General features: G+C 39.9%; 5 protein-coding genes across 6 annotated transcripts; 3 read left to right on the forward strand and 2 right to left on the reverse strand.

Annotated features, from left to right (window-relative positions):
• The first annotated feature begins 1,272 nt into the window (after positions 1-1,272).
• On the forward strand, positions 1,273-11,319 carry slc35a3a (solute carrier family 35 member A3a). The gene is made up of 8 exons (XM_036141328.1): positions 1,273-1,619; positions 1,710-1,920; positions 3,527-3,681; positions 3,917-4,039; positions 6,411-6,585; positions 8,232-8,350; positions 8,471-8,604; positions 8,691-11,319. Exons 2-8 carry the CDS (start codon positions 1,731-1,733, stop codon positions 8,779-8,781), a joined length of 987 nt encoding a protein of 328 aa, XP_035997221.1. The 5' UTR covers positions 1,273-1,619; positions 1,710-1,730; the 3' UTR covers positions 8,782-11,319.
• Positions 11,320-12,533: 1,214 nt separating this feature from the next.
• On the reverse strand, positions 12,534-23,128 carry fam78bb (family with sequence similarity 78 member Bb). Its single transcript, XM_012864824.3, has 2 exons — positions 21,607-23,128; positions 12,534-18,580 (listed from the first exon to the last, which is right to left on the reverse strand). The coding sequence occupies exons 1-2, from the start codon at positions 21,960-21,962 to the stop codon at positions 18,058-18,060; spliced, it is 879 nt and encodes a 292-aa protein (XP_012720278.1). The 5' UTR covers positions 21,963-23,128; the 3' UTR covers positions 12,534-18,057.
• A 1,426-nt stretch (positions 23,129-24,554) lies between these two features.
• Positions 24,555-30,817, forward strand: rex1bd (required for excision 1-B domain containing). The gene is made up of 5 exons (XM_012864872.3): positions 24,555-24,697; positions 25,267-25,349; positions 27,593-27,797; positions 29,871-29,959; positions 30,153-30,817. Exons 1-5 carry the CDS (start codon positions 24,695-24,697, stop codon positions 30,223-30,225), a joined length of 453 nt encoding a protein of 150 aa, XP_012720326.2. The 5' UTR covers positions 24,555-24,694; the 3' UTR covers positions 30,226-30,817.
• A 981-nt stretch (positions 30,818-31,798) lies between these two features.
• crlf1b (cytokine receptor-like factor 1b) lies at positions 31,799-42,053 on the reverse strand. 2 transcript variants are annotated; one of them, XM_012864780.3, is made up of 8 exons: positions 41,616-42,053; positions 39,649-39,927; positions 38,350-38,479; positions 38,066-38,238; positions 35,733-35,890; positions 35,075-35,243; positions 32,829-33,013; positions 31,799-32,018 (listed from the first exon to the last, which is right to left on the reverse strand). In XM_012864780.3, exons 1-8 carry the CDS (start codon positions 41,671-41,673, stop codon positions 31,995-31,997), a joined length of 1,176 nt encoding a protein of 391 aa, XP_012720234.2. In that variant the 5' UTR covers positions 41,674-42,053; the 3' UTR covers positions 31,799-31,994. The 2 variants fall into 2 exon arrangements, with proteins under 2 accessions (XP_012720234.2, XP_035997222.1); XM_036141329.1 differs by having other exon boundaries at positions 32,825-33,013.
• Positions 42,054-44,898: 2,845 nt separating this feature from the next.
• On the forward strand, positions 44,899-63,004 carry tmem59l (transmembrane protein 59-like). Its single transcript, XM_012864863.3, has 8 exons — positions 44,899-45,210; positions 46,405-46,510; positions 46,985-47,079; positions 47,280-47,432; positions 54,355-54,460; positions 56,957-57,071; positions 57,598-57,715; positions 61,169-63,004. The coding sequence occupies exons 1-8, from the start codon at positions 45,040-45,042 to the stop codon at positions 61,325-61,327; spliced, it is 1,023 nt and encodes a 340-aa protein (XP_012720317.1). The 5' UTR covers positions 44,899-45,039; the 3' UTR covers positions 61,328-63,004.
• The last annotated feature ends 7,766 nt before the right edge of the window (positions 63,005-70,770 follow it).

A 70,770-nucleotide genomic window follows, 5' to 3' on the forward strand; every position in this document is an offset into this window, starting at 1 on the left:
ATTTCACCAAGTATAACTAAAGAGTGTTTCTGAACAGGATTCTAACTATAGTTTTAATTTACATTTATTTTCAGCTTGATTTTTGCATTAAAAGAGGAGTGAGATAAATACATTTAATGTCCGCAGACCTTGGAGTGTATTATTTCCGGACAAAGACAGTAATCATTGATTTAATGTCCGTAATTTGTACAAGAACTTGTTAGGTTTCAGCCCAGAGATATAGGGAACTTCAGAAGATGTAGATGGAGGAAATCGGATCAGTTGGAGATTAACAAGAAACTGTACCTTAAGGAATGTGCTTAATCAGATTATTTTGGTTATTGTTAAAAAAGGTTTCAACCGTTGAGGTTTTAGAGGAAGACACAAGTGCTGACATGTTCAAAGAGCTGCTGTGTGTCGATTCCAAGGATTCACTGTTTTGCATTGCAAAATCTGAGGTTTGGTCGCTTCTTCTTTGGCTCTAAATTGGATGATACAGGTACGGCACTCACACCAGTAGCACGGAGTATATGTGTGGTCTATTCCTGTAAAACAGAGGGGGGATGCATCTTTAGGCAAGGCAGACTCAGATGCTGCCAAAAAAAAGCATCCTCTCTGTTTTTACCCCGAAAATCAATGACCCCCCCGGGCCTCGACCGTCCGGCCGTCAGTTTGTGACCTTAAGCTCAAACAAACTTGGGTAATGCAGCAGGACAATAATCCAAAGTACACCAGGAAGTCCACATCTAAACGGCCCAGAAAACAAAACTGAATAGTTTAATCGACATGCTGTGGCATGACCTTATTAAACAAACCCGTTACAATCTTAAATAAAAATGTACACGTGACTACAAAAAAAACCCTGAAAAAACATATAAAGGGAAATTTCACTGCCCTGTATCAGTCTGCTTAGCCACTTTTTCTTTGATACCCCTTAAGCATCCAGTTTCCTTTAGAAGTGACCCAAATATTAAACAGTCCATGTGCGTAATTTAATATTACGTTAAAGACACAGAGTGGTCTTAATGCTGTGACATGCCAATAGAGAGTTCCTGTTAATCAAAAATAAACTAATTGAGTCCTATCATCAACAAAACTAGTAAATCCTCACATATGGTATATTACTTGATCTGATATCTCTGCTTAAAATCCCTTTTAACAAATGGGATTTGTTTGCGTACCGCCATACTGGTGCTGCTGCTCAAATCTAAACCTCCTGATCTTAATTTTCAGTTTCACGTTGCTCACATTTAAGCCTGCGGTTTGTACTCAGGCCAGCAGGGGGCGCAAAGTGCCACTACCGACCCTGAAGGGATAACCCAAGGAAGAGATGCGAACAAGGAAGTGAGCCAGGACCTCCTGAACTATGGGATTCCTCCTTTAAAGTGCTTTCTGCGTCGCTGGTGCGCGTCTTCGTCGGAGTGCAATGGCGGTGAGGGTTCTTCCAGACACTACGGAGAGCCGGAAGGAGAAACGGTGTTAGGGACGGACGGTCGGGGAGCCGCTGCTGTTGTGACAGCTGGCTTTATCCTGCTCTCTCCTGCCTCACAGAGGAACTAATCTTCCCCGAGCTGAGGGACAAGCAGGAAACAGAGGGCTCCACTGGATGCTGCGGGGGAACCTGTGGCTTTAAGGAAAAGGTGAGCGTCCTCCTCTCTCACCTGCCTCCACATCCTCAGACCGGATGCTGTGACTGTCTTTGGTCTTCCCTCCCTCTCCTGTGCCTGCAGGTCCCTCACCGCTCTGCGGCCATGGCTTCAGCCCGGCTCAAGTACCTCTCCCTGGGCGTGCTGGTGTTCCAGACCACGTCGCTGGTGCTCACCATGCGGTACTCCCGCACCCTGCAGGCCGAGGGCCCGCGGTACCTGGCCTCCTCGGCCGTGGTGGCGGCAGAGCTCATGAAGATCCTGGTGTGTGTGCTGCTGGTCTTCAAGGAGCACAGTGAGTGTCCGGGCGGCCTGGGCGGAGGTGTGACACCCCCTCCCTCCCTCTGACAGCCAGTGTTACGTTTATAGCTACTTAGACCGGATTTAAACCTATATAAAGTGCTGCGTCCTGGTTCAGAGCAAATAAAACTGTCTTATCTAAAAATGGTCTAGACCTGGAATAAAAAAAAAACATAAGGTCTGCGGAAAAATCATAAATAAACGTGACAAGCCTAAAGCAAAACTCAGCTTTTTCGATGTTCCACATTGTTGTGGTAATAGCGATTTCTTTGAGACTTGCATATGTAAAATATGAGAAAACAGAGATAATCGCTTAGTGACATTAAGACATTTCAATTGTATCTGATGGAAACGACAAACATTTTTGTGAACTTTATATTGACAACAAGACGCTTTCTGGATATTACCAGAGACAGAAAGTTGTTTTCCTAAAATGAAAAATGTCAGTTTTTCAGCGTTAATCATAACATCCAACAAGAGCTGCTTACAGTCTGATACGAGGGCGACAGGTTTGTGGATTTGAAGTGAAATCACAGAGTTTCCATCACACCACAGAGATGACTCACAGGGCCGGATTATCCATAAGGGCCAGTGCCCAGGGGCACCAACCGGGGGGGCACCACATGACACGTGCTTTAAAAATATATTTTTCATAAATTGTTATATTATTTACTTGAAATTGTTGAAAGACCATGCATTATTCGTTTTGTGAACACTGATGTCAAAATAATAATAAATGATAAATAAATCAAGATTTTTTTTTTATTTCAACATTTTAAAATTAGATATTTGAATATTGCTCACTGCTCATATGGCTACATGTAGTTGTGTAAGTTAGTAAATAGTAAATTACATTACAGAAATCCCCTTGATTATGTCTGATGTTTTTTGACCGGAGAACAGCACGGGTAAGGGAGGGGGGGCTTTGAGGTATGGTGCCCAGGGGCACCACATTGTCTTAATATGGGTCTGAACGCGGCACTGATGGACTGTCTCCGAGGCAGATGAGGACTGCAGTTTAATTAGTATTTGTAAAAATAACATAAAGAAAAGGGGGAAAAGATGCAATTACTCCCCCTCCACAGGTGTGCATGGCAGGTGTTAAGATGCTATAATTGGAGAGCTCCTGGTTTTGACCCCCGCTCGTTCTCTGCTCTTCCTCTGGTTCTTGCTCTCGGTTAGAAATGACCTACCTTTAGACCTCTGAAACGTGGATTGTTACACCGATTGCATACCAAGTTGAAACTTGCTCTCCAAGAACAATTTGTATATTGTTTAAATAAATCTCAGAATGCTCAGCCGTCTCTGTGCCCAGCAGTCTCTTAGAAACAACTTAACTGAGGAATTTTGAATTTCTAATAGAAAGTTTATCCAAGTTTCAAGGAACTTCTCATTACTGAACTATAAATATGACATGACACAGAGGCCCACAGGGAGCAGCATGTTAAAACAACCTAAAAGCTGCAAACTGTACTTTTACCGCTGCTGCACACATACGAGGCCAAACAAACTCATGTCTGCGTTCATTTCTAGCCCTGCTGGATTTTTGGATAAAAAAGGGACATTTTAATGGCTCTCCTCGTCCTGCTGTCGTTGTCAAGGTTACAGCATGCGAGCGCTGAACAGCGTCCTGCGTCAGGAAATCCTCCATAAGCCCGTGGAGACGCTGAAGCTGGCCATCCCCTCGGGCATCTACACGCTGCAGAACAACCTGCTGTACGTCGCCCTGTCCAACCTGGACGCGGCTACATACCAGGTATGACCAAAGGGAAGTTGGGAATTATTGACGAGGCTGCGTGTTTTACGGCTGTATGTTTATCTGGTAAATTGAGCGCTTTGCTTTTTGGTTTTAGCTTTTTCCCTCACCACAGCAGACTGGATACCTAAACTCCTCCTCCAGAGGCAGGAACTAATCCCTACCCAGAGGATGTGTGCTTTTATCTCATGTAGATTTTCCTCTGTTTTTAAAAGAAGCTAACTTTTTGCTTCAGGTGACGTACCAGCTGAAGATCCTGACCACAGCTCTTTTCTCGGTGTCCATGCTGGGCCGCAGGTTGGGGGTCTACCAGTGGCTGTCCTTGTTGATCCTGATGGCAGGAGTGGCTCTCGTGCAGGTGACGTACCTTGTTTAGCTTTTCTTGGCTTGAATAAAGTGGACTCTGTTGTGCTATATTTACTATTTTGGAGAAAAACTGATGGAAGGAAACATGGAGAAATGTGAGAGATGGAAACATTAAAGTCTACCTGGGGGGAAAAAAGCCAGCTGAACTAATTGCAGAAAGTAGAAAAAAAAAACATCTTTCTTCATTTTTTGCTTGTTTTGCTTCCCCCGCCCAAGTTTGTTTTGCAATGCTTTTTGGCAGTAAATCTTTAAGCTCTTTATTTCCCTTTTAAAAAAAAGTGCCACATTTGTAAAGAGTGTGTGTGTGGGTTGAGCAGCAGTGCTGGTTTTGTGTGTGCATACAAAACTTTCCAAGTCCTCCTAGCCAATGGCAAACAGGATTTGGTGGAGGCAGTACGTTGATGTGGGCGTGTCTGTTTGTTAAATAATAAATGCTTCAAACTTCCATCATCCAGTCCAATAACAATCAAGAGTCCATGTCAGAATAAGCTGCTGCCATTGGCAGAGAGAATTTGACAAGTTTTTCATGGATGTAACCCAGAGACCCCAATTCTGCTGCTCAGCCCACAAATGCAATGTAACAAATGTTGCACAAGAGATTTAAAGGTCATAAAGACTATCCAGCCGTATAATATTTGTTACAAAAAAGGTGTTGCAACGACAAAGTATCAGTCAACCAATACCAGTGGTTTTTACAGGAGCTAGATCTTTGTTTTCCATGAATTTTCAATCCTTCCTGTAATATTGAGTTGTGCTTAATCTGTTGATATGCAAGTAAAAATAAATGTTTGTATCATTATTTTCTGACTTGCTCTTTTAATTAAAGGAAACCATCCATTTTACAGTTCAGAGTATATTGTGAGGCTGTTTTTGTTTTGGTGGCTCTTTTGTAACTATACTGTATTTTGAAGAAAATGACAATATTTACTCTTGTAACACTATTAAACTCATGAAACGCCATTATGGGTGTTTATTAGGATACAGGAAACTCTTGGTAGGAATAAATGTTTTTTAGATCAACTCTTCCTTCTCCTTGGAGGTAAAGGAAGTCAGTTCTTGCTATGCTTGATTGAAAATAAAACCTGTTTAGAAAATAAAAATGGCCAGGAACTTGGCTGATGTTTATCATCAGCTTGAGGTATTATTATTTTATGCTTGGCAGCAGCAGCTGTCTGGGTTTCAGTTTCTCGTGCTATTCTTGTCGTCATCTTTTACTACAACTGCCTGGATGTTACTTTTCATCTGGACAGTCTTAGCAAATCACATTTTTATCTAGAAGAAAAGTTGCTGCAACTATTGTCAAGAAAAAAAATAAATTTTGCTTAATCAGGAGAAAAAAAAAATACTTTGCTGCAAAGCGTTTCTTCTTCTGCACTACCGCTGCTCACCTTCTCCCTTTTTTTTGTGTGTTACCATCTTTTTCTAGCTTACGACAGCAGATAGAGCACAAGAGCAATTTTCTAACAACTCAGCAAATCTGTGAAGATGCCAGCGTTTGAATTTCAGACCCCTAGTGTTACAAATGTAAGGACCTGGCTGTCAGTATAAATGAGTGGAGGTGGAGCCTTTTTTTCTTTTTGCAGTTATGCACGTTCAGATGTTAGTGGATCCAAATAGTTGTGGTTTATTCTGGATTGTTGGATGACTCTTATCTTTTCCTTTTATATTGGCCGGGCGTTACTGAAGGGTAGCCGGTGGAATTTAAAACGTGGTTATTTGCATTGGTGGAGCACTGAATGTTACCTTTACACACATTTAGGCTGTTTCACTTACCTGCAGAAAACAAGGTCGTTCTTTACCATAAATCTTTTGGCTTAACTTTTTTTAGCCTGCAAGCTTAAAATGAGCTCCACAGCTGTTTGTCTGGGATAGACACGAGGTGTACTTGGGCTGTTTTTAAGTTATTGAGAGAAATTGGGCTGCAAATGGTTAATCTCCCCTATTAGCCCGGATGGAGCGGCCCCTGTGTACAGTGTTCAAAACGTCTGGTTCTGATATGAAAACGGAAATTAAATTTTTTTTGTTGTTGTTTTGTTTTGAAGTCTCTTATAAGGATTTTTTTTTTCTCAAATTTTTTTTCATGCATCTAGAACGTCCAGCTCTGTTGTGTAGTTTTTAATGTTTTCAAACGCAGTGGTACATTCACACTGGCCCAGTTTTGGCATAAAATTGCCCTCCTTCCTCATTTCTTCTTATTCTCTCTTCATCCATATAAGAGGATTTAACTTTTAGGATGTTTATGTTGATGTGAAGAAGAACTTGACCCACAACAAAGTTGTCAGCCTTTTGTGTGTACCTCCTAAAACAACACGCGTGGGGGGGGAAACTGCTAAAATCGAACGTTTTTCTGTCTGTGCTCACAGTGGCCCTCTGAGTCTACGGCGGCCCCAGAGAAGGAGGCCCGCTCCGCAGGCTCCCAGTTCGTCGGGGTCACGTCAGTTTTGGTGGCGTGCTGCTCCAGCGGCTTTGCGGGCGTCTACTTTGAGAAGATCCTCAAGGAGAGCAAACAGAGCGTGTGGATCCGCAACATCCAGCTAGGTAAGTGAGCAGTCGTTCTCAGAGTTATGGGCTTTAAGAGGAGAAATTAGAACGGATCAGTACCGGGGTTTAATGCTGCGTGGAGTCGCCGTTGCACATCTGTTGATGTAGGCACCACTTCCAAAGCCGGCATCCAAAGTTAGAACAGAGGCAGCTGGGTTTTCTTTCCCTCCTATACGCTTCCGTTAAGACAAATGTTCCTGTTGGGTTTATTTTTACCTTGGAACGTGTGAGGCACGCGCTCGGTCTCCTGTGACTCCTCTTAGCTCAAAGCTTTTTTCACCTGCATTAAACATTTGAGGCTAGAGTCTGTGCTGGGAGCTGACTTTGTGTTTTTCTGTCTTAAAGCCATAAAACCCAACCTGCATTTGGCTCCAGTTAAATAAAACATGTTAACCATACTTTTAATGCTCTCCAAAAGCTTATCTTGCTTACCATTGTGGAGAAAAGAGTAATTATATTTATTAAATATATAATGAATTAAAGCTCCAGTATGTAAGATTTTCACACTGGCACACCAGCTAGCAGTCATCATGTGACATGGCTTATTGGCAATGTTGTTGAGTCTGCTTGTAAATTCTGCACTGAGTACGTCCCATTCATGCACTCTAAGCAGCCTCTCAGAGTGTCGGTACGGGCCCTGGTCCAGCATGGGACAGTTTTAAATTTTCTGCTGTTGCATTTAAGTCTTGTTGGTATTTCGGGATGAGCAGGAGCATGGCGTGGTCTGACCTCCCCAGCGGAGCCCTCGGGAAGGACCTGTAGGCACCCTTAATCGGGACGTAGCAATGGTTCAGGATGTTAGCGCCTCTACTCAGGCAGGTGACTTGTTAGATGTAATTAGGAAGGTCTGCTAACAGATTGCCGTGGTTGAAATCACCAAGTGCCACGACGGTTGCGTCAGTATGGGAATTTTCCAGAGAGATGAAAGTTACCATTGTGGAGATGGCTACGTTAGCATTAGCAGATGGAGGAATGTAAACAGCAACCAGAACAACAGAGGCAAACTCTCTGGGAAGATAATACGGTCTGCACTTGACAGCAATATATTCTAGGTAAGGAGTGCAATAACTCTTGAGCTCTGTGTTGTTATTGCAACATCACTGATTCACCATCACACATATGCCACCACCCTTGGTTTTTGTGGATAGCTTGACTGACCTGTTATCGACTTGGATAACTTCATTCCTCTGTATAATGACCTGTTTGTCCTAATTTATTGAATAAAGAAGTGTGTTCCCCCCCCCCCCCCCCCCCCCCCCCCCCCCCCCACTGAACCGCACAGAGTAACTGCAATTAAATAGATAAAAAAGTTGAAGTAAAAATAACAATACTGGCAGTTTTTGGGGTTATGATATTCTTATCATAAGTATTTTTTCATGACAATGATTAAACGATACAGTAAATGTCAATCTCTAATTTGAAACATGCATTTTATATTTTGTGTTAAAGTCTACCTTTTCAGAAGTTTATTAAAGCTAAAGCTTTGATCTCCAGCTTTCATCAGACCATCACAATTATAGTTACTTTACAGTGTTTTATCAATAAACTTACCTTGCCTTAAACTTTGCATTTTCATTTACTGTCCCACATCTGACTATTTTTTTTTTTCGTAATTTGTTTTGTGTATGTGTTGTTACTTCCAGGGATGTTCGGCCTTGTGTTTGGCCTTTTTGGGATGCTGGCCTACGATGGGGAGAGGGTCAGGGAGTCGGGGATGTTTCAGGGATACAACACAATCACCTGGACTGTCGTAGCGCTGCAGGTAACTCTTCCTCCACCACTAAGAGATCTGAGCTGTCATTTTCATGTTGAAAAATCCTCTCTTGGCCCCTTCAGGCCGTGCCTCTGTCCATCTGCAACTGTCTGTTTGTTGTTTCTCCAGGCTCTGGGTGGTCTGGTCATAGCAGCGGTCATCAAGTATGCAGACAACATCCTAAAAGGCTTCGCCACCTCACTCTCCATCATCCTGTCCACTCTTATATCCTACTTCTTGTTGCAGGACTTTGACCCTTCAAGGTAGAACAATCTGTATATGATGTGATTTTTAAATTTTGTCTTTCTTGTCATTTTCAGTTTCTCATTTTGTTGCTTCGATTCCACAGCGTCTTCTTCCTTGGGGCAGTTTTGGTCATCGCCGCCACTTTCCTCTACGGCTACGAAGGCAAGCCGCCCACCAACCCCAGCAGGGCGTAGGCCCACCCACCGGTGGCATTAGGAGGTCCTGCTGAAGCCTCAGGATGGCGGGGAGGAGAAAGGACAGAGAGGGTACTGAGGGGGGTGGAAAAAGGGGGATAAGAAGGGGAAAGGTCTTCATCACGTATTGTGAGCAGAGAAAAGAAATGTAAGCACAACACTGTGGTTGGTCTCACACCGAAAGTGCCTCACTTCTGAAGAAGAAGCAATTTGGACAGGTGGGGGGGCAAAAAAAAGGAGAACACAAGATTTCCTTTCCTCCTTTTAGTGTTCCAGAAACAATCCCGGCTGCCACGTCTACAGGAGACGGACGGAGGGGTTGTGTTCATGAAGGACCAGTTTGACAACCAGTAACTGTAAACTGCCACCTCGGTCACACCCACGCAGTAAATGATTGCAGGAGGAAGAGCGCTCCTCTACAGCCACAGTATTTATTGCTCATTTTGTCCACGTTTGTGTTGAACCTCCGGAAGCAAACTTTAAGACCTGATGGGAGACGTTGTTTTTCCACATCAGGAATCTCTGACAGGCTAGATAACTTTGGCTGAAAATGGTCCCCGTGGAGTTCAGGTGTTGCAGACTTGAAAGATAATGCCCTGCATACTTTATGGCACCCCTTGTAAATATTAGAAAAGAAAATGGCCTAACGCGTGTTATTGCTGGAACATGAATTTACTTTGAACAATTTCTTGAAACCTAACCTTTTATTAAAGCAGATTTAGTCAATGCCTCGTTATTCTTTTTAAATTACAATTATTGAGATAAGGAAATGCAACTCAAGCAATTTTTCCTGTTTCCCTGACAATTGAGCGTGACTTTACACTGATGCCCACTCTTCAAAATGAGAAACACTGGAAAACATGTAAGTTGTTCATGTAAGGACTGATGTGTGTTGACCTTCATTAGATGCTTAAATGCTACAAGAAAATAGCGTCTCGCCAACCACAGTGATTATAACAATGACTGAAAAGGGAAAAGTCTGCTGGAGCTTGGATGAACAAGGCTGTACGAAGATCTTGGTTTATTTAACAGGATGCTTGGCAAAGAGGATGGAAAGGGAGGTAGAAGAAAAATCTAAAGCCTGCAAAAACAACATCTTTGAAGTCACTAGATTTCACAAGAACCAGGAAGAAGTCACGCCTACAAGCCGACACATGTATAGTTATGTGTCCAACACAAACCAGATGAGACGGGGGCTATTTCAGCTTTTCAACTGCGAACATTTCAGATGGGTTTGGAATAAAATAAAGGGTATACTTGTTGAAAAGCACCTCTTTCCCTCTGCATCTGTGATGCTGTGAGCCTGTTTTCCTTTCAAAGGCCCTGGGAGTGTTGTTAGTGGCTACCGTCATAAACTTTACCAATAAACCCGAAAAAGGTCAACATCAGATGTTTCAGCAGAATAAAGATGTAAACCATACAGTCAGAGGCAGCTCACCCGGCAGAAAAGCAACTTTCTTTATGTCCAACTTAGTCCACCGACCATGGATCCTACAGTAAAGCTATTTGGTGAGCTGAGATGAAAGCATAAGAGAGGAGCTGAGACTCGGGACGATCTAGAGATATTGTACGAAGATGACCTCTGTCTTTATGCTCCATCATTGGGAAATATTACAATAAGAGCTGCCCTTTCAATAGAATGGGGAGGCTGTTTAAAGTATGAACATCTGGAGCGTCAACGGCGAGTTTAACATTTTCCACTGAATAAGTGTACTTCAATCAAAGGATATGTTTTCTCTAAATTCTCCAGGTTACATTTATTTAAAGGCTTTTTACATGGCTTTACCAGGGGTGCCAGTCAGGGTGACGGGTGCTATTTACACATCTTAGGAGATAAGTCCTGAAACACTGATGGTTGCAGTGACCATAACTTGTTTAAGTTTAAAGTGAAAACTGGTGATTTAGTTACCTTTGGAACTTGAACTAGCACCTGATCAATCTGAACCAGTCTTTTGTTTAACTGCAGTAATTTGATTTAGGATTACATTGTTCCTTTTGGCCAATGATGATGGGGAGCTCTTAGTTTTTTTTTTTGACTGTTTATTCTGTTGACTCTGTGGCCAAAACAAATATAGAATCCTTTAAGGGAATTTATGATTTAATATTGTTTTCAGAGCTACTTTGGGATAAAGCGGGTATAATTATTGTTTATTTTAATTCTCAACATGCAAAGCTTTTATGAAAGGACAGGGTGTCTAATGAATGCATATGGGCTGTTATGTGGCTCCTGTTTGAACTTTTCTGCTGTGAAACACATTGACAGGTATGTTCAGACTGGAATGTATTAAAGCACATTATACTGGTGTCAGTCTGGGGTTTCCTCTATGTTTTAGTCAATATTTTTGTTTTGTGATTGATCATAAATGTGTTTGAAGTCAGAGAGAAATTGAAGAGCAAAACTAAAAGCGACGCACAAGCAATGTTTTACAGAAATGTCTTCAAAGTAGTGTTGAGTTTCTATGTGTAGAATTTGGTTTAAGCATTTTCCAGTTCCAGTATGTACTGAAGGAGATAAATATGATATAAAAAATGTCTAAACTTTGTTCCCTGTTTCATTCTCTAAAAGTTCACACTTTCTTAGGTTCTCGTTCCTTTTTTGCTTCCTTCTTTCCTTCCCCTTTCCTTCCTTACTATTTCCTTACTTGTACTTCTCTTCCCTTTCATACATTTTTTTAACCCTTCCTATTTTTCATTATATTATTTCATTCTTGCATTCCTTCTTCTCTATTTGTTTTCTTCCAACTTTATTCTTTCTTTCCTGTTTCATTTCTCCTTTCAATTCTTGGAACTCGTCATTCTTCTTTCCTTCTTTCACACCTTCGTTCTTCATTAATTTCCTCATTCCCTACTCCCTTGTTTTATTATTTAACTTTTCCTCAGTGATTTTCATATTTTTATTCCATTTCTCCTTTTATGCTTAATTTCATTTTCTACTATCCTTCCCTATCTTTCTGCCTTCCTTCTCTCCTTGATTCCTTGAAGGAGATGTTGAAGCAGAGATCTGTGATGGGGCAGACCCTTTTGAGAAATTAATATATTGAGCTTACTGGAGTGTAGGGTATCTTTTTGGTGAATCGGAAAGGCTTAGATTTCCATACGCGGGGAGCAATATTATATAAAATGTGAATCAAACAGAAGAGCTAAATGAAAGAGAGGAGAACAAATTAAATAAGAATCTTTCCTTTCCCTTTGCCCTTCAGAATTTTTTCCATACTTGTTTCTTTCCCTCCCTTCTTTCAGAGTGCATCTCTTTCCTCATTTTTCTTTCTTTCTTTGTCTGTTTTCTCATTTTTAATTGTTGTTCCACCTTCCATAAAAACAGACTGACCACTGCAGACATATCTTCAATTTAGGGATGAACTTCTATATTTAAACTTGAAGTGTAAAGAGGATTGTGGAGTTTGAACAAGTAGAGAATTTAAGACATCCAAATTATTTTAAGATCATTTGTAAAATTGCATCTGTTTTTATTTCATCACGCTACAAATATGCAATTTTTACTACTTTGGTTACTTTTGTGTCGCTTTTAGGGCTGTAAACCTTATAGAGTTAATGAATGAACCCTGTGTTTTAATAAGTTTAAAAACAGTGTATGCCCAGAGCCTGTTAGTCTGAGTTGACATCACTGCTCTGTTAAACACTATTAATCATTTATCCGTTAAAATAATCTCCTTATGAAGAAACAAACTCATCCACAGCCGTCGCTGAGAAAAAGAGACTTCTGAGAGCCTTGTACACAGAGACAGCAGATATGATCAGATATAAATATATTTTTATTTTTTTGTCGGTTCATCGAAACATTCCAGTTCTCACAATGTTTACACTAGAAAAGCCACAATCTGTGAATAATGAATTTTCCTGTCACAAGTGCTGCTCTCTTGGTTTGTCCTGATTGTCGGCGTGAGTCCAGACGGCTCCTGTGGCGTGGATAAAGATAGGCACATCCGTTTTCCAGGTACCTGTATCACAACACACCTGGCTGCCCTCCTCTCTCAAAATGAGGCTCGCTCGGCTGTCACCCCGATTATAAAAGCAGCGTGGGAACAGCATTAGTTTCTCCTGTGGACTGGCTCAGCTGTTCACTCTGACCCGTCGTGTTTTTGTGTTGCTGAGGCCGCAGAAAAATACCAGAACAGACACCGAGTACTACAGCTGTATTTAAATCACTGGGACATATTTTTGCATTTATCCATTTTGCTTTTTAGCAGAAAATTCAGACCACTTTTAAATGGATTGTCATGAAAGTTGTTAGAGACATACTGTCAGCCTTTAGATACAGTGCCTTTTAAAACATATTCCTAAAGCTACAACCTTTTCCTCATTTTGTCAAATTCCAGCCACAGCATCAGTGTATTTCTTTTTTTTTTTTCATGATAGAGCAGCACAAAGTAGAGCTCATTTTAGTACTAAAAAAGTATGGTGTACAGTTGAATTCAGCCCCCATTTACTCTGGCACCTCTAAATTAATACTTTTGGTCAACTTTTGTATGAATACAGCTGTTATGAAAAGGCCTCCAAGGCTTGTTTACAGAACAGGATCATGAAGACCAAGGAATACAGCACACAGGTCAGGAGTGCACAAGATAGGAAAAAAGGAGCTCTGGTTATTTGAGACCAAAATTAAAATTTAAATGCAAGAAGTTCTTGCAGGTTTTCGTGCACAACACCTTGAACATACCATCCCTATAAAAAAAAACAAAAAAACGTGGTGCATCATGATGTTGTGGGAATACCTTCCTTCACCTTGGACAGGGAAGCTGATAAGAGTTCATGGGAGGATGTATAGAGCTAAATATAGAAAAATACCAGAAAAAAACCTGTTAGGGGCTGCAAAAGGCTGGAGACTGGGGAGGAGATTCACCGTCCAGCAGGACAATGACCCTAAATATACAGTCAGAGCTGCAAAGGAAGGTTGGATCAAAGCTCATTCATGTGTTTGAATGGCCCCTTTAAAGCGGAGGCCGACATCAACCTGGGAATTTGTGAGAAGAAAAATTGCTGTTTACGGATGTTCTCCATCCAGTCAGATTTTGAGCTTTTTTTGCAAAGAAGAATAGGAAATAAAAAACACTAGATGTGTAAATTAGCAAAATGTGATTCGACAGAGTACAGACTTTGTGAAACCGCTTAGGCTTATGAACACGTGCCACACTTGACATTTTCGTTTGAAAAAACTCTAAAAAACCCTGTGCCCTTTTATCTTGCACTTCAAAACTATGCACTACTTTGTGTTGTTTTGTCACATAAAATCCTAGTAAAATCCATCAAAGTTTGTGGCTGTGACATGGACATTAAAAAAAAATCCACACATCTGAATATTTTACAAGGCATTAAGTTAACTTCCAAGCATGAGCAGATTTTCTGATTTTGTTTGTTTTTCAGGAATATTAGCCTGTTAAACCAAGAAGATGAGCATGGTAAATGTTGTACCTGCAATATTAATATGTTTGTTTTGTATTTTAGCACTTTAGCCTTTTGACAGCAGCCATCAGTGCAAAATCCCAGTTTTTCAAAGCACTTACAGTATGAATTAATTTCTGTCTTCTGCGCTTTATTGGGTGATGGGCAAACATGCGTGCGAAGATTATTTAAAACTTACATTAAAACTATCTTAAACACATTTTTAATCACAATAAGAGGACATGTAAAAAGGGGAAATTACTATTTTATTTAGGATTTTCTAGTTTTGAATGTAATATCAGCAGATTTAAAAAATGTTTTTAACCTAACAAAGATTTTTATCTACAGCTCAGGGACACGATGTATGTGTATAAAAACGGATACTGAAGAGGCAGACTCTTCAACAGGTTGAACAATTCACTATTTTATACAGGAGGTTTGTGGAAACGCTTCAAAGATTTGATTACCTTTTTTTTTCTCCACTAAATGGGGAGTTTGTCATTTTTCTTTTTCAATATCCACAAAAGATTTAAAAAAAAAAACTCTTGGGCTTTCTGTACAACAGAGGGGGGAATATAAAACAATAGTAAAACTCTCCCCCATCCAGCTGATAACTTTGATGACTGACTAAAGACGGAGTAGAGGTAAACTGTCCATGGATTTGATTATTAAAAACTGTAAAATTTACTCCAATATTAAAGCCAAAACTTGAAATCTGTGTCTTCCAGGCTGTAGAGAGGCCTGCCCATCCATGAACACAGAACGGACCCACTACATGGGTATAATGAGGTGAGGAGCGTGACACACATGACAAATCAGAGAAGGCACCGTTAATACCGACATATGTATGCACGTTCTGGTGCCACCCTGCTCCAGACAGCAGCAAATCTCTAGTAAAAGAATCCCGATGTCAAACTGACCCGCCTGCATGTCAGGGCTGTCGTCTGCTGACAACAAGGTGAAACAAAAATACAAGCACATCAGTCCACTAAGCAATAAACCCATTAATTCACACACGAACCAGACACCTTTTACTTTTAAAACCCAAGCTGCTGTTGCATACTTCGTGTTGTAAATAGGGATACATTTGGCTGTCTACCTACTTTGTTTTTTTTTTTACAGTTTCAGTCTTTGTAATTATGTCTGTATTATGTATAAGGAATTACATATAATGCATACTATAGTCACTGAATTATTCTTGGATTTGACTTTGAAGTCAAGGAAAAAACTTCTGTAGAAGCAGTTTATTATTGGTTGAAAACACAAATATTTGTGTTTAAATTCAGCGTATTCTAGATATACTGTCTATGGATATATAGATATATTGACCCCGTCCTTTATTTTTCACTTTTCAGAGGTTTCTTTTCTGAGGCAACAGATCCATTTGTTAAGCCTAAGCATCCCTAGGGACAGCTGGGACTTTGCAGAGAGAGTCTTTCTATTCTTGTCCGTAGCCTTGTCACTTCCTGCATTGATTACTGTAACTTTCCTCTCTTTGGCCAACCCTCAAAAATCCCTCCATAGCCTTTAAGTGGTTCAGAATTCAGCTGCTCGCATTATTACCAAAACCCCTTCATTTCACCACATCGCCCACAGTCCTACAGCAGCTCCACTGGCTCCTGGTTAGATTCAGAATACAGTTCAAAATCCTTCTGTGCACATTCAAGGCCATCCACAACCTCGCTCAGCCCTACCTTTCTGATCTCCTTCACATCTCTGCTCCTTCACGCACCCTGATTCCTCCTTCTCTGTTCACTTCTCTGTTCCTTCTTCCCGCCTCAGCACCATGATGAACAGAGCTTTCTGCTGCTCTGCTCCCAGACTCTGTAATTCTCTCTCTCTCCAGACATCCACAATGCTGACACCCTCTACCAGTTCAAGTCTAAACTCAAAACCCATCTGCTCAAAAGTGCTTTCTCTCATATTCCTCCCTACCAAGACGCCTTGAAGCACTTTGAACCTTCCTGTTACTGAAAAGTGCTTTATAAATAAGCTTGCTTTGCCTAGAGATCCACAAACAGGATTGAAGACAAGAGGCATCGCTGATGGAGACTGCAAAGCACCGGGAACAAGCTCAACTTTGTATAAAGAACAGAGACATCTGCTGTTTTTGAAACACACAGACCACACGGCGCACAAAATCTACCCATGTTCCATATGTTGCTGTATCCCACCGCTAACAATGCCCCGAGAGATCATAAACCTTGTCAAGACCCACAAAACGCATAAAGACCACATAACCGAACTCCCGTGACCTTCTCTGCAAAATCTTGAATGGTGAAGATCTGGTCCACTGCCAGGATGAAAGCTATGCTGCTCCTAGGTTCAACTATCGGTTAGACCCAGGGATTTCCCTAGAAAAGTGTGATCCCTCTATACTTGGATTGCACTCTCTGGATTGCTTTCTTAGAAATTGGGACCACCACCATCCAGTACGTCACAAGTTTAGGAACAAGCAGATAAACCTAATTTTGTGACTCCGTACAACGATGAAGAGCAACAGACAGGAGGAGGAAGAAAAGGGCGGAGTTCACGGTGGCTTTCTGTATAGACCAGGCCAGCATGGACCCCTTACCCCACTCCCAGCTCCAAACCCTATTGCACTCCAACCGTGTCTCAACACAGCCCAGCCAACCAAGCCCCAGACAGCACGACTACCGGCCTACCCACCAGGTAAGGTGAGGGTGGGGAGGCACCCCTACCCGGAGCGGTGATGGCCACGCCACCAGGAGCCAAAAGCTGGCCAATGCCATAAGCCCCTTATATAACATGGAACGGCTATGAATCTATGGAGGTGAAAATAGAGGCAGAGGATTTGAGGATGTGTCACCTATATGTTTTACAATAAGATGTTATATTACTGGAACTGGTTAAGAGAGAGTCTTTTATCAACATTTTTATTACTTCTCAATTTCCTTTCTAGCAGTCAGACCACTCTGAGGTTTGCTTGTCTCTATGCATCCTCCTTCGTCGCTAAGTCTAATAGGAGGGGCTTAAAAAGCCAATTTATTTAAAAAAGAATCTGGTTTTATTGTCGCAGGCTGGACTCTGCAGGCACCTCGGCTTTGCAAAGGCTAAACAGGAATAACTGGGAAGCTTGGATGAAGTCACCGTTAGAAAAGGAAAAAGGTCTCACTGTGGGCTTCTATGAGCACGTGTAAATGTTGCGTCTGCACTTCCTGCGACCTGCATGCTGAAAGCTGAATCAAAAACTACTCTGAATGAGGCTTCTGGCGTGTATGAGGCAGTCTGGTGTGACAGCAGCAAGCCTGAACCCAGCTCTGGGGGCTTCATTATAAAAAAAATAAAATAAAAAATAAAAAAATCAGCACAGAACAAAACACCTGAATACCTACATCCACATCATCCATCAGAAGTTACATTATCAATGAATTTCTACGATAGAGTTGTCTTTCTTGGACCTTAACCTCCAACACTTTTCCTTTGTTTATCTACACAGATCGGAGGCTCTTTAAGGCTGTAAACCCTTCTTTTTTTTTTTTTTTTTTACAACAGCCCATATCAAGGCTTGATCATGTCCTCCTGAGCATGAGGAGCTACATTAAAGATTAAAGTTACATCCCAGCACTGATGGTGTTTTTCTCAGAGTAAACAGCACTCCTCTCGCATGTGCCGGGTAAGAGCCAAGCTCGCCACGCTCCGTAGTTCAGCAGCACCGGAGGCAGAGGCTGAAACCTTCTGGATGGTCAAAGGCAGCAGTGAGGAATTAAGGCAGCTGTCCGCTCATGTTTTTAACACTGATTCAACGAGCAAATACTTAACTCTGCTTCAACTCTTCCATCATCTCGTTCAGTCATCTGTGGCTCACTGTCATGTTGTAGCAAAACAAAATCAATTAGAAAGAGCCTCATTGCTCTACTTAGGTGGTATGACAACAAGCGGAGGACCTCTCCTTGGCCTCCACATCAGAACCTGGGCGTCGTTGGCGTTTGGCTTCCCCATGGCGTTAGGAGGTACGGGCTCCATGCGGCTCAGCACCCGTGGCTGCTCCTGGTACATCCGACCCACCAGCCTGGCTCTGGAGCCCAGAGGCTGGGACGGATCCACCACGATGTCCACCCTCATCCTCCACTTGATGGTGTGCAACAGGATCTTTTCCTTCGACGTGGTGTTCAGCGCCACCAGCCAGGTGGTGAAGCTCTGGTCCCTCTTGATGTTGGTCAGTAAGGGCGTGTTTGACTCGCTGACCGGCACCGCCCAGGTGACGCTGGGGTAAAAGTTATCGTTCATGCTGACGGTGAAGCGGGAAGGCTTGGAGGTGGGGCCGACTATGGTGACGGTCTCTGTCGTGTTTCCGTACCAGGGGTAGCTGATACCGTCCGAGTCGCTGATCGCCCTCACCAGACCTTCTCGCAGCTGAGGCAGCTCCCAGCTCGACCTGCAGGGAGGCAGAAAACAGAGGTCCGTCTGGATAACCAAGCTTTGGTTTCACAAACCTGAGCGATGTGAAGCATCAGTCAAATACTTTGGCAAAACACAAACAACAAGCAGCAGTCAATGGGCAAGAAACAGGGTAAACTGGACGGCTCACCAGTACACAAAAAATGTCATCCTTAAAGCATTGAATCAGCATCAACTGAGTGTAACTAAGTGTAATCTGAGTTCAAACTTGCTGTGAACAGTTGGAAAAGAGGGAGCCTAAAGTGGAAAGTGTCATTCCCTCAATGCTAAAAAGTGAAGACTCGGCACATTAACATGCACATACTGGGGAGGGTTTGCCTTGGTCCACATCTTTCATGAGACTGATATTTGAAATAAATGGTTTACCAATCAAAAGACTGATCATTCTGTTATGGAAATGCCATGAAAACACTGAAAAGTAACTGAAACTTATATTTTTCTACCTTGATATTTAGAAACGCTGTGTATCTCTACATTATGTTTTAAATGTCAAATATATCAGAGGCTTTTTTTTTTTTTTTACGAACTAGTGGAGGGGATTTGTTGCTAATAATTTAGCCTAAATTAGACTGAATTAGAACTTATTCACCTGACGAACAGAAGGCTGGATGTAGGCTGGTAGTCGTGCTGTCATTGTTTTTTGTTTGTCACCTTTTATTCTGTGTAAGGTTTTGCTAAGTGAGCTTTGAATGGATGTTCTCTATGGCCGTTTTTCTGCTCGGACATCCAAGTGTTTTTCTGCAAGAAATGTAAAATCTTTTTGAGGTAGTTTATCAACCTGAGGATAATTTTCTCAGACAAGAAGCTACAACAACTCAGCATGTTTGTTACTGTCAATGATTTATGATCGGAGGACTAAGCTATTAAGATGAAGAATCTTGTCCACCCTTGTTTCATTATTGTGCAAAATGTGAGGTGTTTTTTACTCAAAAGGAAGACGTTTTGAAATTCTTCAAAACTGCATATTTGGCAACCCGGTCAAAACTCTTTTTTTTTTGTTGGTAAATAAAACGAGTGCTTGAGGTTAAAAGCTTTGCTTTGAGATTTATACAACTTCACTATTTATCACCACTTTTTAAAAGTTTAAATATTAGAAAAAATATTAAATAAACTTGAAGTAATAAGTTTGAACAAGCTCTATAACTGAGATTCAATTTTTTTGTTTTCCATTTCTGATCATAAGATAAATCTAGCTTAAAACTGAATTAAATGCTCCTTCTATAACTCAATTATTTTTTATAACTCAAGTCTTCTTAAAGGTGTAACTATTTTGTTTTGATCGCTTTAATCGGAAAGGGATTTATTTCTTAATATTTTCTGTTTTGTTGGAAATCCATATAACTTGTGCTAAACGGAGGCATTCATGACCTGATTCAGCCTTTCCAGATGGTGTCAAATGTATTTATCTGGGCTTTTGGGCTTTCTGCTTATTTGCCCTGATCTATTTAGTGAACATTGTCATCACTGTTGTTGGGTGCTTCTTTGTTTATTTTTACTTTATCTCTATAAATAAATTAACGAGTTACACAAAGGTATTGTACTAAATGTACCTGACAAATCAATCCATCTTTTCTAACTTTTGCTAATCTCACAATGAAAATTTTAGAAAAATAAAAACTTGAGTTTATTTAGGAAGAAATCCTTTATTGGGTAATATGTGTTCTGTTTCATCTCATGCCACTGAAATCCTTTGTGACATCAGTCTTATGAACCATTTCTGTATTCATTTTACCATTGGTTTTTAGGTGATTACCCTGTTAAAAGGCTCATGTTCAGTTTTCTCTCAGATTTAGAAATTAGATGTCCTGGTATTCCAAAGCTTTGATGATGCCATGATGGTTCTAACAATGTTCACCGGGCTTTTGGAAGAGAAACTGGCCCACAGCATCACAGATTCCCACCTTACTTAACAGTGAGTTCATCCTTTGTTCCATGCCAGACACACTTTGACTGTTTTTTTTGTTTGTTTTTACAGCACAGCAATTTTTAATCTGTCCCGAACCTACGGTTCAAGTTATAGTCCCATTAAAGTTGATAAACTCCACGTTTTTTCACAATGCTACTCCTTTTTGTGGCCTAAATTCCCAAGCGGTGCTGGAGATGTAGATAGTGTGTAATGGTTCTATTTTGACCTCCTTTACCTTTTTGTTCCCCCTGCTGTGGCAAGATAAATATGCTGTGGTTCCTCTCAGTGTCTCAAAGCACTGGGCCTGTTTGTCACATCATATTTAGACAGCAAGAAAATAGAAAGTATTAGATTACTAAATTACAAGTTGTTAAACTCTTGAGAATTGGAAAAATAAATAAAAGTTTACATTAAATAAAGGCTTCAGCTCCACTTATTGCAAAGAGATTTCTTTTAGGCATTACTAATTGCGGCCCCAGTGATTTCATTCAGTTCAGTTCAATTCAATTTAATTTATAAAGCGCCAATTTACTACTAATTACAATTTTTTCTTAACATATAGGACCCCCCACTGTAAAACCTTGACAATGCATGATCGTCTCTTTGTTCTGCTCATATGGTGCTCTCACTTCCTCCTATTTGTTGAGCTTTTTTAATTATTTATTTGCCTCTGAAGCCCCTTCATCTCCTCGGTTTGTACAGTCCACCCACCTTAGACCTGGACCCAGCAGGATTTAACACCCCCTCACATATGCCTTCCCTGATAAGGCGTGTTTGTGCGTGTCGTGGGGGACGGCGTGTCCCCGTGGGCACAGTTTGAGTGCCAGGGAGCGAGCAGCAAATGTTGTTTCATCTAATAGCAGCTTTTCTATTTACGTGCCAGAGTCACAGGAACAAAATCTGTCGGTGGGCGTTTGAATGAAGAAGGCTGACAAGCACAGCGAACCTGCTGTGTGCGCAAATGCTCCAACTCTCAGAGCCTCACCGGCATCAGCGTGCCGGCGCAGCTTTGCCCATGAACCGCGCTTTGTTTGCGTGACCAATCGCTCTTTTTGGGTGTGATGGGCACTCTGGTGTCAGAGGTGTCTTAAACTCACATGCCGATGTCCCCGTAGGTGTTGTAAAACTCCATCTGGGTGCACGCCTGGATCCAGCCCACTACCCAGGTCTCGTTGCGCGGAATGGGGGGCATGACAATCCGCGCAGCGGCTTTAAAGTACGGCGTCTTGTACCGTAGCACAATAGGGGAGTTTTCCTCAATGACCGTCGGGCAGTGGTCTATGGTGGCCGACAGGTCGTGCACCACGATGTTCTCCCGTTTGATCCGCGACTTGTTGCAGGCTATGCTCTGAATGCAGCCCATGACTGTGCAGGAGAAGGAGAACCTCACAGGCCCGGGGAACCTCGCAGCTGGCTGGGACTCGACCAATATCAACACTATGAGGCCGTACATCAGACGAGGCTGGAAGGCAGAGGTGGGTGTCACCACGCTGAAGGTATAAAGATCAGAATCAGAATGAGGGTCGGGGGGGGACTGGCCCCTGGAGGCGCCAAGCCACAAGAGTGCCCTGCTCACAAGCAGGCGTGCTTGAACACTTTTGGATGGAAACTTTCAGTTTCTTTGTACCCTTTCCTTGAGGATCCGACCCCTCGGTGCTCCTTCTGCAACCCCTGCCCGCAACATTTGATCCTGGTCCTCCTGCCCGGTGCTGTCATGTCATGACAAGCTGTGGGGGGCCGGCGGGCACAGGGGCGCCGGCTGGGAGAGCCGGTGTTCGGGCGGCGGCAGCTGTGCTTGCAAACGCGGCTTTGTGCATGAGAAGAAGGAGCAGCAGCTGGAGAGAACCCGAGAGATGGTGTCAGCGGAGTCCGTCATGCCTTTGGACTCGAAGCGAAGCGGACCAGGCGAAATAAACGATGTCTATGAAGCATCTGAGCGTCCGCGATGCGACGTCTCCTCTGAAGATGAGAACAACCCGCCTGCTTGTTGCCGATCACGCTGAAACATGTATACCTTCTATAGATGGATGAAACGGAGTCATGCGGAGTAAAAAAAAAAAAAAAGGAAAAAAAAAAAGGAGAAGCCCGGTGTCACAGTAACCGTGTGGAGCAGCTTCCGCGGCGCATCCGACCAAACGGAGGATTGTCGCTGTTCACCCTGCGTGGTGCTGAACCTGCCGACCGGACCAATCAACAGCGGAGACCAACCAGTCTACTCTGTAGTAGATCTGCGAACTGGCTCCTCCATGTTGGAATAATGCTTTCTATTCTGCAATGATGATAAGAGTAAAAAAAAAAAAAAAAAAAAAAGGGAAAAAAGCCCCCAGTGGATTGGTCGGAGGCTCCATCAATCTAGGCGTTGCCCTGTAGGCTCCAACCCTCATCAGTCTTTAACTTTTCTCAAAAAGACACGTCTGATTAATTCATGCACATTAATTGATGCAGAGTGTTGCTCTAAAACTGATGTTTATACAGCCTGATCTGAAAGTGATAGATCACTGCCAGTCAAATGCAAGGGACCAACGGAGTTTCAAAATAAGGCTCTCTAGAAATTAATTGCAAAATAGATTTTTTTTAAATACATTTAGTATGCATCAGTAACTGCTCTGTATATGACACTCGATTTAGCGAGTTAACAACCAGTTTTGTGGAATTAGAGGATTGCTTCTCGGTCCGGCAGCTGCTATGGATCACCCACAGTAGGATTTTTTTAAGACACTTTTATTATAGTAGATTGTATAGACTATATTAGGATTTAATGAGTTCATTTGGAGAAGTTCGGGCTTCATTTTGGTTTACAGTAAATACTTAATTCTTAGAGCAAAATTCTGGCGCTGCTATTTTTCAAACAGCTTAATATGGCTTTTCCTCATTTTCTGTAGATGGCTACATTTGACAAGTCTTTGACTTCAAACATAATGTACATTGTTTCCAATGCATTTGCATTTGTGAAAATAAAAGGTGTTATAACAGTGCTTATGTTTAACTCACTTTAAAAAAAATGCTATTACTTTGACCACAACTTTAAATCTAGCGTCACAGTTGCCAAAGAGACTGGTGTTCCAGTAGTTTCATGCAGCTTGTAGCGTCTGTTATTCTATGTTTGGTCCTGAACAGTGTGGGGAAAATTGTGGGTCTTTCAGACCTTAGCTAAGTTGTGCCACATTCAGAGATGTTGTACTTAAAGATAAATGTTCTAAGTGAAGATCTTTGGATCTGCAGTTTTCAAAAATGGCTCAATAGACTTCCATGTGCAAATCTACAGTTCTACTTCTCAGACCATCACTGGGTTTGTAAAGTTCTGCCACTATTCTGAATGGATTTTGAGTATGAAACAATGTTCTGGAAATAATCAGAGAGGCCCGGAGAACAATACCTTTGAAGGTTACAAGGCAGCTTGTGTAAGAGGTTGTGTTGGGCTCATATCAAATACTAAACTTTCAGCTTTTTATATTTTTTCATTATCTTTTGTATGATCCTCTTTAGAACCAAATGGTTTTCAAAGATCTTTTCTGTAAACCATTCCATTCTTTATAGTCTCTAAGGTGGATTTTGATAACTTTGACAAAAAACAAACCAACATTTATTAATTTATTAAGGCGAATAAAACAACTGTGTGAGTTTTTTGTCTTCATTGTGTTTTGATAATAAATCTCTATTAAATGTCCGCAACTGATAATGGTACCTTTTCATTCTTGCTTTTTGTCATGAGATCACAACTTATGTGATTTTCCTCCTAATTTCCCAATAAGGTTCTCTATATAGAAAAGGAAATCGTTCTCTTTTTGTGGAAAAACAAACAAACAAAAAAACCCCAGAAAATCTCATGTTTCTCTTTAATTTAAAACCTTAAAAGAAAAGGAAAAATTATGACAGTTTAACTGTAAAACAAACAAATAATATAGAGTAGGTTCTTATAAAACTTGATAAATCGTCTTTCTTCAAAGGGAGATGTATATTTTTGCGACTCTAGACATATTTTATTGAGTTAGACCGAAGGCTAAAATTGCTCTATGCTTTTACTTTGAAGGTCAGTTGTTTTTCTCCATCGTCATTTCCGGGTTTCATGGCACACACGCTGCCGACGCTCAACAAGGGAGACAAAATAAAAAACTTCACGCATGTGTTACACGTAAACATGCGGTTATTGTAAAACAACTTGGCAGTATTAAAATCTAGAACAACATGGTAAGAGTCCGGCTTCTATTTTAACTGTATAATGTTAAATCCCAGCGCTAATGCTAAGCTAACAAGCTAATAATAAACAAGCTAATGTTGCAGATGTAGGAGTTGTCTTAAGAAGACAGGCTTTATGGTTCTTGTGTGTAGTCCTGAATATCCCGGATTAAGAACACTGAAGGAAATTTACAAGATAGTTAAGCTATTTACAGTTAATGCTAATGGTCTAAACGCAAAGTAAAATAAAGCATTTTCGCAAACCTGTATCTTTAACCTCTTAAGAACCAAGAAATTTAGTCTAAACATAAGTTTTTTTGATATCTTAAAATTGTCTGTTTTTCTTCAAACATATTTTTCTTTCTCCTGACAGATCTGTAAACGAGGTTTGCAGCTGATCAAACATATATGTTTTAACTGGAACTATTTTTGTTCGGATCAAAATTCTCAGGTCTTAAGAGGTTAAGGCAGCTGTAGCTCAAGTTTTTCTTAATAGTTTTTTTTTTTATCATTATTTGCGGTTCATACACATCAGAATACCCACTTTGTTGTAATTTGTGTTAAATATCTTTATTCATTAGGTTCCATCAGACTTTAAGGCCCTGATCCAGAGGTTTTATCAGCTTCAGTCTGAGCGGGTAGAGACCTATCGACTATTCGAAGAGTGAGTTTGAACGCCTCCACACTTCACACAAGTCCACATACAGAGAAATAAGTATCTGAGCGCAGAAGCAGTTTTTTTTTTTTGAGAAAAAAGTCTTAACTAAAGGTGTTGACCTGAAATTCCCGCCAGATGTCAGTTAAAACCAAATGCAGTCACTCATGTAAAGAAATCAAACCATAAAGTTACAGGAATTATGTGGAATGAAATAATAAGCCTTGAACATGCTGAAGTTTAATTAAGTTTAATGCTTTGATCAAAAGTCTTTGTAGGCGATGGCTTCAAGATGCCTCCTGTGTGCAGAAACCAGCCACATGTATTGCTCAGGTGTAATTTTTACTCATTCTTCCACACAAACCAGCTTCAACTGCTGAAGATGCTTTGTGATCTTTCTATAAACTTATGAGTTTTTCCCATAAATTTTTCAGAGTTCAGGTCAGGTGATGGGTCACTCTAGTCGCTCTTGTTCCTTTCTTTTTCCTTTCTGCACATTTGCATCATTCAATCCTTATCCAGCATTACAAATGCTGCCGAACTCTCGGCCTTTAAAATGCATTCTTGCACAAATCATTTCTGCACATGCAAATGGTTTTTAAGATATACTCACCTGTACACTGTGATCACACGCTGTCTCTTTATCCTGCATTGTTTACATTTCAATTGCTGTACTGTGAAATCACTGCTGCACTTTATCCTGTAATTTACCGTATTCTGAAATCTACTGCAATTCACTGAAATTTTCAAGCTGTATGCAAACGAAATTTCGTTCTGTACGCACTCTGTGCATACTAAATGACAAAGTTGTCTAAGTCTAAGTGTAAGTCTTTCTCTGAAACAAACGGAGAGATGCTTGACAGTATCATGGTATTTAACTATTTTAAGCACTTTGATCGAAACAGAATGTCATGATTTATCTTTCGATGAACCCAGACAGAGCACGCACACACAGAGCTGAATTTGAGAGTTTATTGTAACAGTGGATGAATGATGGCAGGTGGAACCAGAGATGCAGGACTGAACTGGAGCAAAGGTGTAGATGTGAGCAGGAGCTGGCAAGCAGGACCAGAAACACGGCAGAGAGTGTACTTGGAGACCAGAGTACAGTAGCAGGATCCACAGCTTGGCAGGATGAATACTTGTAGGCCAGGATGACAGCAGGATAGCAGCAAGGCAGGGTGAAAGTCTTGAACATTCAGGGTTTCTGCGTATTGCCTTTGGTTAGCATAAACATAAAATAACCATTTTTTTGCTCTCACACTTTATCTGGAAACGGAAACAGACGTTTGTTATAGCACCAGAAACATTGACGCGTCATATCTAACATGAATACTGAAGAAAGGCACCGATTTAAAATAAGATCAATAAAAAGCTCATATTTAAACTTTTAAAAACTTGTGGGGAATATTTAAACTAATGTATAGATATAGAATATATGAAATAAAGTAGACGTCCTGACCCATGCCTAACAGACATGTTTCCTCCCTCACGTATGCTGAGGAAGTGTTAGAACAGCAGGGAGGCAAAAATAACCACAAAACAACTTGGTTATTGTTGGTAGATGTGATGCTCTGCTAATAAATCTAATAAATTATTATATTCACCATTTATCCCAGTTGTCTTGATTTTCAAATGATTAAATAATAAAACATAATTTAGAAGTCCAGAGATTGGCATTAGAAACCTTGGGAAAATGTAAGGTGGTTATTTTTTTCAGACCTTGATTCATTTATTTTTTTTATTATATTTTCTGTCCCAAAAACTAATAGTTGAGCCTTTCCAGATAAGTATTGACACAGAAACTAACCCTTAATAAGCACATGCATTTTATTTTATAAAGCTGTCGTAGAGAACGGGAGCTCAATCCACCCGACAGGCTCAGATCTAAACTCTGCTTGTTTTTATGGTCAAAAGTTTGTGATTCCTGTGAAATATTTAACAGCCAGATAGCCATACTTTTCACCAGTTTGTACATCGTCCTGTAATCTGTTTGCTGGAGGGCATGTCTGCTCCCGGTCCAATAGTTGTGCTTTAGCCACAGGGGTCATGGTGCAAAGAAGCCGGTCTGTGGAGCACCGTGGGTTAGTGAGGCGTTAGAGGGAAAACGACTATGAAAAAGTCTTTTTGCTTTAATCACTTTCTTCTTTGTTTTTGTTCACATTTCCTCCTTGTCAGGGGGGCTCTATCAGCTGATATCAAACTGTACATCAGTATTAATTTTGTTTTTCTTCTTTCGGGTGGCCGTGCAGAGGACACGAAGCCTACCTGAGGACTGGGCCCCATTACGACTTCGAACACTATAAGCAGCTGGTCCATGAGATAACGCAGGCCTTCAGCGGCATTTCCAAGGAAGTTCTGGAGATCAAGGGAAGGCTTCATCGAGAGTTCGACCGAGCTGACCTTTCTGAACACATCGAAAAGCTGCAGAGCAAAGAGAAGCAGAAGCTGGAACTGGTGGGTAAACGTCAGTGTTTAACACGACAAACAGAACATCCATCCTTGCTTTGTCTACACTCTTTGCTGCATTATATTTTCCTTTTGGGAAATTATAAGAATATAGTCATGTATCGGTTTCACAATTAAGGAAATACTAAATGTTTTTAGCAAATCAGCATCAAATTATCATTAGTGTCAGGACTTTGAAACAATTATGCAAATGTCTGTGTGACTTTAGTCTCATAATATTCTTTATTCTTGTACACCTAATATGACTTTATTCTTGTAATATCCAAAAAAATAAAATTGTATTATGGTCATTGTAGATTAAAGGAAATAAATTGTTTTACACAGAGGAGTATATTTCCACAGAAAGTTTTGACAATATTCTCACATATTTGAAGAAAAAAACGTTGATGTCTTCTGATGTCAATGCCTGAAAAACATCTCTTTTCACGATTAAAGGCATTAATTTGCTATATTAAAACAAGTATATCTGTTACAGTGTAAAGTCAGAAATTTTGGACCCCACTTGGGGAACTCCTGCATTAAAAGACTCGTTTCCCTGTAGATAATGATTCGCTCTGACCAGCATCATCAGTATGCACACATTTCCCACCAAAACACATCTCCTTCCTGAAAGGAATGATGGTTGGACATTCCTGTGGTTTCTGTACTTGTGTGTAGACGATTGAACAAAAGAACGCAGCTTCATCGGAAATAACTGTTCTGGCGTTAAGCACATATAATACATTTTGGTTGCTGTAACTGATGTAAAAAGTAAAGGTTTAATCTGATTTAAGAATTATGAATCTTATGTTGCCATAAGGAAATTTTGCTGAGACACAGGCTGAGAATGCAGAATGTCAGACGGTTAATTAAAAAATATATATTATGTGTCAGAAAATGTTCATTCCTGGGTCTATCTTATTCTGAAAACATATTTTAGTTGTTCTGCTGCTGGAGAACAGTGGGTTCCAAATTAAAGCAAAATCTAATCTGCTTGTCAGAAGCTGATGAATAATTATTAATTTAATTAAAATCAAAGGAAGAACAACTTTCATGTTGAAATGTTTTAGTATTCTTTCTAAACTGCCTTTTGAAAATTGCCCTGAAAGGACTTTTTAAGTGGATAGTATTGGAAAAACGAACCCGGTGATAAAACTTTACTGTTTAACTCCCAGAAGGCAAAGTTCTCATGCATCTTATTTAAATTTAGGTGTTCTTGTGTAAAGCACATTTGTCACTGCTTCACTTTCTGTCAAACATTCATATAAGGTATAAATGTGTTAAGTAGTCAGTGCTGATGGCTGATTCAGTGACCCTTACAGAAGATCTGTGAAGCTTTCAATGTAGACTGGAGAACAAACAATAGTTTGATTCAGAATAGTTTTTGGTTTGTTTGTACGGCATTTTTTTGTCAAGTTCAATTCAATTCAATTTTATTTATATAGCGCCAATTCATGAAACATGTCATCTCAAGGCACTTTACAAAGTCAAATTCAATCATATTATACAGATTGGGTCAAAAATGTCCTATATCAGGGATCCAGTTGATTTCATCAAAGTCTTGATAAGCAGCATTCACTCCTAGAGAAGCATAGAGCCACAGGGAGAGTCGTCTGCATTGTACATGGCTTTGCTGCAATCCCTCATACTGAGCATGCATGAAGCGACAGTGGAAAGGAAAACTCCTCTTTAACAGGGAGGAAAACCTCCGGCAGAACCGGGCTCAGTATGAACGGTCATCTGCCTCGACCGACTGGGGGTTACAGAAGACAGAACAGAGACACAACAAGAGAGACAAAAAAATCACAGAAGCACACATTGATCCAGGAATCTGTTCTGCATTAGATGGTAGTAGTGGATGATCTGTCTTCTCTGGATGATTTCACAGCTAACAGAACGCCAGACCAGATGTACCTACTATGAAGGAAAAAAAAGAAACGAAAAGCTTTGGGGAGTTTTCCTCCCCAGACTTATTTTCACCATCTTCTCTGGATTAGGGATGATTTGAGTTTCACATCCCACTAATGTACTCAGCAACATTTCTGTTATCCTGACTTCTTACTTGCTGTTGCCTCTGATCAGACGGCCAAGCTGCAGCTGGCCAAGCAGCAGGCCCAGGATCACCCAGACGATGAAGGCTGTCCGGACAGAATCCAGGAGCTTAAGCACGAGTAAGAGACACTCTCACTTTTACTCGGTGCATCGTTGACCTCTTTGTACGCTGATGTGGATAGAGCTAATCTCACAGGTTTTCAGATGATGTTTCAGAACATATTTGTTTTATTTGTTTGGTAACAGAACAGCTGTCTATACCAATGCAGTAACATCGTTTCAAAGAATGTCTTTGTTTCTGTCTTCGGTCAGGATCATAAAGAACAAAGAGGCTCTGAGTGAGATCATGCAGGACTTTAAATACGATTCAGAAGAGTGTGATTGACAGCCGACTCCCTGCATGTCTGCACCACCAGCCCTCTCACATGACCGCCGAGGCGACAGGCCGCCGTGGCCCTGATGCATCTTCCGTCTCAGAGTCTTCATCAGCTCTTATTGATTGGCCTCCGGCTCCGCCCCGCTCACTGCTGCAGTCTGATGCCACCCAGGAGGCCTCTCCCAATCTGCCTCTCTGTGTTTTTATGTGCAGTTGTGTGTTTGTTTTGCTGCATTGCTGAACACAGGATTGTTCATAATGTAATGAGATGTAAAAAAAAAAAAAAAAAAAAAACAATATTATGTCATTACATAATTTTGTAATATCAATTATGTCATATTGCATTTATTTTTTTATTACCAAGACACTTAAAGAGTTTGGCTTGAACTGTATAAGTAATAAACTTAACATTTCCTTTAACAGGCAGTTTCAAAGATTTAAGTGCTTACAATGTTATAAACAATTCTTCTGGCTCTAACAATGAGACAATTTTTAAATTGCTTATGCTTTACTTGAATATCTGAATGCACTGTATGTTCAGAGATTAATGATTAATCATCATTGTCCATGTAATTTTCAGTAAATTCCCTTTTATGCCGAATAATATACAATGAGCAGGGATTTATTGAACACACATCTACCTCAGGCGGATTTACAGATCTAAAGAAAAGATTTTAGCTAAAGGTATAACAGGAAAAAGACAGCAGCTTAAAGTCATTTTCCATTCAGAGCCAAGGAGGACCTGAAGAAAGTTTGACTGGTTCCCCAATTTATTACAATTTTTCTGTCATCCTTAAATGTTTCACATGATCAACCGAATGTTAATGTCAGACAAGGATAACCTGAGTAAGTTAAAACAAACAATGATTTAATTTACTAAAAGAAAAAAACTATTTAAACCAACCTGACCCTGTGTGTAAGTAGATGATTGTCCCATTGTGTTAAATCATCTGCGTCTAAATACACTTTTTTTTTGGATGGCTGAGTCCATTTAATTTACACAGAGGCCTGATTACTGCCACACCTGCAGAATCAAGAAATCAGTTAGAGTAGGTTACGATATCTTAAGCAACACGTAGTTCCCCTATATATAAGAATTCAATTAACACAGGAGAAACGATTTATTTTGCTTATATCTGGTTACAAAGCCTCATCTAATACTTGGGACACCAGTGAACCACAGTTGGAGCCATTTTCCCCCAAGCGTAGACAAATTGGTTAAAATGTGTTCTAAGGAAATTCAGCAGGACAACAACAAGTCCTGGTCTGAACAGTAAAATGAAAAAATAAAAATGGTGTGGTCCAGTCAAAGGCCGGACTTACATCTGATTGAGATGCTGTGACATAACCTTGAACAGGATATTTAAGCTCAGAGACTCTCCAGTGTGGCCGAATGAAAACAGTTCTGCAAATAAGAGCAGGCTAAATTTCCTCATCGGTAAAGTCAAAGACTCATTACCAGGGAAACTCAAATGCTTGATGACAGCCATTTATTTGCGTTTAGGAGGCAATTACTTTTTCACAAATGGTCAGGTTCCTTTTATTAATAAAATCTCAATTTGAAAACTGTGTTAGGTTATCTTTGTCTGATAATAAAAAAAATTGTTTCATAATCTGACAAAAAAGCAAAAACAAATACTTTGCATTTACATTTTTCCGGCTCGGGTGAAGCTTTAAAGGCCAAGCTGCAAAGATCTCGGACCTTTTACTTAACAGGGACCACGACAACCAGTTGGCTGATCCTGGATTCATCTCCAGGGCAGCGATGAGTACTCAGGCTATGAATTATTGTCTTGTTGAACCTGAAAAAGACAGAAGTAATTGGGTCATACTGGAATAATGGTAAAAGCATGTTAAATGTAAAAAAAAACAACCAAAAGAACACACTAATTACTGCTGCCTGCCTCTTTTATCTCTTTCTCAGCTCTGCACGCCTCCTGTGAACCTTTTTTTTTTTAGGTAATCAATGGAAACCTGTCACACTTGGTGAAAAAAGACATTATTCAGGCAACAGTTTGTGCCTTAGGAAGCAGAAAAATCAGAGTACTGCTGAATCAATACTCAGAGTATGTCATGTAGGCTGAAGGTTCCTGTGAGTTCAAGGACTGAGGATGTGGCTGAAGGATCTGAACTCTTCACAGAGGAACACTTAGAGCTATTTTTGTAAAAAAAAAAAAAAAAAAAAAAAGATCTGCTTGCCAAGGCAAAAACAAAAGGAGCACACGAGAGCGGACTGTTAATTATTTGTAAATGTTTTTTTTTTTTCCTCTCTTTGTTGTGGCGATCAGCTGCAGATCACATTAAAATACGAAACCTAATCAGGCATCTTGACGAAGAGCATGTCCCTTTTTCTGCTCCCACTTCTGAGCCCGTAGAGTCTAAACCGCACATTTTTACCTGATCATAAAGCACAGACTGAAACCTCACAGGGCCAGTTCAAAGGAAATCTTTCCTCTTTTTGCTTGTAAAAAAAATACTGAGCAGATGGCAAATGGGAAAAAAAAAAAAGAGGCCGGGTCAGAAATTCAGCTCAGTGTATTGATAGAGCGATGGGGTGTTTGTGAGGACATGCTGAAAGTCCCGCAGAAGAAAAAGAGCCGGCGCTTACCGACCTGGTTGCGTGGCTGGTGGTGAGATTTCTGCAGCCACACCCTCCACTGATCGTACAGTTTGATCGACACGCTGCTGCAGCCCGAGGCATGCTTGCGGACCCAGCCGAAGAACTGCTTGAGCTCCCGCCGCAGGGTGGAGTTCTGTCCGCTGGCTTTGGGATCACAGGAGCCTCTGTGGAGCAGATCTGATGGGGGAGGAAGGAGGGGGGAAGATGGAAGAGGAGAGAGACGTGGGAGAGAAACTTGCAGCTTAAACCTTTCACGTTTTGTCGCCTGACAAACAACTAAGTTATCCACTAATAGTTTACAGAAAATTGTTTACAGATTTTTTTTATAAATGTGTCTTGAATAGGCATTAAGTCTCGCTGAGTCAGTGCTTTGCGGGGCCGCCTTTTGCTGCTATTTCAGCTGCAGATCTTCTGGGGGTATGTCTCTACTAGCTGTGCACATCTTGAGGCACAAATGTTTGCCAACTGTAAAATGGCTCAAACTCAGTAAGACGTGATGGACGGCATCTCGATTTTCAAGTCTTGCCACAGGTTTAGGTCTGAACTTGGACAGGGCCTCTTTAAGACATAGGTATGCAGTAATCCAACCCTTTCCATCGCACCTCTGGCTGCATCTTTTAGACTACCATCCACCAGGAAGGTTACCCTCCACTCCAGCAACAACTGTTTTGTGGTTTCTAACGTGTTTTCTTCCAGGATTGACCTGGTTTGCTCCATCCATCTTCCCATAAACTCTGACTAGCATCCCTGCTCCTGCTGCAGAAGAGCATCCCCACTGCGTGATGCCACCACCACCAAACTACAATTTTGTATTTAGGGATGTAAAAAAGAAAGGGGTCAAAATGCTAATGGCTGGGTAAATATTATAAATTATTCAAACATAAGGAAAATAAAATAATGATTCTAACCATTGCGCCAACTTCTCCTGACAATGAAACATGGTGATGGCAGCATCATGGGGTGGGGTGACTCTTCATAAGGGGAAACCCGATGAAGCTCACCCTCCTGCAAGGTAATGACCCCCCACATCCTGTATACATGACATTTTAAATAATCAAATTAAAATTAGCGTCTTGATTAAATCTGTAGGCTGGAGAAAATTGCAGAAATGATCCAACATGGAGTTTAATCTGCTCTAATGCACAAATAAAAAAAGACTAGAATCCCTGTGTTTATATGCTGAGCTAACATACACAACACAAAACAGTTTGCAGTGAAAGTGTCTCCATAACTTATAATATTATCTTTAGCATGTCAACAGCTAAAATCCTTCACTAGGAAACTTTCTTGTAAATCATCTAAATTTTCATTTGTTAGCATAAAGAAGAATCTATCTGCTGGAATCTATTCAACAAACAAATAATTTATGAATAAATAATGAGCTCTTAATAGCAGAGGAAAAATTAGGGTAAGTCTTTTTTAATGTCGACCTCTTTTATGCATGTTGTTAAAAGCGTCTCAGTAACTCTCGACCTTTTCTTGCAAACCGATTCAACTGATGTGGAAACGCGGACATGTTGCTCGGTTTAACGTCCTTAACCGAGGAGGTGACGTGCCACATTTGGGTTTCAGACAGAGAAGGTTGTCATCTGCCAAAATCAATCCTTTGTGGCAAATGACAGAGCTCGATAACGACTTCCTCTCCCTGGGAAGTAAATACCACCATAACTTATGTAGCTCATTATCTGCGCCCAAACCTGCTTCCACTCAAGCTTTATAGGCTCTGTGTGTGCCGCAGAGTGACAGCCAGCTCCGTAACTGGATCAATCTTTGAAGCGGACGGGAGAAATTCGTCAAATGTTCCCCTGGCTTTCTGCAGTTCTCTCTAATCCTCGGCATGGAGATCCCTATCTAGGTAGCGGGCCGACTGATGTTTTGTTTCCTCCGGGTCACATGCGGTTTGGATCTTTCCTGTGCAGGATGTGTAATCAGGAATAAGGGACATTGTTTTTCCGGCTTTAATTGCCAACGAAAGGTTGATTATTAGAAAGCAACAAATGGTTAAAATCTGCTGGGATCTCAGATGTTTGGGTAGCATTTAAAACCAACTAAAGCTGTGAGCCCGCCACAGAGCGGAAACATTTCAGACGTTCGGACTATTTGAAGTCTTTCCATTTAAGCGTGACTAGATATTACTATGGAGTTTCCATAAAGGCAGATCTAGGCTGATTTTAGTGTGACGTGATAGTTAAGAGGAAACGTCTTTTTGTTTGACGATGTGAGCTGGAAGGTGCGTACCTCCGCTGGGTGTGGAGGCTGCTGCCGGGTGGCTCCAGTCGCTCCAGATTCCAGGTTTCCTGGAGCCAAAGATCCCCACAGGGTTACACCTCACCTGGACAAAATACACCGTCCCAGGCTTGAGGCCTGCAAGCCGGCAGGAAGTCAGGTTTCCAACGTTATCAACCGCCTGAGAGCAGAAACAGCACAATGATTACACAAAGGAGAGGCAGTGGATGCTTTTCACAGAAACATCTCTAGTAAGTATACTTTCAGTGCAGCAGATGTTCAGATACTTATACAATATCAACAACAAGAGGGCGAATATAAAAGTCTTGCACTTGCATAGTTCTGAGTAGGTGTCCTGTATAATCATAACCTGTTTAGCTAAATCTTTTCTGTGTTCCCCTTAGATTCTTCTCAGTTAATCTTTTTTTCTAATCAAATGTTCTTTTTTTTATAGAAATATTGAGCAGCCTTGTCTTGAAGACATCAAAGACGGAGTCTGAAAGAATTACCTCCTCAAAAAAAAATCCACTTCTGCTGAGTGGGATCAAAGCCAGGTTTCAAAACAGTAGGATTTCATTAAAAGGAAGATATGAGCAGGATATTTCATGAATGCTGGCAGAGATGCTGCAGCAGAGTCTGCAATAGTTGAGCGAGATGATGGGTGGATCACCTTCCAGTCGGCGATGTCCTCTAGTCTGTAGCGGATCTGATATTTGGCCTGAAACAGGACGTCCTTGAGCTCGGGGGGGCTGGTCCAGTGGACCATCAGCTGGTCCTCCAGGCTGCCGATACGACTCACTTGGACGTTAGCAGGAGGGTCTGTTGTCACTACAGGGACAAGGGCGAAGGATTAGAGCCTGGATGCAGCTCCCTGACAGCCATTGTGCACATTTACCAGACATGTGAGTGAAAACTTTAACCTAAAATTAAAAACTTTAATGCAGATTGGGAAACACGGAGGTGGTGTGTTGTGAAATATATCTGGCGTAGACTATTCCACGGCAGAGGCCATTAGCCATTCAAATTTAGCTTCAGTACATGCAAAGAAAAAGAAGTACGCTGCCTAAGTTTCGCCAATATTGTTCTACTTCATAAATTCTGTGAAAAGTTCCTCTTTTCCTCCAGCTTCAACAAGCAGGATGCTTTTATAGCTGGGAAAGATAGAATTGTGTTTGCCATCATGGGTATAGGATCATTATGCTTTCATCATGAATTGAGGAAACATTTACCAAAATGAAACAACCTTGTGATATAGGGCCTTGATTTGTGGATAACCAAGTCCAACTGTATGAAAGGCAACATCTCTATTGTGCTAATGAAGGTTTGAAGTTTTCTAAAACCACTTTATGTGTTGCAGTGACTGCTGTTTGTCACAATAAAACTGCATCAAAAAACCAAACAAAACAAATTTGCAGAAACTGTAAAGGACCCAAATATTCTTGATCTGGCCTGTCTTTAGCAGACAATTGGATGGGGGACTTTAGCTCTGCTCAGTCGCTGCATCCCGTGAGAGCATGGTGTTCCTCATTAAACACAACAGGCTACAATAAAATAATTGAGCTGCTTTGAAGGAGAGGAAACCCGATAAAATATTAAAGAGATAATACAATAGGAGACAAAGAAGCAGCTGATAAAATAAGCTATTAAATGTCGGTTTGTAAACTTCTGCTCAACACATCCGCCGCTGCTTTTACTGCTCACGGGTAACGTCATTCATCACCCGTGTTTATTCTAGTGAAAAGGATTAAAGAAATCCACCCGGTGCTTTTCTGTTATTGCTGCAGCAAACGCATCCCATTAGACCGTCTATTTTTTTCTTAAATGTTTACAACCTCCAGGTTATTGATTCTGCATTTTGCAGAGCACATGAAAAAAATGCTGCAGGTATCAAACACTGCTTCGTAGAATGAGGTGTTTGCAGAAGATTAGGGGACTACAGTATATCAGTGCTTCAGTATAGCATGAGACTCTAAACCCAAAACTCAAAAATCCATTAACTGGGAGGCATCTCAGTCTGTACTTTTCCAACAAAACGCTTCTGAGAGTGAAAAACCATGTAAACGTATGTTTCCTGTGCCACTAAGGTGTTGGTATTTACTGCCAGGCCAGCAATAAATAACAATAAATAACACTTGTTTGTACAACATTAAATAACACTTCCATTCATATCTCCTGCCCTCCTAATTAAAGCATGAATTAACCACAATTAACCTCGATGTCTGAGTTAAGTTTTAATAGCAACACCCTGATTTAGCTGCAGAAACAACAAATCACTTGCATAGAACCTGTGTGACAACATGAAGTAGGCTAAATGATCTCAAAAGCAACCACAGGAAAGGATTGCAAAGCCATCCTCAAGAGTTTGAGACACCAGTGAACTACTGTAAGAGCACATCATCTTGAAAGAGAGAAAATAGACAGAAAAGAGCAAAGAGCGAAATCTGAAGCACTGCAGAGCTCACTTGTCTTGGTTAAAGTCGGCCTCAGACTGGAAAACGGCAGACTCCACGGGAGAGATCCAAGATGAAATCCACTGCTGTCCAAAAAAGAACGCCGAGGCCTGTCTCACATTTCCCAAACAACATCCGGATGATTCACAAAACTTTTGGTAAAAACATTTGCTGGACTGACCAGACAAAAGACCCCATACGGCAGCTAAGTGTCATAACTAGTTATTAGATTTAGGAGACACAGTTTTTTTTCGTACGTAGGCACAATTTTTCCCCTTAATGAATGACTTCCTTATTCAAAACCTATTTCTGTTTTTACTTTCACGATCTAAAGCATTTAGGTGTGACAAAGTGAAGCCTGGACATCCAAAATACTTTTTCAGGACCATGTAGTTAGGGCGCTAACTTCAACCAAACGTTTGAAACTTCAGCCGTGTTTGTTCTCTTCTTCATGTTCTCTAAAGAAAAGTTCCCTCCTTCTCTTTGTCCTTTTCACCAGCCCTGTCTCCGTCAAACATGCAGCTTTCTGTGATGGCAGAGTCTCCTTACTGACCCACATCCAGGACGTCGAGGGAGCTGATGTCGGAGGTGGCTGAGCCCAGCTGGTTGGTGGCCTCCACCCAGATCTCGTACGGGGTGAAGAGAGCGATGTTTGCCGAGATGCGACAGGAGTAGCCCTGCTTCTCTACGCTGTAGCTCACACATTCATTTTCTCTTTCATGCCACCTGAAAATGAAAACAAGATCACCATCTACCAACCTGTGACTCCAGCACTTATAGAAAGCGATAAACTCTACGGATGAGTTTGCTTGTCCACCTGAGGAATGTCTGCCTCACCTCAGTTTGTACTTGAGGGTGTATTTGGTTGGGATGTGCGTCTCGCCCGGGCCGCCCGCGCTCCACCTGCAGCTCAAATCCTTTGCGTTGTGGGACCTGCATGTTAAATTTACTGGCTTCTCTGGAGGCACTGAAATATAATTGAGAGGTGCAGAAAATGGCTCAATTGTTGAAACAAAAAGCGGCCAACTCAAATATGACGGCAACGTCTTCATTATGACTGAAAAAGCACACTGAATATTGTCTGTCGCTCTTGTTCAAAAAGAGAAAAACTCAAAGTGAGAGCGCAAACATTTCAGGTCTGATTACGTCACTTTAACATGTATGGGTCACTTTTTACATAAAGCTTTAGAGACTGTTTTTTTGTTTGTTTGTTTTTCTCATAATCCTAATTTTAATAAATTCTCACCTAAAATTAAGGTGCTGTGTAAAGCTATGTCCTTGTAAGTAAGTAAGTCAAACACGGTGATGGACATTTTGACAAAACAATCTTTTAAATAACTTTAAAATTTATTGCAGCTGATGTTTCTCAGGCTTAAAATGTAGCATTGAGTTTTTAATTTCTACACCTGGACTTTAAATTAAATGCAAACTATTTCTTAAAGAAACCTCACATAGTTTTTAAAATTATTTTGTTGACAAAAGAAAGTAAATTGTCATGAAACGAAAGAGACAACCTTTAAAGATAAAGTCCTCCCTCAGTAAAAAAATAGAAGCATGTTAGGTCAATGGCTTTCTAATTACCCTTTGCTGAGGGTGCGTGTGTGAAAATATGTTTGTTTTGTTTCTCTCCGCTTTTAAATAAGAGTCCTGTTTTATATTTTTAAGTTTGTTTTATTAAATTCTATGTACAAGCACTTTGAGTTGCCTTTGGACAAAAATGTGTCACACAAATAAAGTTGCCTTGCCTTCTGGCAAATTGCAAACAATGCTTCTTCTGATTTGCTTTCTGTCAAAGCGTCCTTCTTGCCTCTTTTTGTGGAAAGCACATTGAATAGTTTGCTCTGGCTTTTCTTTAGGCAGACTAAGATACATATTTGGAAAACACTTTGTTTCCTTCCACCTCACGAGTATGCAACATTTTCTGTTGGTCTATTACATAAAATCACTTTTCACTTGATTTTGTTACGTTTCACAACCAGTGATGGTTTTGAAGTGTTTATGATATTTTCATGTTTTCATTGCTGCTGAAATGTGCTACACAAATAAACTTGACTTAAAATCACAATAAAATCTGAGTGTGAGGATGAAAAGTGACAAAATGTGAAAATATTCCAGTGGGATCCGGTTTCTACATACTTCCCACATAGAGACAAGAACCAGCGAGGACACGTCCATCGGGCCCGTGACACATCAAGTTGTCTCCGGATTTCTGCTGGGAGCCGTTCAGGCTGTGCAGCTCGATGGTCAGGATGTTGGCGGACACCGTCCTGTAGGTACTGCTGGACAGACGAACCCCGTTCAGAGTCCAGTACAGCGAGCCGGCATGCAGGCCCAGCTCAGTGGTGAGCGTGCAGGTGGCCGTCAGACTTGACCCAATTCTCAGGATCGGATCCTGCGGGGAGATCACGGCAACATCTGGACGAAGGAAGTACACCAGACGCGCTTTTAGGAAGAGTTACGTTCAGAAATATAGCTGTGGCGACATGGCCACTGTTTTGCCTTAACAAGTGTACAAAACCTAAAGACAAATTTAGCAAGATAATGCATTTAGAAATTATTTAGACATGTTAAATTTATTATGAAAATGATTTTTTTTCACGACTTTTACGATTACCTCTATGACCATAACTTCTTCGAGGAACTTTCAGTTTTATTATCAATGTCTTTCTATTTCTGTGAGGTATAAATGTGATGCAGAATCCCATTTCAGTTTGCTGCTCCTCAAAATGGGACAAAATATACATAATTCAAGTAATGCTTTATAAATAAATAAATAAAAAATAATCACAGAATTACTTAACTAAACTTGCCCAGATCATCAAAGAAACCACTGGAAATATGGAAGCCTTTAGAAAAGTTTTAGAGTAAACGACATTCAAAACTCAAAGATTACCTTTTTCAAACTATCATCAGCAAAATGTTGCTTTCTGATCATTTCTCTGTAGTCTTTTCATTAAAAGCCAACTTTTTTAAGGATCACAGGCTCTCTGTCTGAGGAGACATGGCCACACTTTAGGAGGAAATCATTAGAGTTGTAAGAAAACCTGGCATGCCCCCCCCCCTCCCCCCAGAGCTCTTTAGAGATTGCAGCCCCACCACACCGTAGCAAAGCAGGAACTCAGCCCGTATTTGTACCCGCATGAAGTAGATTTATGAAGCCACTGCAGTGCTAATTTCATTATTGTAGGACAAGAAAGGTATTTCTATTCTATTCTAATCAAAAAGGTTACTCTGGAATTTCAGTAAAACCCTTAAATGTTTCTTAATTTCTATACTAGAACTGTCTTTAAAGTATTACGCCTTCAATGAAAACTCTTCTTCTCGTCCTTTTTTAAATGTAACCACTGGGTGTTATTTACCGGGCTGCAGGTTTGTGGCAATTAATCCTTCTTGCATATGTCCCTACACCTTTAAATGTGTTCTATAATAAAAAAAAATAAAAATAAATAATAATAATAATAATAATAATAATAATAATAATAATAATAATAATAATAATAATAATAATAATAATAATAATAATAATAATAATAATAATAAATAAGACAGTTGTGGGCCAAGTGGAGTACAAATTTCTGAAAAATACTATATTTCTGCATCTGCATGACTTTTTCCATGCAAACACACTACTACATTTTGCATCTTTAATACAAGGACGGAAGAGTCAGTATTTTTTAGGATTAACAGTTGTCTATGATATAAAACACTCAAACATTTTGTTATATTAAATAAATATGTCAGTGCAGGACAACTTTTTATAATTTAATTTGGTATAGCTGAATTGTGGCTAAAATCAATCTTTTGTCATCTATTATTTGCATGAAGCCTCAAAAACAAAAGAAAAATATCCCGACCAAGTATACTGATAATGTAAAATAAAGTACATCATTATAGTGCAGCAGACTCAGTACATATTTTGCATTTCTGAGAAAACCGGTACATCTGATAACTATAATAGGTAATGTGTGATAATGGACCATATCAGGAGAACAACATTATAGAAATAATATAATAGACGCTTATCTTATAAAAGATGTTGCTGCCGGTCTGCGAGCATCCCTGTTTGGAGCAACAGAAAGTGAAATGAAATGAATTATACTTACGCGTTAAGGAGAACAGCACATCTGGAGCGAGGAGAAGCAGAAACATAAAGGAAATCATCGTTTATGAGCTGCTTCTCTTTTGTTTTCCTGCGTTTGTCCTCTTTAAGTTTTAGCGTCCCACAACAGATGGATAGAGTGGTGGAGGGGGGGACCTGTGCAGCTTCACGCTTTGAACTCTTGTGACAAAGAAGACCGACTGCTTACAGTCTGAGAAGCACAAGTTGTACCTCGTTACGCCTCCAGCTGCTGTAACGCTCAGGTTCAGTTTCCTCCTCCGTCTCAGATCGTTAGTGTTTCTTTGGCCGTTCCCCTCCCAGACACACACCCTCAGATGTTAAAACAAGTCCTTGACCTAGAGGACCACAGCCAATTTAGGCATCTGAAACAAAACAATTTGATTTATTTATCGACATAAATGGTTCATTCTGACATGGGAAAATGCCCCCCCACCCCCCCCCCCCCACCCCTCTAAAAAAAGAAAGAAAAATAACTGTTTGAAGAAAATTTGGGCTGCTGAATTGGTCTATTCTCTGGATATTGGACGTTTTTTTCCTCACATTAACCTCTTGGTTCAGTTTCTTCCACTGATATTTTTAGCTGTAAGATCAGGACTCGTTGCTTATTTTCTGTTAAGATCAGATCACAGCATCCTGACATTTCTCATTAAAGGTTTTGTTAATTGCAATAAATATCTGCTAATAAAGGTAATAAAATGATGATTGTGATTCATGTTTTGTTCTTCTTTTTGTAAACAGACAAAAAAATGAGTGTGAATAATTGGAAAACATTTTTTTTATCTGCAATGTTTAATCTAAGCCTTTTATAGGACCTTTACTTTTATAGGACTTACAATGGTGCCGCTGAGACACCCAGTTCTTGGGTTTATATTTGTTAGTGGGAAACAAATTCATGGTCTCCACATATTTTTCCATCAATTTGAAGTTTTTCTAACCCAGTTTTTCCAACTCCAGTTCCAAGATGTATGTTTTTTTTCCTGCTTTGACACATCTGTTTTCAATTGATGGGTCATCAACTGTGTTATTCATTTTCAATGTGCCCAGAGGTCTCCTTCATGTTTTTAGGAACGGACTGTGGTTGTCACCAAGTCCAAAACATGCAATTTAGGTTATGCTTTGACTCTAATTTGCCCATATCTATGAAATGTGTTTGTTTATAGTTGTGTATCCCTGTGTTGGTCTATAGGCCTTTGACCTGTTTGGGGTGAACTCTGCCTTTTTTGCCCTATTGCTCCTGTGATAGGCTCCTGCCTGTACAGTGACCCTGATAGAATTGGCTTTTCCTTTTCAAGGGTCACCACAGCGAGTCATTTTTCTCCATTTAACTCTATCTTCTGCATCTTTTTCTCTCACGCTACCTTCATACCCTCTTTAACTCCATCCATAAATCTCCTCTTTGCTCTTACTCTAGGTCTCCTGCCCAGCAGGTCCAGCCTCAACATCCTTCTACTGATGTGTTCACTGTCCCTCCTCTGTACACGTCAATCAAACCGTGTCAATTAGGCTCCTATGCATTTATCTCCAAAACATCTAACATGAGTAGCTCCTCTAATGTACTCATTCCTGATCCTATCCATCCTCGTCACTCCCAAAGAGAACCTCTACCATCCTTATCTCTGCTACCTCTTGCTCTGCCTCCCCTCTCTTCCCCGGTTCCACTTCCTCATCAACTCGGCTCCAAAGTGTGTCCATTGAAATCTGCACCACTTTTACATCACTTCATCTAACTCACTCCAGAATTTCTCCTTCTCCTGTAACTCACATCCCACCTTTGGGGCATAACCGCTAACAACATTGAACATCACACCTTCAATTTCTAGCTTCAGACTCATCACCCTACTTGACACTGTGTTTACCTCCAAACCATCCCAGACTAAGTCCTCCTTCAACATAACTCAACTCAGGGCAATATTCATACGAGAACCGGCAAATCCATGTTATAGTTGTTCATACTAGGCTTGCAAACTGATCTTGGGACCTCTTATTGGGACCTTTTTTTTCTTCTTTTTTTTTAATAATTGCTTTTAGTTTCTATTTTCCCATGTTTCATTTTGTTTCTACATTTTATTCCAACTTGCTTCTATTCTGTTTTATTTTCCTATATTTAATCATGTAAAGTATTTTGCATTGTCTTTGTACTGAAATGTGCAATACAAATAAATTTGCCTGCCTTGCCTTGCCTTACTTGTCACAAAGGCAATGGTTTAAACCTAAGTAATTACTATTATTTATTTATTTTTTTCATGGTTCACAGCTCTTTTTATTTATAAAGTAATTTATAATAAAGTGCTGCACTTACAACAGGAAATAACAGTAACATTAAATAGACAAAACAGAGACAAGCAGAAAAATTAGTTAAAACTGTTAAACTAGTTAAAATAATTGGAAACTATTATTTTAGAACGGTTTTCAACATTAATAAGCTCAGTGAAGCCGTATTTAATTATTAATATGGAGGCAGGAGGAGCCTTTAACAGCTGCTGACCCGCTCCATTTTTTTTACAAGCATACAAACATACAGTTACATAGAACAATAGACAGGTGCTCTAATAACAAAAAGAATAAAGAAAATAATGAAAGGTGTACTTACACTATTCTTTGAAAAATCTTTCAAAAATATCCGTGGATGTGGTGCTTTGTTTAGAGTCAATTAATGTGAGGGATTTCATGTATTCTTTAAACTCAGACAAGAAACATTTGAAGTTGGGGGATGTTTTGGAATATTTACATTTGTGTATATGAAATTTACCATACAAAATGAATAGGTTTGTAATAAAAGTAGCATTACTGTTTCCATGGACAAAATACAATATTACACTTTTATAGTCAATTACAATGTTTGTTTTGAGTTTACGTTACCTAAGTAATTATTGCTGTGATAGTCTTGTCAGCTATTGACCAACTAGCCATTTTCTTGCAGCCTCTTACAGATCAATGAAGATCAAATTTGCCTCAGGTGAAAAGTATGTTTTTTAATGTTATTTTCCATTTTCATGTTTTTAATATATTGTTGTTCCAGCGGGACCTTTAAATCACTTTTAACATATTTTTCTACATATAGATTAACCCATCAGCAGGATAAGCCCGCTGCAATGTTTGTCAGGCTACTCACTGCTCGCCCTTTTACTTAGATCGTCTCTACAGTTTTCTCAAAGTCATCTTAGCCACATTATGCACTGCAGTGGAGGCTGCGCTGCGGGTTGAGTTTAAAGATGGAACGGCGCGTGCGTGCGCGCGCGCGATGAGGATGGTGATGATGATGCGCGTGACGCCACGAGCAGGAGCAGATCGGAAGAGCAGCAGACAGACAGGACCCAAGCCGAGGCAGCAGCAGCACCACCGCCGTGATAGGGAGCACAGCGCAGGTTGAAGGCCGACTCTCCGCTCTTCTCTTCGGGCTCTCTCCAATGCTGCGGCTCGGCGGCAATATGCGCGGCTTGTTCCCCGCCCTGCTCTCGGTTCTTCTCGCCGGGCTGGCGGCCGCTGCGTCCTCGGATCTGTTTGACAACCAGCTGGGTGACATCAATTACTGCAAAAAGCAATGCCAGCTCACCATCAAAAACAAAAGCCCCGCTAAAGTAAGTTATTCCCGTGCGCTCGGCTGTCTTCGCAGGGAATTATTGCGTTTGGGATGGGGGACAATTAAGCGGTCATAATACTTGTTGTTGTAACCTACATTTCAACAGCGACACAAGCATCTTCCATAACGAGCTGTGTTTTCGGTAAAACGCAGCCCGGTCAATGTGAGTAGCTATGATAAACACTTTTCTTTTTGCGCAACCGGATTGGATATTTCTCTGCATCTTCGTGGAATATGCAGCGCGCACATTTAGGCCGAAAGGATGCAGCTCATTTTCGCCTGCACCCGAAAGGCAAGCCCAAAAAGGACTGCATCCTGGCCCATCCGCTGATTTAACCTGCTCAGCACTGCACCAGCGACCGATTAGGGTCTGGTGTCACGGAGGCACCATTTGGCGATCGTTTAGGTTGGATTTCCGCTGCGCACACGGAGGCCGAACTGGAGCCGAGCAAGATGCGGGAGGAATCGGTGGAAATTTTCTTGCAGGTTCTTTGATTTAATGCAGTTAAATCTGCAGCTTGGGATGCTTTCATCCGCTCCCCCCTCCCTCCCTCCCTCCGCTTCTCTTTTGCTTTCAGGTGCGGTTCAGACGTCCTGCAAGGCTGCGAGAAGCAGACCTGCAAAGCGGATTTTAGTTCACCGCTGGAGAACTGTGATGCAAAGGAGAAGTGGGATTTTGTAATGCATATTAATCGGCCCGCTTAGTCCTCATATTTTAGAAAATATATTCAAAGTAAAGGTAATCGTTGTTTGCTGGGGTAATGAACACGGTTATTGTTTTGACTTTCTCCGAATCAGTAAAGAAACCTTTCTAAAAGATGCTGAATAATCTGCAGTAAGATTTAAGGGCATCTCTTTGTCTCTCCTGTGCTCACAGGAGGACACTAGAGGGCACTGTTTCTCTGTTTAGCGGAAAATTTTGAGACACTGTCTCCCCCCCCCCAACTCCCTCTATTCCCACCATCACATTAAAGCCTTCACAAGTCTAAAACTGCTAGCTCATTACTGCTGCTTTCCCCTGACACTGTCTTGAAGCCTGCTATAAACTGAATATGAGAGGCCATAATATGACAGCCGCACTGTGTCATTAACAGATGCCGTGCTCCATCCATGTCACATTCCCAAACAAACTTAAGTGGACTTTCTCCAGGGGACGTTTCTAATTTTGCATCCCTCTCTGTCTGGCTGGTAGGACTCCATAATGAACGCCTGTCACCGCGGCTGCCGCCTCTACTCCATCTGCCAGTTCGTCAATGGGGACGCCGGCTTTAATACCAGCAAGGAGGAGTGTCAGGGAGGTGAGTCAGTTTGGCGGTCTGTTTGCGAGACCGTCGGTGCAGATGAGTTTGATGAGTCCAGTCGAAATACTTTCACGGAGTTTGCATCGAAATATGCAGACTGACATCTAAGCGACCGACATCTCTCCTGCGGTTCGTTTTGGAGATTTGCATAATTCCTGCAGGTTGGGTAGATATTTTCTTGACATAAGAGGTTAGTCGCCCCTGTTTCAACTGCCATATTGAAAATCAATGAAGTGATTTGCCATCCAAGCTGCAGGTGTTCGGATTAAGTACCAGCAATGGGGGATTCATCTTCTCTGCAGGAACTAGCAGATGCAAATTCTCTCCCAAATTATTGTCATGCAACCTGTGCAAAACCCTATAACTGTGGAGTTAGATGCTTTTTTCTTGCTGCTTTCCTGTCCTTGCCTTTTTTGTGCTTTATTTTATTTTTTTATTTTTTTACATCTGTCCTTCTCTTTTTCTATGCAGCTTGCCAGGAGGCATACATCAAGCTGCTGGAGCAAGAGGCCTGCAGCACCGGCTGCGCCAGCCAACCCTCTGAACCTGAGATCATGAGGAGGAAGGTGAGAAAGGCTGCACTGCACCCAATAAATTCATGCTCCCCTACCTACGTGCACTAAATGCTGCTTTCAAAGCCAGAATGACTCACCAGCCACCTCTTAAATTACCATTACAGACCCGTTTGCACACACACAGAAGCACAGCTGAGGTCAGCCAGTCTTTTCTTGTCCAACTGTTTGAACTGTTTTTGTCTCCTTCGCAGCTGAGGGCCATGACCCTGCGCCCGAAGCCCCCCTCTGTGATGGAGGCCGTGTCTAGCTGGTGCAATGACATTGTGAGCTCGGCCCAGAGCTTCATTTCCTCCACATGGACCTTCTATCTGCAGGCGGATGATGGAAAGGTTGTGGTTTTCCAGGTAATGTGTTTACTCGGCAATTTTCCACTATGGTACAAAATGACTGACTCGCCAAATAGTTTTTAGATATTTTACTAGTTTGCTAAAGCTTTTCAAACCCAAGAGACGATAATAATAATAAAAAATTAATTCAAATCAGTTTATGTTGATACCATATTTATTTATATAGCACTTTAAACACATGTTGTTGACCAAATTGCTGCGCAACAAGTAAAATACACGACAAAGATAAAAACGGATAAAATAAAAAAAAGGGATAAAATCCCCCTCCCACACACAAAAAAAGCAAACAAACAAAAATTTATAATATCAGTTCACAGAAAATATCATCTTTAGCCCCCCTTCAAGACAAAAATGTCCGATTCATATTCTATTTTGTACCGACCAATTTGGTTGAAATTCAGTTCACATCAACTTCAATGAATTCAGAAACGATCCGGTCCAATAAAGAGGTAAAAATCTAACCGTTGCACTGTGAGAAGTGTTTCCCAAAGTTCTTCTGTGTGTCCTGTATTTTTGTCACACTCAAATATTTCAGATGATTAAACTAATTTCAGGATTATACAAAGATGACCTGAGTACAAAAAGCTGTTTTTGTATCAGGAAACATAATTTCCCTCCCCTCGGTTAATCATGAATTAATTGCGATTAAATAAACTTTTTATTCCATTTCCTTACAATTCTCAAGCTTGATTATTTCCAGAGCTGTAAAATGGAGAAACCACTTAAAAATAACCTGTCTGACAACATGAAGTATGCCAAAAGATGTCAAAAATCCAAAAATAAGAAACAAAGTCATGGACATCTATCAGCCTGGGAAGGCTCCCAATGTCATATGGAAGACTTTGCCACCCACGTAAAACACAATTATCCACGAATGGTGAAAAGATGGAGCACTGGTGAAGCTTCCCAGGAGTGTCCAGCCAGCCAAAATTACTGTAGGAGTGCAAAGACGGCTCATCCATGGGGTCACCCGGAAACCATGAACAACATCTGAAGCTCTGCAGGTTTCACCTCCAGTTAATGTCAGAGTTCATGATTCAACGATAAGGGAGACCGTGAATAAAAATAACATCCATTTGTTGGTCAGTGAGCGTCTTTATGAGAGAGACTTTTTGTTTTACTCATATCCGTTTATAGTGCTGTATAAAAACAAAATGCAAAATAGTTATTTTTTATTTCATATGGTTCTAATCGGGCCTTTAAAGGAAGCAGACCCTTATAGATTATCTGACTCTGCTTCCTGTTAAAAATTGGGAATTGTACCCTCGACCTAATGCCTGTCTGGAGGTTGGATGTGTGCCAGCAGCTAACATTCCCCATATAGGAGTCATCATGTATGTGCAGCATGAGTGAGCACACGGCTGGGCAGTGAAAGGTGGCTAAACTGTGACAGTGACAAGTTGTATTTTTTTTTTTTTATTCTCACATCACTCTAAAGGTTTAAAAGCATCCTCTACATTATGTGATAACGTTCATTGCTATACATGCATATTTGATCGCCTCACCGGGACCAAACTGTGGAGGAGTCACATTACAATGGAACTTAATGCACAATTTAACAGCCAGATGACCACTAAAAATAAAGTCTGCATGAGACAACTAGACGAGCACAAGTTAATTCTCAAATTGTTGTTTTACTTTAAGAAACCTCTATTGTAAGACTTTAAGAAGCAGCTTATTACACACATTCTGTACGTTTGTACTTCCATTAAACATTGTGCTCAGCTCTTTTTGGCATACTCCTTTGGGAATTGGGTGTATTTTCCCTTCCAGTTTGGATCCAGCTTAAAGATTCCTCACCTTTTAACTTTGAAAAATTGACAGGGGTATTACAAATGGAGAGATTCAGATATGATATGATAGACAAGCCCATGTCTTTTTTTAAAAAAGATCTGGCAGCCATTTTTGGACTTTCTTGCTCAACAGAACTGTAGTCTCTCCTGATTCTGGATATATGACTTTACAACTTGCTACCCTTCTCGCTCTTAGATAACCATAATGAAATGTTGGTAAAAGAGAAGCACCAGTGCTTTGAATAATGGTACATGGCCAACTCATTTTCTTTCTTTTTTTAATTTAATTTCATTATTTTTTATGCAACTCTAATGACCATGTCCCTGTTTGTTCTTGTTTATTGAACTGAAAAATCTGAATAAACAAATATAATAATAAAAAAAACTTTGAAAAGTAAGGTTCATGCAGCTTTTTCCTACAAGCATGCAATTGTTGTTTTTTAGACGAGTTTCAAGAATCTTAACAAACTAACGTCAACTCAGTAAAACACCTACATATTAAAGCTATAAAAAGATTTGCTTCGTTAAACCACCAGGCTGCACAATCACACCCTGCATTTTAAAAAGCTGACCAGAAAACCTGCATCTCTGTCAAGCAGTTTTCTGTTTCGATGCGTGGATGACAGTTTTAGCTGCATAATTAAACGTTTCAGAGGAAAATGATAGTGTTTATGTACTCTAACCCTTGCAGAAGTACTTCTGTATGAAAAAGAACGCTCTTCATTTGGAAATTCAGTATTACGTGTGAGACTCAGCGTGCTGACTAGGCTGTCGAACGTCACGTCACAGAGAGCAATGCATTCAGCTCAGAGTTGCTTTTGGACTCGGTGATGGATGTGTGCTCTTTGTGGCAATTTGCATGCAGAACCAGATTGTTAGGGGAAGCTTGCCTCAGCAGGGCAGTAGTGAAGCTATCAGGGCTACGTTTAAAGCTTGCAGCTGGTACGCTGCCAAAAATGTGACAGGTTCAGACTTAAAAAAAAGTGAAATATCCAACATGCTGAGGGATGGCAAAGGTGAGAAACGCTCTCTGAAATACAAATTAGTTTGTGAATAACAAGAAAATGCTGACAAACTACATGCAGCTCTTTGTTTGGCTGTCTCTAACTTTATGTTTTAGGAAGAAAAATACATTTGAAATAAGATACATATTGCAAAACAACCTAAAAAAAATCCTTGTCTGTCATTAAATCAGAACATTTTTCTCCTGTTTTAGTACAGTATGACTACGTATGACTAAGAATAGCTTCTTTTTGCCAAAATTCCGGAATAATTAGATAGAGATGTTTACACACACTTTCCTAGTATTTGGCAGATTTGCCTTTTAAACTGTAATACTTGGATAAAATATTTTTGGTATGCTTCCCCTGGTTTGCTGGACCTAAGGAGCATTCCTGCGAAGGACTAATAATAATAATAATTATTATTATTAATTATTATTATTAATAATAATAATAATTATTATTATTATTAATTAATAATAATAATAATCCATCCATCCATCCATCCATCCATTTTCTAAACCGCTTAATCCCTCATGGGGTCGCGGGGTTGCTGGTGCCTATCTCCAGCGTTCAATAATAATAATAATAATAATAATAATAATAATAATAATTTTTATTAATTATTATTAATAATAATAATAATAATAATAATAATAATAATAATAATAATAATAATAATAATAATAATTATTATTATTATTATTATTATTATTATTATTATTATTATTACATACTGTTGTAAGGCTTGGTGCTGTTTTGTTTAGCTAAACAAGGTCTGTGCTTCAGAGTAGTGTCACCGTGGTTGAGCCTGCAGACTTTGTAATTCCCCCTCATCACCTGATTTGACGGCTCAATTAATTGTGAGCAGGATAGTTTTTAAAGAACTATAAGATCTGGAAAGTTTAGGAACACACAATTATCGGTGCTGCTGCACTACTGACTCAAAATCCCTACATTTTCTCTGTGTTTGCCAGAGCTAGAGTGGACTATTGAGACGCAGAGCATCCAGCACAGGGGTCTCAGACCCCTGTCCTCAACTGCGAGTCTCCTGCAGCTTTAGATGTGTCCCTGTCTTACCCCACCTCAGTCAAATGATGAGGCCATTAGACACACTCTGTAGAACTGGACGCATGCTCCAGAGGCAATTTAGCCACTTGATTCAGGTGTGTTGGACTAGAGGCCATAATCTCAAAGTTGCAGGACATTCGAAGACTGAAGTTTGCGATCCATGATATGACAGACTGATACGACCGGCAGGCTCAACCGATGGAACTTCATACAGTTTTATGTCAGACAGCGGGTTAAAATGGTTATATTTATTAATATGTAAACATCTGATTTCAACTTTATGTGTTTAGTAAAAAAAAAAAAAAAAACACTCAGCAATGTACAAAGTATAGCCAGGAAATACTTATCTAAAAGCCATGCATCCTCCAGATAACTCCTCCTATCCCAACTTTAACCCAGACTACGTTTGGCTTTTCCTCTGTTAATGCTTGACTGATGATCATTTCAGTCTACAGCACATTCAAATCTCTCCTATACTCCTTTGTCTCTCACAGCATTGTGCACTGGTGCTACCCCTGGCTTCAATGCGCTCGGTCAGAAAAGCATGACTCATGAGAGTTACACTAAACTCAGCTGTAAAATTGGCTTTTCATTTTACCGTTTTGGGTGGAAAGCTAACCTTTCATTTCTCCACGGTGACTGCAAGACGTTGCAGCACTTTGTTATCTAACTAGTGATTGAGTTTGTTTTCAGACCAACATACCAGTGCTACTAAAGGAAGCCCAGAGCTAGATGAAACACATAAATAACTATATGAAGAGGGGAATAAAGCGACTGGGTGGATTCAGACTGCAGTGGGAGAGGATTTACTGTCGTAAATAGGTGCACATGTGTGTGTTGTTGCTGAGACCAGCAACGCTATTATTAAAAGCGACTGCGGTTGCTGCTGTGAGGGAAGGAGGGTCAGCAGTGGAGAAGAAAAATCCTTTTTTAATGAGTCCTCTGGGTGAACCAAAAACACAACAGTGAAAACAATGAAAACAGTGACGACAGGCCATCTGTGAGTTGAAAGATTTATTTTTTAGAAACCACCACAGTACTAACTTAAACACCCATCTAAGTGTGTTAACAGAGAAAAACAGAGAAAAAGTAAGTAAATCAATAAAACTTTATCATTAATGAGGTTCAGGAAAAAATATTAGTTTGTATAAAGTCCAAAGGTTAGATGGAAATTATAATAATTACCCATGAATTATTATATTTAATAGTTCAGAAAATCCAACATTGCAATTTTGACAGATAAAAAGATAAGCCGAGTGAGTAAAAGTGCAGTTTTCCAATGGTGATTTCATTTGTTAAGGGGAAAACGTTATTCAAACTAACCTGGCCCTGTGTGAAAAGTCTTTCGTGGGATTGTTTATTTCAGAAAAAGAGAAGCTTCAATTTAAATGAATTGTCTCAATTGCTACCAAGGAACTGAATAAAGTTGATCCAACTTAATTTATTCAGTTTACAAGTTGTCAAGTTAAACCATCACAAATAAATTAAGTTGGGTAAACTGCGACTGTCGATGTGATCTTTTCCTAATAAACTCTGTTAGATTCCACTTTTGTCTGGTTAGTCCTCAACATATTTTACCAAAAATCTTTTTTGTAAATTAAATCTGAATCAGGACTGTACTTTACCTTAATAGTGGTCTCCACCTTAAAAGGTGCACAGCCACGCTATTTGACTTTTTTTTTTTTAAATGTATACGTCAGTAGCTCACTTTGGTTATGTACAAAGTTTTTATGAAAGATTGTCACGTCCTGCTGGCGTATTAGCTTTTATTTTGGTGTTTTATGCTTTGTTTTTTCCTCCGTTTGTTAGTAAATAAAGCCTTTTCTGTTTATTTACAATTTTATCAGAAGTACAACATTGCACATATACAGCAGGGAATAAAACAAGGAAGCAGCTAATGGCTGTTAGCATCTCCAGGTGAAACAATACAGAATAGTCCAAGATGTAGTGAAAAAAAAAACGGATAAAAATATGTGATTCCAAGAGGGAAAAGACTGGAAAGTCGCTGGGAATACAGTATGAACGTACCTGTTCACCGAAGCAGATGCTAAACCTGCCTGTTGTTCAGATGTGACCACAGAGTTAACTGACGTGACTAAATGTTCTGATATAAGGCCCTTAAAGTTGCTGTAAGATTGTTTTATTTAATAAAAAATGGTTGGACTTCGATCACGGCAAGATGCAACTTTACAGCGAGGCATTTCAGAGGGTCAGGCTCGGTCCGGCATCATTTACAATTGATTTATTAATTAAGCAAACCGGCATTGTGATAGTTCTGTCGCTAGATGGCGCCACATCTATGTATATCTGCTAATCGCGTCCAGCGCTGGGGCTATTTTTATCCACAAAAAGGACCATCAAAACATTATCAGGATGAAGGCTTGGTGTATATAACCTTATTTCTTCATGATAAAACGTTTTTTTTGTCTTTTTTTAAAAAGCAAATAATGTGGCTATATACCTTTGAAGCTCTCCCGTGAATGCCATTTTACCCAGTCTCTTTCTTACTGATAAATCAAGAACTCTGTGAGGCCTGCAGAACTTTACATATTGTTTGGGGTTTTTGTGACCTCCTGGGTGAGTTTATTCTATTTGTGGAAAATGCCTCTTACTACATGTTACTGAAGTCCAAGAGGCTCAAAACATACCCGAGAAAAAAAGGTTTTAACACAATATAATTAAATCACAGTATGCTGGCCATAGAGAAAAAACTCATAAAACATTTTATTACACGCTGACCTAAATGTAATATATAATTTCCATGGAAAGAATATCATCATACGTTTTTTGCAACCACAGACAGAAGCACTAATCCCAATATTGAGGGATAAGTGCTCTTCCATTCCATACAGTTTACAGATTAGGATTTATGCTATACATGTAGAACAAGCTTAAAATGCCTGAAACATTAATAATATTACTTAATGATGTAAATCTACATATTATTAATACATATATTTTGAGTTCTCTGCATGCAGTTGGTTGAAGCTTTGTGTCTGTATTAACCCTACTACAGGCTAAATCTCTTTCTGCTTTTGCTTAATTTGTCTTCAGAGCCAGCCAGAAATGGAGTACACTATGCCTGAGCTGCAGGCTCCTCGATCCAGTGTGGCTGACAAACCTTGGCCTCAGGTCCACTCCCACACACAGAGACCCCATGGTAGGAACATTTTTACAATACACACTTACAAGAAATAACAATTCAGGAGCATTTGCACAGCACACTACAGTGGTATTCCCATAGAGAGCCTTACAAATAACTTTTTTTCCCCATTTTTTCACCTTAGAATATAAAACATTAAGTATTATAGTAGCCTAGCTGTATGTTTAGGGCCACTGTCTTTTTCAACCCCTAACAGGTTTCCTTGCAGGATTGTCTTGTAGTTAGTGGTGGCTGCTGAAAAAAATGATAGTGGTGATGATGGTGGTAGGGGGGCACTAGGGGTTGAGGATTTCAGCACTAAACTTTACTAAGAAATATATTCATCATCAGACATGTTGTGCCATTAAGTTATGTAATGTTTAATAAATAACTCTCGGTCTGTTAGGTATTGTCTGATGAATATCAGCCCAAACAGCTGATATTAGAACAATAGTTGAAAGGGTGATTTCAGCACTGGCGTTCTTTTAACAGCAAAGTCTGCACACATATAGAATAAATGAGTGAAAACTTCTCTTGAAGTTCAAGAATTTATTAACAGAGACAAATGAACATCCAGAGAACACCACTATAGAATGCTGTTTATCTGAATTAAACATATATTTCAATCAACAAATCCTGTCTACTAGGCTAGTGAAACTAAACTAAACTACTGAGCAAAATTAAGATGAAAAAGAAGCTAGGGAACTATGTACACACAAAAGAAACAAAAGGACAAATAAAATAGCTGACATCCATCATCAGAATAATTCAGTGACTCCTGGTTCACTGCAGATCTAAGTTAGGGAGCCAAAGTTCATCTTAAAGAATATGGAATGAGGTTAAATTAGCTCAACTAATTTAGAACATTTGGTATGTGTTTAAACCCATTCACAATGCAAATCCTGAGTTAAACAAAACATTATTTGATAAAATAACATTTCAAAGAATGATTTGCTCAGTAAAATTCAATACTTAATGATGTACTAACGCTCATAGCACAATCGAATGATGGTGGAGCTAAACAAAACAAGCACTGTTTAAAATGAACCATAGTTACGTTTACTCGGTGGTAGCACTAATGTTATACAGGAAGCTAATAGTGCTATGATAGCGGACATTCGGCGCTAATTTAAAAAGACTTTTAAGCTCTATTTGGTCGTAATGAGCGAACCGAACAACAGAAACATTAATATCCCATCGATGTATAAAACCCTTATGAAAATAAAGCTTGTTGTAACCGTAAAACACACTCAAACTACATCAGCAAAGCTTTGTTTCAAGACTGCTAGCGGATGGCTTGGCCTGCTAGTTCCAGGTCAAAGTAAAACAGTAAAAATCATTGAAAGTAAACCTTTTTAAACTTTCCCTGCCAAACTCTGCCAACCCTGGCAGCGAGGAAGCTCTGCGCTGCGGGGGTTGCTGCACATCCTTTCCAGCGTGGCTGCGTTCGTTCTCTGGAGGCTGCAGCACGCTCAGCTCGATCTGAAACCATCTGGGAAAAATCACAAGGCTGGTTTCGGTATCGACGGATTCTTTACTCTGGCGTCTGATCACGCAGAAGACAGACTGCAGACCATTCCCAGTTGATCCCGTTTGTTGGTATTCGAACCCCGTGCGGGCCCATGGCTTGTCTCCCAAATGTAGACTTCTCCCTCCTCAAGGGTCCACAGGCAAAGAGAAAGATGAATGCGAGGGGCTTGGTACATAGCAGTGTTGGCGCCCCCTGCTCTGATGGGCAGTCCCCTGGCTGCCTGTAAAAGTCTCACATTTCAGTGGCTTTAAACTTACAGTCTGAATTTATTCCCTTGCCATTGAAACATGTAAATACACCCAAAATAAAATGGACTGCAAAAATCAAGAGTCAAACACAGTTTATGCGAGAAGAGATATGATAATCACTTTTATTTAATAATTTTGCTTACTTTGTCTATACCCTTTCCTGCAGTTTTGATTCTATTGACAAGCCGAAATTGGTGTTGCGCTGTTATCTTTCCATCACACGCAGCAGTTCGCAGTAGATGACTAACATTTTCTGTCAGATTATTCCCTCTAATTTGTGGAACTCTGCAGCTCCTCCAGTGTTTTCACAGGCCTCTCGACTGCTTCTCTGATTATTACTCCCCTTGTCAGTTTAGTTGGATCACCATATTGCTTTAGGTTTGGTTTTGGGCCATTTTCAGATGACGGATGGAACAGTGATGTTGTAATAAATTACACACAGATGGATTTTGTAGGGACCTTTGAAGGTGACTGGTTGTATAGGATTTTAAAGGGTTTTTACGAATGCTGCCTTTTACTTGTGAAAACTGTAGAAAACCATTTATTACTTTCTTTCTACTTCATAAATTATGTCTTTCTGTGTTTGTCTATGAAACATGAAAGCCCAACAGAATACGCTGGAATTTGTTGGTGTAATGTGACAAAATTTGAAAGAGGTGTGAATACTTTTTAGAGGAACAGTATATAATTTGACCATGTTTGGAAACTGAAGCTTTTTCTCTAACCACGTGGCAGGCGTTAAGGGACGAGGAGAAAAAGGCGCAGGCAAAGGAGTGGTCAAAGGAAAGCGCTTCATCCAGCACACAGAGGACCCTGCCACTGACCATGACTTCCTGGGCTGCATGTCAAGGTCAGATACCTAGCAGAAAAAAAAAACATTAGGAGTGAGGCGAAATTCTTGGTGACTTTAACTTCACAACTAAATTAATCAGAACTTCACACTATCTTTTAGATCAGATGCACCAAATCTTTCCCCTCATCTTTTGTTCTCTTTACACATGCCACATGCTTGGACTCAGTGTTCTGATTGTATTGTATCTTTTAATAGATAATGTTTGTGGGATCAGTCCACACTTTGACATGCATCTTTGTAATAATACTAATTATTTAGCTCAAAGAAACCTAAATCCATGGTTAGAACTGATGATACCTTCATCTGTGGAGACTAAACCCTGTACTGTACATTCAACTGCAGTTTATGAAAATAATATTTGCAACATAATTGACAGTTAGTTTATTTATTCTTTTTTGCATCTTAGCATTTATGCTAAAGTGTTTCTACAAATGTCTTCGTATTGAGGCTAGTTATGTATTTTCCGGTGGTTTCTCAGTGTTTCAGCAATGCCAAATTTTGTCTCCCCCTTTTTCTGTTTCAGACGTTCAGGCCTTCCGCGGTGGATTTTAGCTGCTTGTCTCTTCCTGTCCATCATGGTCATGCTGTGGCTCAGCTGTGCCAGCCTTGTTACCGCACCTGAGCAGCACATCAAGACGCAGGTACTGTTCAGAAAAATGTCTCCATGTTTTATCTACTGCGGCGTTCTCCTGTTCTGCCTGTAGTTTTTCATCACTGTTGCAGTGTTAGCGAAGCTCTTCAAAGTGAAGCAAAATCACACAAAATTTAAACAATGCTATAACATTAAATTCAGATGAATTGCGTGAAGATGTGTAAGATATTTTTGTGCCTTTTACTTTAACAACAGCCAGAGAGCAGGATTACAGTATTCATGTTTGCAGACTTTGCAGACTGTGTATTTCACCATCAAATTCTTGTTATGCAAGATGTACTTTAGTGTTTAAATTGTATTATGCCTTCTCCTATGTCCCACTCTTTTTTGCAAAACTCAGCACAGTTAATATGTAGAGCAGAAATCATCATTAGCAGCAGTTGTCACATACCACCTATTGTAAAACTGTTTGTATTGCTTGACTCCCTCAAAATGTGTCATATTGTCACCTCTGTCAACATAGCAAATACATTAGGGCAATACCTTCCTTTAATATAACTTCCTTTCACAAGTTAAATGATTTATAGGGCCCCAAAATATCAGGAAAGCATGTAATTGTCTTATCATTCCAGAAATCCTTCTCTGACAGCATTGGTTACAGCTAACAAACATTTTTTCCCATCATTACATCACAATACAGTACATTATGTGTCCATCATTCTCCATGAGCTTCAGCAACCCGTCCACCATAACCCAGTCATATTAAAAATGAAGTACACCCTCAAATCTGCAGTTTTAACATCTAAATGATCTTGTCTTATCTACATGCTAAAATTATTTAACCCCAAGTGTACAAAGTGCACATGACGGATTCCACAATTTTAATGTGCATTCAGCAAAGATGAACCATAAAACAGAACTGAGCACATTTTAATGCAGCAACCACGCTGGAACAGTTTACCTCTTCAGTTGCGTTTAGTCGACTTTGTGGACTCTTTTAAATGCAGTCAAACTTTCTTATTTAAACAGACGTTTTTGCTGAATATTTATTTAGATTGACGTTTTATTGTGTGTTACTTTTAGTAGTAATTTTGCTGGTTTGCTGTATAGGACTTTGTGATGGTTTTGTCTGTGAAAGGCATAACCATAAATAAACTTAACTTATGTAACATGATTACATAACAAATGTTTGCACCAAGACCAGTAAAAGTCTGTCCAACTGGCCAAACTAGTTATTGGCATGCAGAGTCTACAAGGTCCAAACAAATATTTTAAGCAGTTGTTTTTGATTTTGCACACATTGATATTCTGAGCCTGACTTGGATTTTAGATAAAAGTCAGGCTCCCTGCTAAAGTACAGACTTACTACCAGTTTATTATTCTCTGTTAAAGATCAAATGTTTGATAACTGAGGTGAGATATTTGTGCATGAGGTTAGTGGGCCACTAGGGCTGCAGCCTCTGCTTGAATGAATATCCCAATTCAAATAGAAACGTTGTCTTAAAAAATGTAGTCACAGCAAATAATAAATTTTTCCAATAGGGAACACAAATGTTCTTAGTCATAGATTAGAAAACATGACACAACAGAAGCCAAATCTCTAATGTTTAAAGACTCTTCTGCCAAAAGTCTTCGGGTTGTTTTTTGCCACATGGCAACCATGTTGATATGATGACTATTGTAGTGAATCTTTTCAATAGCTTCCAAAATTGGTATTGGTGTGAGTAACATTATTCACTGGTCACTTCGAAAGAAATGTTGCTTTGGTGTGAAAGAAACAATGTCATTTTCTCTGGTCCCCTCTCTGATCTGACCAGTGATGACACGTTTAATCATTTAACTGCTGGCTGTGTATGTTGTCTGGAAAACAATGTGGGCTACATTGATAATTGGTGACCATTTTGGGGAAAACCTGATCTGATTTGAAGAAACGACATCCATCCTACTTTGGACGGAGCCGCTCCTCTTTCTAGGAATCTGGCCAAAGCAGGAGGCAGTGTTGCAGATTAACGCACTTCTCTGCAGCTTCTGTACTGCTACCCACCCAATTACACCACTGAGGCAGAGTCTTGCCCACTGCCAAAATCAAACTAACCTAAAAGGAGCAAATTATGAAAATCTTACAGTAAAAAATGGTTTATTGAACATAAGATCTCTCTCAAAAAAGTACTTTTTAGCTAGTGACTTGATTTGTGATAGCCATATTGATTAAAGCATGGCTGCAGCAGGAGGATTATGTTAATATAACAGTTTTTTTAATCCTTTAGCCATCACCATCCCGAATGCTTCTGAGCGGTCAATATGACCTTGTGTATCTTCATGCTTACGATTCAAAATAAGGCAACTTCTACTCGGAGACAAGTGCAATACGATGACGTGACGTGACTTTTTTATTCTCTTTTCTCTATATTTTATATCCTAGTTTTAACTGATTAGTTGTTTTATCTGCAGAACTTCACCTAAATCTCATTGTGTGATGTTTCATTATTACAATGACAATGAAGATTCTATTCTATTCTATTCTGATCTATATATGAGTCAACTCTTCTATTTAACTGTTCACATTCCTCGAAGTACTGGGCAAAATGGAGGAGTAGCAACCATCTTTCAATCAGATGTATTGTTCAATCCCAGGTCAGGTAATAACAAATATCTAACAATTAGTTTTGCTCTTCCAAATTGCAAAGCACTAAAACACCTTCTGTTCGTTTGCATCGTCCACCAGAGCCTCACTCTAAGTTTTAAGATCAGTTCTCAGATTTCTCATCTGATTTGGCGTTGCCTACTGATAAGGTCATTATGTGGGGATTTTAACAATTAAATTGGGACTAAAAGGGATTGTCTAATTGAAGCCTTTTATAGAATGCTATATTCCATTGGCTTTGCTTAAAATATCCGCTGACCTACTCACTCCTGTCTTCATATTTTGGACCTTGTGGTGACATATGAGATTGATAATGAACAAACAACAGTATTTCCTCATAACTATACAGAAGCAATAACACAACAATATCGCCACTTCATCTTAAACTCAATATGCAGACTCTTTGCTCACCTTGAGATGCTAGATGCTTGAAACTGAAAGTGAAACTGACAGCATGACCACTTTCAGATAATTTCAACTAATGGTTTTCTGACCACTTTGGAGTACTAATCGCAAAATGGAAATGTCATTCCTTGGAGGTCAGTAGATATCTAAAATTTATTGAATAAATAGATAAAATGACCAGAGTGATATCAAGTTGGGGGCGCTGATAATTCCACACACATGCACAATTTTAAAGTGAGAGCACATCAAAAAAGACATACTTTAAAGACCCATAAAGACCTTATATTTCACTAATTCCCCTTCATTTTCATTTAGACCCATGCAACATGTATTTTTAAACATGCCAAAATAATGGGTAAGATATAGAACAACGTCATAGCAGTTTTAGAGATTTGCTGAGATCATGTTCTTTTTTGCTCAGTGCTAATTTCTCTTTTTCTTTGTGTTTCTTAGCTGAGTATCAATGGAGATAAGGAGTTTATGGAACATGTGCACAAGGTCAACCCTTTGCACCTGAGTCCAATGATAGCAGTCAGCGTGAAGCAGTCGGAGAAGATACAGGAGGCGGGACCACTTCCAGTCAAAGTTGACCTCAACAAAACCTGTATTTAGAGAGAAGTCTGCTGCTTCTTGTTACTTCTGGTAACCATGTGTGAAACATGTGGCCTGTCATCAGTGCACCACTCAGAGTTTTTAAAAAAAAACATTTAATCAAAAGAAATGCTCCATATCCTGTTATTCAGAATGATCAGTAACATCTCATGTCAGTCAGATGAGCTTTTTAGTTTTTCATTGTACAGTTCAGATTTCTGCAAGGTCATCCAGAGATTATCATTAATGATCTGCCTCGCTCATAGCTTTGCTGAAGAGGGGCAGCCTTGTCTCAGATCCACACACGAGATGAGCAGAGAGGATATATTACAGCTGAGAGCTCTGCTGTCACTTTTAATGTTGAGTTTGGACAAATGCGGCGATTCATGATAGATTTAATTTATCTCGTTCTCGCAGAGTTGGGATTAATTAAAACGGCTCGCTCAGACTCAAGAGATGAAAAGAAGTGGGAGAGAGGGGAGAGGAAGATGAATGAAAGGTGAGCAAAATACTTGACAGCGCTGCGGGAAACAAACACAGTAACAAATACGCAGTTTATGATCTGTTTACATAATCAACTTTATGAGCGCTTCAGAAATATCGCCTTGGCAAACAGCTCTGAAATTGAAAATCCTCTTCTTGACAGCGTTCTCAGGTGAGTAATCCTCACCGGGGACACAAAAACTAAATTAGCGTCTTTCTATAATCTAATTCCTGTGTGTGTGTGTGTTTGGGCAAATCTGCAATGGCACTCATTCATCTGTGGAGAACAAATTCAAACGACTGCATCTGGGCGTGCTGACTGAAAACGGGAAAGGCTGAGACCGTTATTTATTTTCTTCTCTATTTATTCTGAATCATTGACATAAGTAATCTGTTAAAATGTTACTGAAGTGCCATGGACATTTAATGCATCACAAAAGTGTAAACGCTTTTTGTGTGGAACCATTACAGCACAGACTTTACAGAGAAACACACAGGAGAAAGATGGCATCAGTTACTGTATTAATGTAACTATGATAATTATTATTATTATGGCTCTTATATCACTTCAAGACTTTGTAGCTGTTACCTGTACCATGTGCTTTCTAATAGCTGACTATTTTGTATGTCCTAGGAGCACATATTGAAGGATAACCCCTGTAATAATGTGTAATGCAAAGCTTTGAGCATACAGTAGACCTTTGTTATTGAACAGAGTTGCACAGTCGTAGAGAAGATCTTTTGTTTTCCTCTCATTGTTTTTGGTGTCCTGTGATGCTCTCTTTTTACCTCGGCTATGTAGACAGTTAACCGTGCATGCAAGTGGTGAATTTTTTTCTTTCTATTTTTTTTTTTTTTTTTTGAATGATAGTTTATTCTAAGCGCTCGCCATGCCAGTAATTCTCTACTGTGGACTTGTGAATTTTTTTTCTGTTTTTGTGTTCATATTTACAGTTAACCTAGAACATATAACAATGATTTATAGCAAAGACTCTTGATTAAAAAAAAGCCATCTGATCAATATATGTGCAGCTTCAAGCTGAAGGCTACAGGACATGACTTTTGAACTGTATTTGTTCCTTTTTACTGTTTATTTCCAATGAAATGATACAACATGATGAAATAAAGTGTTTCATTGTAAGTGAATAAAATATGCAAGTGGAGGTTTCTTTTTAATTTAGAAAGGAGAAAATTTAATAAATGGATAAATTGACATTATGTATTCCGTGTCTGTTTGTTTACACTTTTTTTTAAGTTTGTCTTCCCACATGCAATATGTTAATTTCTCACGTAAATGGGAGAAATGAATTGTGTTGTGCAAATGTTTCAACCCATTCCTAATTTGGTTTTAATTTGTGTCCCATGAAACCAGACTTTCTTGTTTACTTCAAAGGTCTTTGGGAGTTTGTCTTTGGACTTTGGCAGGGTTTCTCTCATTCGCTGTCTAGTCCTTATACCTGGACACAACAGTGTGTTAGAAAGTGGACAGTTGAAGGACAAAGAAGTCTCAAGCTTAAAAAATGCATAGATGAAGTGTCTAAAAGTCATGCTTTGAACAAAGGAAAAAACCCTGGCAAGATCTGACACCCAGCCTGAGGCATGTGTCATCCTTAAGTTGCCTTTTAATGGGAAATGGACTAAACTTTGGGCAGCACTTCTCAAGTGACCAACTTTTACACCAGAGCCACACTTGCCTGCAAATCGGTGGGGAACTTGCCATATCCAAGAGCACATTGACATGTAGCAGACGTGAAATCTGGAATCAAACATGCAACTTTCAGATTTCAAGACAACCACTCTTCCAACAGAGCCAGAGTCTCCCAGATTGTCTGTGGTTCCCAAACATGTTCCCAAACTACATATTCAGCACATACAAATTTTTTTTAGGTACCACCATCTCTACAGACACTCAGTGTTAATTATCACAGCATGATTACATTTTTGGTCATTTTGTTTGAATAAAATGTAATTATGTTTTAGTGGCATTTTAGTAATCTGTAGTCATTTTCGTTTTAGTCTAGTTCTTGAAGTTTAATTGACACCATAGAGGAGTGCCTATATTTACACCCTGGTGAAATGTTCCTCCTATTGTAGTAAGTTATATTTTGCAGTGCAAAGATAATTTTTTTGTATTTAATGCATCTTTATTTTGCTTACAAACTTTCAAAAACCAAACCTTCTTAATTTTAAATAAAATATGTATTGTATATTGTATTGTTCATTAAAACATGAAAACAGGACAACAATTGATCCTCGTTTCCAACACTATTATTAGCAGCCTTTCAAAATCCATCAGGACTGATATGAACAATAAATGAATAAAAATAAGAAGATATTTTTTGCGGGACACTAAGCTTCTTATTTAGTCCCAGTCTCAGTTTTGTCTGCTGTGTGTAGGCACAATACCAGGATTTCAGGAGCTTTTCTAAGACTGAATGATTCATAGATCATAGGCAAACAAAACAAAACTGTCAGGTACTAGAAATGAAAAAGATTGGGTAAAACAGACAAACTTCATACCTTCAGAAAATATGCTGAATTTCTGATAAAGACCAGTTTTCAAGGTTGGACTGGCTTCTTTGAAAAATAAAGAAATAATGGATGGCATATTCTTTTCTTTTTTTCAGTAAAGGCTCTAAGCGAAACAAATCCAACAGCTCTAGATTGAAGCAAAGGACTCGCATATACTCAGAAATATTGAGGTACTTTTCAAACTTCACTACCAGGCTGAAAACTGTTGTTTTACATATATACATTTTACTGGATAATTATTGAAATGAATGAAATTTATCAATCTTGGAAGTATAAAAAAAAAACAAAAAAAAAACAGCAAAAAACAATTACAAACAAACAAACTTTAAAATCCTCAAACAACAAAATTGTTACAAGGACAAAATACAATCTAATTGTCAAACAATATGCTTTTCTCATGGGCAACACTCCCCTAAAATTGTGTATTCCCATCCTATGCTTGATTTTAGGGGGCTGTTGTCCTAGTGGTTGGAGCAGGGTGCTTGTGTCCTGAGAAGGCTGCAAGTTTCCCAGTTTGATTCCCACAGACTGCCACTATTGCTCCCTGAGCAAGAACCTCAGCCCCCGAATGCTTTCCAGGTGCCACACAGTGGAACCTCACTGCTCCCTAAGGGATGGCTTAGTTTCAGAGGAGAAATTTATTTGGCATTACAACGTTGCAATGGCAAATAAAGATGATTATATTAATGTTATTATTTTTAAACAACATTCAGCAAAAAAGGCATTCAAACTGTGTAGCAAATGAAAAGATCCACTTGGTGGCAGCAAAGCTCAGGAAGTTAGACAAGCGGTTTATGTTGTCTTTTTAAATTATATTTAAGAAAAGACTAAATCAAAACCCTCCTGTTTGAGTTCAAACTGAGTTCAGGCCTGAGAAGAAACTGAAAAAATTCAGATTAAACCATCAGAGGAAGATTTGCAGTTCAGGAAGAGTTTGTGTGCTTGTTTGACAGGAAGTTATGTAAAGTCTCCTGGCTATATGCCTGTGCAAAGATGAGTAAAAGAGAAATTTTTACTTTAAAAAAACAGGAAAAAAAATCTTATAAATGTTGCACTTACTTGCCTCCATTTGGAAAGCAAGGGAAGAGATCAAGAAACTTGGTTCCTTCTACAGTATAGACAATACACTGCAAATATCCAGAATCCCAACTTATTAAAAAGAGAAAAGAGAATAAGAGGCGAAATAAAGGAACAAAGGCAAAAAAATTGCGTGGGCCTCTTTGTCACAGCATCCAACACAGACCAGATAGAATGAATTCATAATCAAACAGCTCAAAACAAGGCAAGCACAACAGAGCTTCCAGCGCATGTGTCCAATTAGCATAACATGCTGGTTGCCCGTGTGAAAGACACAAAGACAGAGGGAAAATATCAAAACATGCCTCAGCTGTGACACATAATCAAAGGGTGGAAGCTGCACAATAAGAGGGTGTTACATTACATTACCCCTTGAATTTATGATAGACAATCAGAAGTGGGGTTGGTGCGGGGGGCTTCTGTTGGTCACCGTGCAGGATGTGTCAATGTATCACCATGTGTGCATCAACAAGACAGTTCATGTTTCAATCTACTATATGCAGATATTACAAAAAGAACCGATGGAAAAATTCTCAACCAGGTCTTTCTAGAACAGGGGATGGCAAACTAATGTCCTTGAGCTCAAGGAGCAGGGTCCATCAACCTTTAGATATGTCCCTGGTCCAGCACACCTGAATCGAATGGCTGAATTAGCTCCTCAGTCTGCAGTCGAGGGCAGCATCCGAATACATCTTTTGGGTAAGGACTCTTTAACCAAAGCGGAAGTGCATCAGCATTCGCCGTGATAAAGTGTTGTCCGAATAGTGCAGTCAGTAAGGAAGGAGGTAGGAAAAGGAGCCTGTATGCTTCCTCTCATAGCTCCGGTAGCATAGGGAACTTGTGAGGTCCCTTACCAGCACTAGGGAGCTAAAAGGAATCCCACAATCCTTTGCGTGACATGACGTATGAGCACAGCCACATCACAGAAATTAACGAAAATCTCCGGAGAGAGAAGCGAGTGTGCCTCTTGGTAGTACCACCATGTGGATAAGAGGCCTTTGGACATCTCCACCATTGTTATCTACAGCAAAATAAGGTCCGATAAATGGTGGAACAGTGTAAAAGTTTTAAATCAAAGGAACCGATAAAATTGCCAGGTGTGATATGATAAAATATAATGTATATATACATTTGTTGACCTTGAAAATTAAACTTTGATTATTTGTTCATGTTGTACACATTGTTTGTTTTGCATGTAAATGGACTGTACTTATATTGAGCTTTTCCAGTCGTATGGACCACTCAAAGAGCATATAATGTGTATACAGCATTTTCTGTTAAGAACAAAACCTATTCACAAAATTCAAACAAAATAAATAAAACAAAATCATCGGCAATATGTCAACTCTGTTTAAGAAGACAATAGTGATCAATTGGACAGGTTACTATTAGAACTAAAAAGTCTATATAGGTTTACACCCCTTCCTGTTTTGATTTTGTGTAATGGAGAGCTTCAGCCATTCGCTACATTGGTCCAACTTGCGTGTTTTGTCGATCTTTTTCGGAAAGATGTTAGCCTGTCTGTTTTTAATTGGTGGTAAATGAACAACTGAGAGCAGGAATAGTGCTGATTCAGTTTGGGCGGACTGTTTTACACACATTTATAGCCCCCACAAGACTAGTCAGATTAGAGGTCCATCCACGAATAACAAGTTGCGGCGCTTCAAATGGACATGTCCATGAGTTTGTGAGAATTCAAGGACACAAAAAAGACGACATCTAGCTAAAATACAAGCCGCTTACTTCAAAATTACAATTAGCCATAAAAACAACTTTACTACCACATCAGCTATTTTTTATGGAACGTGCACCCATAATCAGTCCTACAGCCCCACTGCCTATAATAAGGGGGTTAGTCCCTTCAGTGGGTGTTGGGTCTCCTCCCAAAGGGATAGGCATGGAAATGCTCCAAAGGGGAGCGCTGATTTTTGCACACCTTTGCTAATGCCCTCGATGGCTCTACTTCATGCCCTCCCTGGATGAGGAGCTCGTCCTTATCCCACCTCATCAACAGGTAGTGGAAAATATATCCTACAGTAGGTTAACTTCTCAAACTGATGTGAGCAAAGGGGTCAAATCTTGATTTTTAACTCCCCATTCAGATGAGGATTAGAGATCTAAATTATCTGCTATACATTCGGATACTTTAGGTGGAGAGACGACAATTGCCTGCTGTAGCACCACTTCAGTAACTTGACCAGACCGGCTTTCACTCTGTGCGCGCTGAAAGGGTTTGCGAGTGATGGGATCTCATTCATAACAAACTATAGAGAAAAGAGAGGGCCTGGTGTGATTTGGTGAAATACATCCCCCTGAGGGGTGTATAACAACTAAAGGAACGGGTTGTACTGTTAGTGCTGATGTGTTGACTCACCGAATGCAAATAGGCAGTGTTGTCCTACTCTTTCTCTGCTTCCTACAACCAGCCGCTCTCTGTTGACGGAGGAGAGGACAAACAGGGATTTTATGGCTGCTGCAGCCTCCAACTCGGACTACACCCGTCACGCAAGCTGACATTTATGACCCGGTGAGAGTTCCGACTGCAAATTCACCCACAGCACGTGGAAGGACATTTTGTATAAGTGGCTCATGTTACCTTTCAGTTTGATTATCTAAATAGAAATGCTCTAGAGTCTTCTCCTCAGAACTGGGTCCATTTGTGTTGAATTTAATTCTGAATCGGTCTCTCCGTTGCATGTTCTCACAAACCTCAACTCCTCATCCCTTGTTCCTCGTCATATGTCACTCACTTGATCACCCTCAGGGGGCGCTAAGGAACCATGTTAGAGCACTGGTGGCCCTATTATTACAATTTAATGGTTTATGTGAGTGAAGAGGCAATGTACCTCTCTAGCTCTCCTCCCTCCCAGCCGCACAGAGCTGTGTGCAGCTCTTATCTGGCCAGACCTGCTGCAGGAGCCAACCTGCAGTGCATTAAACAAGTCACACACGCACACACACACACACACACACACACACACACACACACACACACACAGACAGGTGAACACACACACAAAACGGCAGCAACATGAGTGTGTGTGGAAAATCAGCAGAATAATGAAAGAGGAGTGTGAGATTGTTAAAAGAAAGTAGAGGGGGAGTTTATCGGGAGGACTGATTGGACATTATAGTGTATATTTGTGAATAATTTATCTGGAATTTTACACTAAGAGAAAAATGATGAAACCGTAACGCAACAACGTGAAGATGAGAAGTTGAATAACAAAGCACTGGGAGTGGTTTTAGGCGGGATGTATATAAACTGGCTTCTGATATTCAAATTTAATTGAAATTATAATTCAACTCAGTTCATTGTCATTTCATTGTAGCCTATACGTAATTGCGCACACAAAGCAAGACCGTATTTCCCTCAGATCTACAACATATCAATCCAAAAGATCCTAACAGAAACCATATTTACTAAAACATACAAAGAAACAACATGTAATACAAGAGCAACGACATGAAGTGAAAAATCTTAACAGAAGCACAGCATTGGAAGATGTTGCGTTACTATTCGTCTGATGGCAGCATGCAGTTCAGAAGATTCTTGGAGAAGTGGTGAGGGGTGTTGTTCAGTGTCCTGTTCCTGCAGTGGCTCTGAAACGGATCCTGGCCAGAGGTAGAGTGGCACTTTTGTATTGAATTACAATCATCATCACAGTATTAATGTGTGCAACATCGCACAGGTTCAGCTGACATTGAACCGCTTTCTGCATGTAAATGGCCATTTAAGTGTACTTCCACTGCCCTTGATGTCCACACCTGATGTAGTTTATTGGGGGAAATGTTCAGGAGGCAAAGAGATCAGATATGCCGGTCAACAGTGTAAAGGTTTACAAAGCTGCAGTTTCAAAACAGCTAATAGTTTTTATCACAACGCTCCGGCAGTTCAATATCCTTTTAAAGAGATCCTAGCAAAAGCACCGGAGAGACCACAACACCGCTGCCTGCCCACCTGTTGCTGTGCACTGCCAACAGCTGGCTGCACAAAGGACTGATGCATCATTTTTTACAAGAAAGATGAATGTAGCTGTTTGGAAATTTTTTCAGTTGTGGAAAACACAGATAATAATGATAAAACTCTACAAAAGCTTCAGCTGGCAAGACAGGAGCATCGCGCCTGTTTAGCAGGAGGATGCAGGTTGGCTACTTGAACAAATTGCCAGACATGTAATGCAGCTTCTTCTTCTACTTAAATGAATTAAGTTGTTTTTATAGAGTGTAACAAAAACATCGTAATACACACTGGACATATAAAAGATTAAAACATATGCTTGAAAGCTAAAGTGACACAAAAGACTGAGAAGAAAAAGAAACGTAGTATTGCACATATAAAACCCTAGGCAAATCTCAGATTAAATAGATGGACCTTAAGGTTTTTTTTCTTAAAGAATCGAATGAATAAACCTAACAAAACCATAAAGGCTTGATCTCCGTTAGTTATCAGTATTATGCATGGAATAACTAACAAATGTTGATTTTGTGAGCATAGATAATGAGAGGCTGTTTGGTGAGATTAGTGAGGTAGACTGGTGCCTTACCATTCACTGCTTTACAGGCGAGGACTAATATTTTAAAATGAACTCTGAGCTCAACAGGAAGCCAGTGTAATTAATGTGAAGATAATCTCCTTGTGTTACTTTAGAAGAGCAGAATGTTGAAAGGTATAATATTGAAAATAAAACACACTACTCAATTTAGCAGATGTTAATTATACCCTTATCATTTAGTCCACATATCTAAACACAGATTTAGATTTTTTTTTTCCCCCCTCCAGAATTTATTTGCACACTGTGGGACAACAAAGGATACTTGTATTCTATGACATCCAATGCACGTTATCGATTGCTTGTACCAACCTTAACAATAGCAGCAGTATAAATAATTGCCTTTTTTCTGTTTTAAATGAGAGCATCTAGAACATGTTAGACAAGTTACATAATTTATTTTGTGTGTGTGTGTGTAAAGACACCAAAGCAGTGGTATTTGTACTTAAGAGTGTGAAACTTTTACAGTCTCATAGCGCCCCGTGTTGATTTGTGGCAAAACAATCGATATGGAACTCAATATCATCATCGTAATATTTAGGAATGATGTCGTATCTGCTTGTTTTTCCATCATAATGCTGAAGGTGGGGACACTCTACTGGCCTCTTCATCTCCGCTCACCGTCTTTTACCCTGCAAAAGATAGTGTAGTGCTATTAATACTATGCATGCCAAAGATTACACAAATACTTCAGTTGTCTACATTCATTTTCAGGCAATGAGAAATAACTGTTTCCCTTTTTGTTTTATGATAATACCTGCTGGAATTAATCCTTAAATAATTTAAATATAGGTTCAGAAGACTGAATTTAGTACTTAG

Source organism: Fundulus heteroclitus, chromosome 9 (genome assembly GCF_011125445.2).
Source record: "Fundulus heteroclitus isolate FHET01 chromosome 9, MU-UCD_Fhet_4.1, whole genome shotgun sequence".
NCBI classification, from domain to species: domain Eukaryota; kingdom Metazoa; phylum Chordata; class Actinopteri; order Cyprinodontiformes; family Fundulidae; genus Fundulus; species Fundulus heteroclitus.

Excerpts from the sequence above, each read along its gene's own strand:
- fam78bb (XM_012864824.3), bottom strand. The coding sequence starts at position 21,962 with ATGTACGGCCTCATAGTGTTGATATTGGTCGAGTCCCAGCCAGCTGCG. Across the intron at positions 18,581-21,606 it reads ACCTACGGGGACATCGGCAT|GTCGAGCTGGGAGCTGCCTC; the intron begins GTGAGTTTAAGA and ends GCCTCCCTGCAG.
- crlf1b (XM_012864780.3), bottom strand. The coding sequence starts at position 41,673 with ATGATTTCCTTTATGTTTCTGCTTCTCCTCGCTCCAGATGTGCTGTTC. Across the intron at positions 33,014-35,074 it reads AGCCTCCACACCCAGCGGAG|ATCTGCTCCACAGAGGCTCC; the intron begins GTACGCACCTTC and ends CTCCCCCATCAG. Across the intron at positions 32,019-32,828 it reads ACCACCAGCCACGCAACCAG|GTTCAACAAGACAATAATTC; the intron begins GTCGGTAAGCGC and ends TGTCTTTTTCAG.
- tmem59l (XM_012864863.3), top strand. The coding sequence starts at position 45,040 with ATGCTGCGGCTCGGCGGCAATATGCGCGGCTTGTTCCCCGCCCTGCTC. Across the intron at positions 46,511-46,984 it reads CAAGGAGGAGTGTCAGGGAG|CTTGCCAGGAGGCATACATC; the intron begins GTGAGTCAGTTT and ends TTTTCTATGCAG. Across the intron at positions 54,461-56,956 it reads CCACACACAGAGACCCCATG|GCGTTAAGGGACGAGGAGAA; the intron begins GTAGGAACATTT and ends ACCACGTGGCAG.
- rex1bd (XM_012864872.3), top strand. Across the intron at positions 25,350-27,592 it reads ACCTATCGACTATTCGAAGA|AGGACACGAAGCCTACCTGA; the intron begins GTGAGTTTGAAC and ends GTGGCCGTGCAG. Across the intron at positions 27,798-29,870 it reads AGAAGCAGAAGCTGGAACTG|ACGGCCAAGCTGCAGCTGGC; the intron begins GTGGGTAAACGT and ends GCCTCTGATCAG.
- slc35a3a (XM_036141328.1), top strand. The coding sequence starts at position 1,731 with ATGGCTTCAGCCCGGCTCAAGTACCTCTCCCTGGGCGTGCTGGTGTTC. Across the intron at positions 4,040-6,410 it reads CAGGAGTGGCTCTCGTGCAG|TGGCCCTCTGAGTCTACGGC; the intron begins GTGACGTACCTT and ends CTGTGCTCACAG. Across the intron at positions 8,351-8,470 it reads GGACTGTCGTAGCGCTGCAG|GCTCTGGGTGGTCTGGTCAT; the intron begins GTAACTCTTCCT and ends TTGTTTCTCCAG.